General features: G+C 44.2%; 1 protein-coding gene across 2 annotated transcripts; it reads right to left on the bottom strand.

Annotated features, from left to right (window-relative positions):
• Nucleotides 1-15136: 15136 nt before the first annotated feature.
• On the bottom strand, nucleotides 15137-68340 carry LOC140201112 (uncharacterized). Of its 2 annotated transcripts, none has more exons than XM_072264725.1 (10): nucleotides 68148-68340; nucleotides 47533-47895; nucleotides 37512-37856; nucleotides 34926-35273; nucleotides 29794-30138; nucleotides 24284-24403; nucleotides 24044-24117; nucleotides 23618-23659; nucleotides 23428-23527; nucleotides 15137-16760 (listed from the first exon to the last, which is right to left on the bottom strand). In XM_072264725.1, exons 1-10 carry the CDS (start codon nucleotides 68197-68199, stop codon nucleotides 16732-16734), a joined length of 1818 nt encoding a protein of 605 aa, XP_072120826.1. In that variant the 5' UTR covers nucleotides 68200-68340; the 3' UTR covers nucleotides 15137-16731. The 2 variants fall into 2 exon arrangements, with proteins under 2 accessions (XP_072120826.1, XP_072120827.1); XM_072264726.1 differs by having other exon boundaries at nucleotides 15139-16760; nucleotides 23485-23527.
• Between the last annotated feature and the right edge of the window lie 3749 nt (nucleotides 68341-72089).

Below are 72089 nucleotides of genomic sequence, written 5' to 3'. Positions count from 1 at the left end.
GCAATAGAATATTTTTCATCAATTTCTTTAATCTTATCAACCAATGTACGTATTTCACTATTAATTCATTTTTTCAATCCAGCAGAATATGAAATAATTTGCCCACGGATATATACTTTAAAGGTATCCCATTATATCCCACTGGAAATTTCTTCCATTGAGTTAGTTGAAAAGAAAAATGCACTCTGTCCTTTGATGAAGTTAACAAAATTTAAATCCTGAAGCAAAATAGAGTTGAACCACCATTGTCCAGTACTACAGGTTAAATCAATTAATTTAATTGATAATTTCAAAGGTGCATGATCAAAAATGGTGATTGCATCATACTCACAGGCAGTGACAGACAAAACTAATTGAGAATCAATAAAGAAGTAATCAATTCTAGAGTAATTGTGATATACATGAGAAAAAAAAGAGAACTCTTTATCATTAGGATATTAAAAACCCCCAAACATCTAAAATTCTGGAGTCAACTAAAAAGAAATTAATAAAAATAGCAGATTTGTTTCACAGTACCTGATTAGGTGCAGAGCTGTCCATCATAGGATTCAGACGTCAGTTAAAATCTCCACCCATTATTTAGATATATTCATTTAAATTGGGAAGAGATACAAATAAATGCTTAAAGAATTCAGGATAGTCAGTATTTGGTGCATAAGTATTAACCAATACTACTTTTTGGTTATAAAGTAAACCAGTAATTAATAGAAATCTACCATATGGGCCTGAGATTGTACTATAGTGAAAAAATGAGACCGAGTCTATAAAAAAAGAAATGCCTTTGACCTTAGTTGATGAGTTAGATTGAAATATATGCCCTTTCTAATTCTAAAAAACACTGGTTATCCTCCTTCCTCACAGGAATTTCCTGCGCAAAGATAATCTGAGAATTCAATCTATAAAAAACTTTAAAAATCTTCTTCTGTTTAATTGGATGATTCAAACCGTTTGTATTCCATGAAACAAAGTTAATATTATTATCCATTTTCCTTAAGTAAACCATATAGTCTGTAAAGGGTTAACCATATTGCTTAGGAAACTCATGAATCAGGAAGAGGGAAAAAGATTTAAAGAGGAGCCGGAAGTTACGACAATACAGGCATTTTTGTAGTTTCAAATCAGCCCAAATGAAAAACACTAAACTAAAAACTAGCCTGGCCCCACCCAAAAAGACCCAAAACCTGGCCAATAGACAGCCAGAAAACTATCTAAGAACCTCCCTACCCCCATCTCTCTTGAGGGCAAGTCTCCAAATTCAAAAAAATTTTTGAAAACACCTGTAGTCAAAACAATGCGAAAGGAATGCTAAACCCATGTTAAAAAAACAGCCATTTGCAGAACATTTTAAAAGACAATGTCTTAAAAATGAAACAGAATACAATCTTAACAATATTTCAAAAGAAAACAATCACCAAGTCAAAATCTGAATAATTTTCAAAAGCGAATAATTAAAAATAAAAAAGTAAAATAATAAAGGAAAAAGAAAAGAACCTTAACATAGAAACATAATAAACACCCGTACATCAAAACAAAGTACGAGTAGAATCAACACAGAGGCAAAGTTCTACAAACTTAAAATGTCCAAATCTATGAGCTGGTTATTAACTAATAAACCAGATGTATACAAACATAAAGGAGCAGTAAATTTATTTGGACATCCGAGTTCAAACATACATCCTCAAGAAATTGTTGTGCTTCATCCACAGATTTAAACCACTTAAAAAAGTTACCTGGCAGGACAACCCTTAGACGAGCAGGATATAGCAGAGCCGGTCGGAAATTCCTTTGATATAATTCTGACATAACCGATTGAAAACGTGATCTTTCTTGCATTACCTCAGGAAAAACCAAACAAAACTTATGATTTTGATGCTTAATAATTCCTTTCCAATGAGCAATTTGAATTAGATGCTCCTTAGTATTCACACAGTGAAATTGAAGAATCACAGGGCGCGGCTTTAAGTCTTTTGGTTGTTTGGGTCTCAATGCTCGATGAGCACGGTCGAGAATCGGAGAAGAAAAAACCTCAGAGCCAAAGATCTCCATTAAGAATTGAGAAAAAAATTTAGTAAGATCCCCACTCTCAATGTCTTCACTGAGTCCTGTTATTCGAAAATTCTGTCTGTGACTACAACTCTCCAAGTCAATAATCTTGACTTTATACTGCTCCAATGTATGAGTGATCAAAGTTAATTTCTTTTCCAAAGAATTCAACCTGCAATCTCTCTGTTTCCAGCTTCAATAAGTTCTGAAATTTGCCATTGCTGCTTTTCGTTCTCCTTTATAAGTGCTGTCAATCTACCTTCTTTCTCCTTTAACAATACTTCCAAAGTAGCAAATCTTTTATTGAGTTTTTCATCCAAGAGCTTCGAGCTAGCCTCCAAAGTAAGTTGATACTGTTTAAGCTGTTCAAAGACACCTTCTTTCTTTCCATTTCCATTACCAGTTTCCTTGCCTTTGGCTAATCCCTTTTTCCCTCTGGTATTCATTTCCATCGATTAAAATTCAGAATATAAAAGTCTTATAAACACTTTGATGTAGATAGTAAAAGGGTGGTAAAAAAATTGAAAAGTGAACGGAGCAAAGCCAAAATGCGACCTACTCCATCTAGCGCCCCCAAGAGAGTCTGTGGTGGTCTTTCCAAGGTGGGCTATTCATTGTTATTATTTGGACTCACCCCTCCCACCCCAGCCCACCCATCTCTGGATCTCCACTCCGACTGCCCATTCCACTCCCAACCCGTCTCCACAACGCTCCCATTCAGAAAGTGTGCAGGACCAGTGATGTCACAGGGAAGCTGGCTGCTGATTGGCTCACACAATACACACTGAAGAGAGGAGGAAAAATTGGAGTATCTGCTGGATTGTGGCTTTCCAATGTAAGATTGGAATTTAAAGATATTAAAATCTTTCGAGACTGTGGAATAATTGCATAAAAACCCTCAATTTCATTTTCCCTGCTTGACTATATTACATTGACTGCTTAAACCATTTAATTGCTGTAAAGTAGAAATTGGAAACTTCTGACAAGGTTGCAGCTTAACCTGTGAGGGCAAGTGTGGAAGATAAGGAGAGTTCTGTCGGAGACAACAAATTCATAAAAAGCAATCTGAAACAGACACAGAATCTGTCAGGACCTCGGGTCATTGGTAGATTATTCTGAGAGCTCTGAGTTTTTTTGCAGTTGGGTTTTCATATTCTGCATTATATTAATTATAATTATCTGTATTGTTGCAAGTAATAATTTACATATGGCTATTTAACTATTTATTACTATTTCTCTATTACTATTCTATTACTATTTATTATTTCCATGACTATTACTATTTACTAGTAGTAATATTACTATTACTATTTGTTATTTATGGTGCAACTGTAACAAAAACCAATTTCCCCCGGGATCAATAAAGTATGACTATGACTATGACTACGACTACTTCGGGTTTTTATTGGTTAATTTTAGGTTTTCTCTGCTTAACACTGACGTTGCAATTGTGATTGAATATTTTCAGTTAACTCTCCCAGACTCTGTAGGTGTTCAATTAAGTATGCTTGGACTTTTGTCTCTTACTAGAATAGTCACTTAAAAACTTGTTATTAGTCTGGGCACAGATTCTTTCATGCCCTAGAGCAGGGGTGGCCAACCTTTTGCATTCCATGCATCAATTTTTTCACTCACGAATGCAGATGCACCATACAACTCTTGTACCCCCATTCAATTCTTGTAAAAATATGTTAATATAGACACCTTTCGCTTTTTTACATGATATATTGATTTAATATAAAAACAAGATAAACATTACTTACCTTATTGAGACTTTTAACAAATATATGTTGTCATCTTTGGATTTCTTCCTTTTTCTTATATCACTTATTCTTTCCATAACTCAGACCAAAGCACTAGCTTCAGTTTTCCTTCTACTTCAGTCTAATGTTGTGTTTTATAGAGTCTATTAAGATTATGTCTTCTATTACGTGAGAAATTGTTTTCACAAACAATGCACAACGGTTTTCCTGACGGACCCGCTATAAATAAGAACTCATTTTCCCACTGTTCATTGATCACTATCACTTTCCGCTTTTCTTTTGCTCATTTTCTTTTGAAAATGATGGGTAACTGAATGTAAAAACAAGGCTTAATTTTCAAAAAAGTACAAAACTGCAAATGTTCACAAATAACAAACAAACACAACTCGGTAGCGCACGAGTGTCAATTGTAAACCGACTGGCAAAAACCTGCGACGCACCGCTGGTGCAGAGGCCTGGCGCCTCAGGATCAAACAAGTATCAAACATGTATTGGGCAATTATGGAATGACTGCAGAACAAAAGCCCTTCTTTCCTCGTTTGACTCATTGAATATTTTTTAAAATTGAAAACAGATTAATGTGAAAGAAGATAATATTCACCAAAAGATGTGCATAAAATAATAAAATAGCTAAAAATAATTACTGTTTTAGATTTATTCTCAGTAAAACCCATTTCTAGCTCTAAGCTACTTGAGTTCTTGTTATACATTTTTTTTCTACAAATCGGTTTTTGGTTAATATTTTTGGATGAGTAGGTTTGCTTTTTTATTATTATCACTGGGGTGCAATGCGCCACTTCTAATCATCCAATGAGCCACTTTTGTCACATGTGCCATAGGTTGGCCATCCCTGCCCTAGAGTGTATTTAAAAGGCAATGCTAACCTCTCATTGGCTTCATTGTTCTGATCCTTGCCTAGTGAAGTTGTGGCTGAGTTATCCAAGACTTTATAAGTTCTACTGTTTGTCTTGTATCTTTTGTTAATAAAATTCCAAGATTTGTTTAACCCTTCCGAGTCTCTTTGTGATCCTGTGCTTGTGTCTGAATGTGCAGCCTGACAGGAAGCAATGCAAGGTTTCAGCTGAGATCTATTGCCTGAGGTTCCATGCCAGGTGGGAATGTTGGGGGGTGAGGTTTGTCTCTCTGAAAGGCCAGGATTTGGAACACACATGCCTCTCTCAAACCAGGACACGGCTGTAGAGGAGGGACTGTATCCTACACCGAAGTTCTGGTACAAGGACACAGGAAAGCAGTGGCCCCCCGGGATCCCAGGGTGAGGGAGACAGGCACGCCTGGAGTCTGCAGAGTGTCTGCACCCCACGTGTCACTGTGATGAGGACCTGATTGAATGTCAGGCATTCCTGGAGTCTGCAGAGTACCTGAGACCCATATGTCATACCAAAAGTGGAGTTATTGTTGAAAAATGATAACTGGGGCAGAACGTTAATTAAACCTCCAACAACCGGGGTGTGTATTCCCTGAAAGTGGGGTCACAGGTAGACAGGGTGGTGAAGAAAGCTTTTCACCCACCAACCCATTGCAATCTGCACAAAGTAGAGAAGGAATATTGATGACAGCACTGAGAGCCGTGAGTCTGTTCACGAGGAGCACACGCCACGTATTTGTGTAGAAGGAGTGACCCCACTTCAGAAACTACCCATCCACATCAGCACGAAGCACCTCCTACCACAGCTGTGGCAGAGTCTGCACATCATTCCCCTCAGAACACACAGCTGGAGTGAACCCTCGCAAGGTGGAAGGTCCCGATGGAGTAACTGGTAAGGCTCTGAAAACCTGTGCCAACCAACTGGCAGGAGTATTCAAGGACATCTTCAACCTCTCACTGCTACAGGCAGAAGTTCCCACTTGCTTCAAAAAGGCAACAATTATACCAGTGCCTAAGAAGACTAAAGTGAGCTGCCTTAATGACTATCGCCTGGTAGCACTCACATCTGCAGTGACGAAATGCTTTGAGAAGTTGGTTATGACTAGACTGAACACCTGCCTCAGCCATTACAATTACAATTTTCCTATCCCCACAATAGGTCAATGGCAGATGCAATCTCAATGGCTCTTCACACGGCCTTGGATACCTGGACAACAAACACCTATGTCAGGACGCTATTCATCGATTACAGCTCAGCATTTAATACCATCATTCCCACAAACCTGACTAAGAGTTACAGAACCTGGGCCTCTGTACTTTTCTCTGCAATTGGATCCTTGACTTCCTAACCGAAAGACCACAATCTGTGCAGATTGGTGATAATATCTCCTCCTCGCTGGCGATCAACACTAGTACCCTGCAGGGGTGTGTGGTTAGCCCACTGCCCTACTCTCTCCTGGGTGACAAGATCTCTGAGGACCCAACCTGGTCCCAACATATCAATGCAGCTATAAAGAAGGCAAGACAGTGACTATACTTCATTAAGAGTTTGAAGAGATTTGGTATGCTAACCAAAACACTTATAAACTTCTATAGTTGTACCGTGGAGAGCATTCTGACAGGCTGCATCACTGTCTGGTATGGAGGGTGGGGAGAGTCTACTGCACAGGACCGAAAGAAGCAACAGATGGTTGTAAATTTACCTGGCTCCATCTTGGGTACTAGCCTACAAAGTACCCAGGACAACTTCAGGGAGCAGTGTCTCAGAAAGGCAGTGTCCATTATTAAGAACCTCCAGCACCCAGAGCATACCCTTTTCTCACTGTTACCATCAGGTAGGAGGTATAGAAGCCTGAAGGAATACATTCAGAGATTTAGCAACAGCTTCTTCCCCTCTGCCATCTGATTCCTAGATGGACATTGAACCCATGAACACTACCTCACTTCTGAATATGTATTATTTCTGTTCTTTGCACGATTCTTAATCTATTCAATATTGGCATCCATTAGTCTTGTGAGACCATGGATTTGCACCTTGGAAGGTTTCCAGGGCACAGGCCTGGGCAAGGTTGTATGGAAGACTGGCAGTTGCTCATGCTCATGCCTCTCCACGCCACCGATGTTGTCCAAGGGAAGGGTACTAGGGCCGATACAGCTTGGCACCGGTGTCGTCGCAGAGCAAAGTGTGGTTAAGTGCCTTGCTCAAGGACACAACACGCTGCCTCAGCTGAGGCTCGAACTAGCAACCTTCAGATCACTAGACCAACACCTTAACCACTCGGCCAATATTCAATCTACATATACCGTAATTAACTGACTTATTTATTTATTATTATTATTTTATTTTGTTTTTTTTCTTCTATATTATGTATTGCTTTGAACTGCTGCTGCGAAGTTAACAAATTCCATGTCACATGCCGGTGATAATAAACCAGATTCTGATTTGTTTTCAGACACCGAGAATACAATATACCTTGTTCAAAGTGCACAGTCAACTTATTATCAAAGTACAGATACGAGACCATATACAACCCTGAGATTCATTTACTTGTGGGCATACTCAATAAATCCATAATGGAGTAATAACCATAATAGAATCAATGAAAGATTGCACCAACTTGGGCGTTCAACCAGTGTACAAAAGACAACAAACTGTAAATGCAAAAAGAAAAAAAGAAATAATAATAATAAATAAGTAAGCAATAAATATCAAGAATGTGAGATGAAAACTCCTTGAAAGTGAGTTCATAGTTTGTGGGATCATTTCAATGATGTGTTGAGTGAAGTTATGCCCTCTGGTTCAGGAGCCTGATGGTTGAGGGGTAATAACTGTTCCTGAACCTGGTGGTGTGGGTCCTGAGGCTCCTGTACCTTCTCCTGATGGTTGTGGGGTAATAACTGTTCCTGAACCTGGTGGTGTGAGTCCTGAGGCTCCTGTACCTCCTGCCTGATGGTAGTATCGAGAAGAGAGCATGTCTTAGGTATGGGAGTCCCTGATGATAGATGCTGCTTTCCTGTGATAATGCTGATGGTCTTGTTATAAGACCATTAGACTATAAAACACAAGAACAGAGTTAGGCCATTCAGCCCATTGAGTCTGCTCCACCATTCTATCATGTCTGATTTATTATCTCTGTCTATTATTATCTCTCTCTATACTATTCTCCTGCCTTCTGTCTGTAACCTTTGACACCCCAATTAATCAAGGACCTCTCAAACTCCGCTTTAATTATACTGAATGGCTTGGTCTCCACAGCCGTCTGTGGTAATGAATTCTACAGATTCATCACTCTCTGGCTAAAGAAATTCCTCCTGATCTCTGTTCTAAAGGGACGTCCTTCTATTAACGAGATAGAATAACATAGATTCAGATTCGTTGGAACAAGATTAGTTTCATGATTACAGGGCATAGAACAAGATTATTTTCCCATCCCCTATCAGATTTAAGGTGCTGGGGAGTAGGTACAGAGGAGGTGTCAGGGGTAAGTTTTTTACGCAGACAGTGGTGAGTGCGTGGAATGGGCTGCTGGCAACGGTGGTGGAGGCGGATACGATAGGGTCTTTTAAGAGACTTTTGGATAGGAACACAGAGCTTAGAAAAATAGAGGGCTATGGGTAACGCTAGTAATTTCTAAGGTAGGGACATGTTCAGCACAACTTTGTGGGCCGAAGGGCCTGTATTGTGTTGTAGGTTTTCTATGTTTCTATCAACAGGACATGCTGACTTCTCGTTGCTACCAGGATCCTGAAGGCACCGACTCAATTATTCAAGAACAGGTTCTTTCTCTCTGTCTTCAGATTTCTGAATGGACATGGAACCCATAAACACTACCTCACTACATTTTTGACTCTTTTTACACTACTTATTTAATTTAACTATAAATCACAGTATTTTTAATTACAGCTTGCCATGTACTGCTGCCACATAACAACAAATGTCACACCATAAGCCAGTGATATTAAACCTGATTCTGATTGTGCTGCTTTGTGCTATTGGCCTGTTGAGGCTTTCTGTGGGTCAGTGTGTCTCAGGGTCCCGCCATTGTCGGGGCAGAAATGCACCCACCCTTCCAGTTTGAGTGGGATGATGGATCGCCACTGCCCTCTGGTGGCCATTGGGCTGTATGACAAACACTCCCCTTCCACCAGAGCCACACACACCAAGCAGGAGCTCAGCGTTCAGGCAGCGTCGGAGGAGAGAAACGGACAGTTGACATTTCAGGTCGAGACCTTTCCTCTCAGAGCACATTGCCTTCAATATCTGGATAATTCACGGTGTGAGAATGGAGAATCCAATGTTAATGAAGAGTCTGAATGGGGGGGGTGGGGTGGTTTAATAAAATATCGAACAGTACAGCACAGGAAGAGGCTCTTTGGCCCTTAATGTTGTGCTGAACCAAATAAATAAGTAATCAAATGGCCAACTAAGTGAATGCCCCCAACCTACACAACGTTTACATCGTGTTTTGAGAGGAAGATCCAATAAGCAGGATCTAAAAGTACTTTTAGTGCGGTCACTGTCGTTGGTAAAACTCAAGCATCTGACGTACAGCAAGATCCAGCAAGAAGGGAGAGAATACGGACCCGTGCAATGTAATGAACTGGTTGTATCTCACTGTGTCTTGGGTGACATCTGCAGTCTGAAGTGTCAGGACCATAAGACCATGAGCCACAGGACAGAATTAGGCCATTTGGCCCATTGAGACTGCTCTGCAATTCAGTCACAGTTGATCCTTTTTTCACCTCCTCAGTCTCACTCCCCAGCCTTCTCCTCATAATGATGATACCACATAACAAGAACTGATCAAGCTAAATACACCCAACGACTTGTCCCCCAGAGCTGCCTGTGGTAACAAATTCAACAAATTTACCTCCCCTGGCTAAAGAAATTTCTCTGCATCTCTGTTTTAAATGGATGCCCCTCTATCCTGAAGCTGTGCCCTCTTGACCTAGACCCCCCCCCACCATGGGAAACATCCTTTCCACATCTACTCTGTCTAGTCCTTTCAACATTTGAAAGGTTTCAGTGAGATCCCCCCTCATCCTTCTGTATTCCAGCACGTGCAGACCCAGAGCCATCAAACTTCCCTCGTATGATAACCCTTTCATTCCTGCAATCATCCTTGTGAACCTCCTCTGAACCCTCTCCAATGCCAGCACATATTTTCTAAGATGAGGAGCCCAGAACTGTTCACAATACTCAAGGTGAGGCCTCACCAGTGACCTTATAAAGCCTCAGCATCACATCCTTGCTCTTGTATTCTAGATCTCTTGAAATGAATGTTAACACTGCATTTGCCTTCCTCATTATCAACTCCATCTGCAAGTTAACCTCCCACCTCCCTTTGCATCTCAGACTTCTGGATTTTCTCTCTGTTTAGAAAGTAGGCTGTATATTTATTTCTACTACCAAAATGTATGACCATGCATTTTCCAACATTACATTTCATTTGCCACTTTCTTGCCCACTCTCATAATCTGTCCATGTCCTGGCCCACCATGAATCTTCATATCATCTGACAAAATTTCCACCATCTAAATCATTGATATACAGCATAAAAAGAAGTGGTCCCAACACCGACCCCTGCAGAACACCACTAGTTACTGGCAGCCACAGATCCTTTTATTCCCACTCACTGCCTCCTACCAATCAGCCAATGCTCTAACCATGCCAGTAATTTTCCTGAAATGCCGTGGGCTCTTAACTTGGTAAGCAGCTTCATGTGTGGCACCTTGTCAAAGGCCTTCTGAAAGTCCAAATATACAACATCCACTACATCCCCTTAGTCTATCGGACTTGTAATTTCCTCAAAGAATTACAACAGGTTCGTCAGGCAAGATTTTCCCTTCAAGAAACCATGCTGACTTTGTCCTACTTTGTCCTGTGTCACCAAGTACTCCATAACCTCATCCTTAACAATTGATTCCAACATCTTCTGAACCACAGAGGTCAGGCTAACTGGTCTATAATTTCCTTTCTGCTGCCTTCCTTCTTTCTTAAAGAGTGGAGTGATATTTCCAGTTTTTCAGTCCCCTGGTGCCATGCCAGAGTCCAATGATTGTTGAAAGCTCATTACTAATGCCTCCAAAATATATACTGCTACCTCTTTCAGAACCATTGTTACAGTTCATCTGGTCCAGGTGACTTATGTATCCTTAGGGCTTGCAGCTTTTCAAGCACATTCTCCCTTGTAACAGTAACTGTAGTTATTTCTCTTCCCTCACACCTTTCAACGTCTGGCACACTGCTAGCATCTTCCACAGTGCAGACTGATGCAAAATACTCATTTAGTTCAGCTGCCATCTCCTTGTCCCCCATTATTATTTTTCCGATGGTACGTGAGGGCTCCACCCTCACGACATTTAAATCAATCAGTCTGGAAGGGAAGCAGATCAGGATTTCAGCCCCAGATACCTGGGACAGCTTGTACAGAGTGCTGGTGAAAATGGGCTGAGTGTAAACATGTCAAAGAAAGGAATATTGTTTAAAGGGAAAATAATGGTAACATATCTTCAGGAATTCTGGAATTCTGCATGTGACTCACATAATTACCCATAATTCTTTATTATTAGGAAATATATATAGTCATAATTCTTGAAGTAAATATAGGCATACAAAATAATGTGGAGTAAATGATCGAGTAAATGCAAATAGGCCTTTTTCACTGAGGTTGGGTGAAACTGGAACTAGAGGTCATGAGTTAAAGGTGAAAGGTGGTGGGAGGGGAAGGAGGACAATCTGAAGGGTGATAGGTTAGTCGGGAGGGGGCAGTGGAGTAAGGATCTGGGAGTTGATCGGTGGCAAAGGCAAAAGGCTGGAGAAGGAACCTAATACGACAGGAGATGGACCATGGAGAAAGGGAGAAAGGGAAGGAGGAAGGGCACCAGGAGAGGGTGATAGACAGATGAGAAGAGAAGAAATAAAGCAGTGGTGGGGTGGGTCAGCATGAGGAATTGAAGAAGAAGGAAGGGGGTGAGGGGAAATACCAACGTTGGGGAAATATCAATATTCATGCCATCAGGTTGGAGGCCATCCAGATGACGTATGAAGAGTTCATGTCCGACCTGAGAGTGGTCTCATCATGACAAAAGTCATCAAAGCAGTCCTGTAGACGCTCCTGTGCTTCCCTTGTCCGTATCTTCTTGGTCCTCACTGCTGATGCTGCAGTCTTCAGTCTCTGCCTATACTCAGGGAGTAGAAGTACAGCCAGCTGATCAGACTTCCCAAAGTGAGGGCGTGGAATAGTACGGTAGGCATTCTTGATAGTGGTGTAGCAATGGTCCAGTGTGTTGTTTCCTCTGGTACTGCAAGTGATCTGTTGATGGTAACTGCTTAGTGATTTTTCCAGACTGGCCTGGCTAACATCTCCCAAAATGATGGTGAAGGCGTTAGGATGCGCAGTTTTGTGCATGTTGATCCCATTGTTCACATCATCTAAAGCCTGATTCTCATTGGCCTGGGGTGGTATTTAACCACCACATGTACAAACAAAGCTGTTCTTCCGATGCTGAATCACTGGATAGTTAAAGGAAAAGCAGACAGATTGTTGAAAGACCAGAGAATTGAGAGCGGTGGACAAAAGGCCTGGGGTAGACCATCCTAGTCATGCTGAGGAGTGGGGTAGTCTGAGGGGCTGAGTGGCCTACCCCTGATCTCCCACAGTCTGATGCACAACCTGGACTGACACTGGGTCCTGCACGTTACCCGAAGGGAAGGGAACGTGTTCAAACAGCACGTCAGCTCAGAATCATAGTCGGGAATGGAACTGAAACTAGTTGTTACAAGTTGGGACAAGCTGAGACGGAACTTGCCTTTTCTCAGGAATGGCCCAAGCTCGAGGATAACTTGTCTTCACTCCAGCTTAGTGTTCTGAGGGGAATGATGTGCAGACTCTGCCACAGCTGTGGTAGGAGGTGCTTCGTGCTGATGTGGATGGGTAGCTTGTGAAGTGGGGTCACTCCTTCTACACAAATACGTGGCGTGTGCTCCTCGTGAATAGACTCACGGCTCTCAGTGCTGTCATCAATATTCCTTCTCTACTTTGTGCAGATTGCAGTGGTTTGGTGGGTGAAAAGCTTTCTTCACCACCCTGTCTACCTGTGACCCCACTTTCAGGGAATACACACCCCTGTTGTTGGAGGTTTAATTAACGTTCTGCCCCAGTTCTCATTTTTCAACAATAACTCCACCTCATCAGTTTCCATACTGTTAGCATCACTTTTGATAGAATTGTTCTCCTAAAACCAGACCAAAAATCACGGAACGCGCTTCATATGACAAGCCGTTCGAACCTGGAATAATTTCCGTGAACCTCCTTTGAACACTTTCCAATATCAACACATCCTTTCTTCGTTAAGGGGCCCAAAATTGCTCACAATACTCTAAGTGAGGTCTCACCAGTGCTTTATAGAACCTCAACATTGTTGCTTTTAACATTCTAGAAATCAAAGCTAACATCATATTCACCACAGACTTAACCTGCACATTAAGCTTTAGGAAGTCCTGCACCAGGAATCCCATGTCCCTTTGCACCTCAAATTTTGTATTTTCACTCCACTTAGAAAATAGTCAACCCTTTCATTTCCTCTACCAATGTGCATGACCATATACTTCCCGACACTATATTCCATCTGTCACTTCTTTGCCTATTCTCCTTATCTGATTAAGTCCTTCTGTAGCCTCTCTATTTCCTCAAAACTACCTGCTCCTCCACCTATCATCATATTGTCTGCAAACTTTGCAACAAAACCCAATTCCATCAACCAAATCACTGACATATAACGTAAAAAGAATCGGCTCCAACACAGACCCCTGTGAAATACCAGCAATCACCAGAAGCCAACCTGAAAAGCCTCCTACCAATCAGTCACTACTTTTACCATGCTAGTATCTTCCCTGTAATACCATGAGCTTTGGAGCTCGTTAAACAGCCTCATTTGTGGCTCTTTGTCAAAGGCCTTCTGAAAATCTAAGTGCACAACGTCAGCCAATTCCTCTTTGTGTATCCTGCTTGTTGTTTATTCAAAGACTTCCAACAGATTGTCAGGCAAGATTTTCTCAAGGAAACCATGCTGACTATGACCTATTTTATCATATGCCTCTAAGTACCCCAAAACCACATCGTGAACAATCAACTCCAACATCTTCCCAACCACAGAGATCACAGTAACTAGCCTGTAATTTCCTTGATTCTGCCTCTCTCCCTGCTTGAAGAGGGAAGTTACATTTGCAATTTCCCAGTCTTCCAGAACCATAATGTGATGTGAAGGGCAATGTATTTATTTATGTACAGTGAAATACACAGTAGGTATGTGGACAGGGTTTAGGAGGGGTGACTGTGGAAGCAGGCGTTTTGGTGGAGTTTGAGAGACTTTTAGATAGTTTTTTAATAGGTCACATACCATTTGTCTTTTAGATTGGCAAATGTCATGCTTGCCTTTATTAGGCAAAGGTTTGTGTTCAAGAGTCAGAATTTCATGTTGCAGCTCTATAAAACTCTGGTTAGGTCACATTTGGAGTTCTGGTTGCCCCATTACAGGAAGGATGTGGGGACTTTGGAGAGGGTGAAGAAGAGTTTCACCAGGATGCTGCCTGGATTAGAGGCCACGTTCTGAAGGAAGATGTTGGACAGACGAGGGTTGTTTCCTCTGGAGTGACGGAGGCTGAGGGGAGAACTGTTCGAAGTTTGTTTGTTTATTTACGGATAGAGTGTGGAGTCGGCCCTTCCGGCCCATTGACCTGTGTAGACCAGCAACCACCAACAGACCTGATTTAACCCGAACCCAATCACCAATTAACCTCTCTGATACGTCTTTGGACTGTGGGAGGAAACCGAGGCACCCAGGGAAAACCCACACATTCCACAGGGTGGACGTACAAAATTCTCAGAGAGGATGCCCGGATTGAACTCTGAACTCCAACGTCACAAGCTGAAATAGCATCGCGCTGACCGCTACCCAACCAAGGTGCCCAAATATATTAATGTATATAATATAATGTGGGGCACAGATAGATACCAGTGTCTTTTCCCCACCAGTGAAATGTCTTGTCCCAGAGGGCAGGCATTGAAAGTGGGAGAGGGTAATCTCAAAGGAGATAAGAGGGGCAAGTTTCTGAAACAGAGTCTGGAATTCACTGCCGGGGTGATGGTGCAGACAAATTTTCATGGTCCAGTGCGTGAAGTCTGCATTCCGGTTTACCGTCCGGTCTGTGGACTCCAGACTCCGGGTCTTCCGACTGCCCCTTGTTTCAGTTGGGCATAATCTAGGCACCTGATGCTCGTCTTGGGGCTGGGAATACAAGTAGTCCTGGATTTGAGTGTGGTTGCTGGTTTGTCTTGGCAGTATACCGTCTTCGGCTCTGTTGGGTAAGTCAGGCTGTCTTTGCCGTTACCCTGAGGCTGGACTGTTCCCTTCCCTTCCCTTCCCTTCCCTTCCCCTTCCATCTGGAGCCTTTGCCAGCAATCTGTGTCTGGAGCCTTGAACACAACCTTGTCAAGTTCTATCACCAGAGCGAGATTCGAGCCTTGCTGTGTCAAGATAAGGAACTGTCCATTGTTGAGTTGGAACTGTCTCAGTGTCCACGCCTTCGCTAGGTACGTCCAGCTGTTTGCTGCAACCTAGTGTTGGGAACCATCTCATCGTGTTCTGCATTCCGTGTACGAGTTCCAGCCCCAAGTCCTGTTCCCAAGGAGGGGTTCCGTCTCTGTGTTCCATGTCCCTGTGTTCCTGTCTTTCAAGTCCAAGGCTCCATGTTCCCGTGCTCGAGACCAAGGCTCTGTGTTCTGAGTTCCTGTCGTCCCAAGTCCAAGGCTCGGCTGTTCCTGTGTACCAAGTCAAGGCTTTGTGTTCCAAACCTGTCCATGCACTTCGTCCTGTCCAGGAGTTCCCTTGTCCTGCTCAGGAGTCTGTTGTTCTGTCCTATAACCTCGCCTAGTCCTGTCTCCCAAGACCACGTCATGTCTTCACCTAGTTCCGGAGTCCGAGCCCGAGTCAAGACCCAGGTTCTGGGTCCTTGTCCAGTCTCTGGCTTGGAGTCCGAACCCAAGCCTCGTCATGTCCTCGCCTCGAAGAACCCAAGCCTCGTCATGTCCTCGCCTCGAAGAACCCAAGACTCGTAATGTCCTCGCCTCGAAGAACCCAAGCCTTGTCATGTCCTCGCCTCGAGGAACCCAAGCCATGAAGTACCCAAGCCATGCCCAGTTCTGTAGCCACGTCATGTCTTCGCCTAGTTCCGGAGTCCGAGCCCGAGTCAAGACCCAGGTTCTGGGTCCTTGTCCAGTCTCCGGCTCCAAGCCCAGGCTCCTAGTTCCTAGATCCTTGTCCTGGTCCCACTTGCCTAGCCAATGTCCTAGCCCTAGTGGGTGTTCTTGTCCCAGCTCCTAGTCTGCATCCAGTCACATCCCTAACTCTAGTCTCTAGTCCTGTCCTGTTCCTAGTACTTCAGTGTCTGTGTCTTGCATTTGGGTCTGCCACCTGCCCCCCAACTTAAGACACAGATATGACAGAGATGTTCAGGAGATCCTTGGATAGACACATGAACTGGCAGGAAGTGGAGGGATATGGACATTGAGTGGGCAGAAATGATTAGTTTCACTGGGCATTTGATTGCAAATTTTAATTATTTTGACACATCAAGTCCAAAGGGTCTGTTCCAGTGCAGTATTGCTCTGTGTCTGATGTTCAAAATGACATTGAAGGGAATGGAGGGATATGGATGATACACAGGAGGAGGACATTTAGTACAAATTGTCACCAATGTCAGCACAGCATTGTGGGCCGAATGTCCAGTCCAGTGCTGTTCTAACAACTGTGCTCTGATCACATTTCACCCCCTCAATATCAATCTCCCACTATGGTCGGTTTCCCCTGATAGAAACATCCCAAATGATGTCTCTGGTAAAATTCTTGTCACACATATCAAATGAGTAGAATATCTGGGCCTTAAACTTTTCCACGTCTGATAAATTTGTCCGTGCAGAAATCCATCCAGGGTTCCTCCCCCAAGCCGAGGTCACACAGACCGATTCCCGCTGTGGTTCAGCTGCGAGACGGTGGTTTATTGTCGGCTGAAACACAAACAACGAGATGTGTGAAGAATGGGAGAGTTAAGCTCAGTGACAGACACTGCCTGAAGGGTTTCCCTGAGCCTCTGACCCAGAGGACTCGTGTCTCAGAATTGAGTCACCTCTGCCATTTCCCTGAGTCTCTGACCCTTGGGAGCTTGTGTCTCAGGGCTGAGTGACTTCTGCTGGCCCAGGTGGTTTTCCCAAGTCTTTGAACTATGGTGAGCTTGGGTCACCAACCTGAATGTCCTCTGCTGGTCCAAATGGTTTCCTGATCCACTTTGGATACTGTCAAAGCGGACAGTCTAGTGGAGGGGAGCTGCAGTGACCGGGGCGCTGGCATTGAGTCTGGTGCTGTGGCTCAGAAGAGAAGAGAGGTGAAGAGGACTGCATTGGTGATCAGAGATTTCATAGTCAGAGGAATAGATATGAGATTCTGTGGATGTGATAGAGACACCCAGATGATTTGTTGCCTCCCAGGTGATAGGGTCAGAGATGTCTCAAATTGGATCCACGGTGTTCTAAAGGGGGAGTGGGGGCAGCCAGAAGTCTTGGTTCATGTTGGCACCAGTGACAGAGGTAGACAAGGTGAGCAGTCCCTGAAGAGAGTTTTTAGGTGCAGGGATTGAGATTTATCGATCATTGAGATCTCTTCTGATGACAAGCTACACAGGAACCCGATAGGGATCAATATCTTTGCAGACAGGTTTGCTCAAGCTGTAATGGAGGGTTTAAACTAATTTGGCAGGGTCATGGGAACCAGAGTGATAATGCTGAGGATCAGGTAGTTGGTCTACAAACAGGAATGTGTAGTGAGACTGCTGGCAAAGAGAGGCTGATGATCGGGCCAAATTGCAGTCAACGGGATAAGTTGCAATGTAAAAGATGGACAAAATGAACAAGGGTGATGAATACAGAACTGAAGATGTTATACTTGAATGCAAGCAGTATCCAGAATGAGGTAGTTGAACCTAAGGCACAGTTACAGATTGGCATGTACGATGTTGGGCATCACTAATCCGTGACTGCATGACTATAGCCGGGAGCTTAACATCTAAGGATAGACGTTGATTCGAAAGGACAGGTGGGTAGGCAGAGGGGTTTGGTGGTCCTGCTGATTTAAAAAAATGAAATCAAATCATGAGAAAGAGTTGGCCTAGTAAGAGAAGGTGTAGGATTACTGTGGGTTGAGCTAAGAAACTGCGAGGGAAAAAAATACCCTCACGCAGTAGCAATGATGTGATCCATAAATCAGAATAGGTGATAGAAATGCATGTTAAAGGTGTAATGTCAAAAGGGACCCCTACAGCCCAAAGATCATAATATGATCAAATTCACCCCGCAATTTGAGAAGGAGAAACTAAAGTCAGATGTATCAGTATTACAGTGGGGCAAAGGGAATTAGAGGAGTTGGACAAAATTGACTGGAAGGGAACATAAACAGGGATAACAACAGAGAAGCATTGGCTGGGGTTTCTCTGAGCAATTCAAAAAGGTGCAGGATAGATACTGTACTTCCAAAGGAAGAAAATTTATCTAAAGACAGGATGACACAGCCATGGCTAACAAGCAAAGTCTACTTCTTCTCCGTCTTGTTTTAAGGTGGTTGGCACCCAGCTTAACGGTGCATTTCCGCCACCTTCTGCTCCGGAGTGTGCAACAGACGTACATTCTAAACCCCTTCACCCAATCACACACATTCCCTAACCTACACTTTTATCCTCCCATCTTTGGCCATCCTAGTACCCTATTCCTGCTTATCCATCGTATCCTATTAAAAAAAACTTGTACCCCTTAAGAAAGCTAAAAATATCCTGACCTGTGCTCTCTCACCCATGCCCAGCAACCTTTTTAATGTGAGTTCTTGCACCCCCAATTCCTGCACAATGATTCTCACCCTGCAAAAGGAGTGTTGCAGGAGTGCTGGGAAAATGGAAGGTTTCAGAGGGATAACTTTAGTCAGATAGGGAATGATATTGCTAAAGAATGTGGAGTGTTTGATCAAAGGATAAGTCCTTCAGTAGTTTATCTGGTTGTAGTTTCATGGAAGCTTGTATGGCCTGACGTAGACTGGCATTTGTTAGAGGTAAAAAGGAAAGGAAAATATAAAACTGATTTGGTAAGTGCATTTAACCGTCATGTGATGGAAAAGTATAGTGATTATACTCAGATTTATACGGATGGTGCTAAGGAACTTGAAACAGGAGTGACAGAGTTCGGGGTGGCTATACCAGCAAAAGAAGTTGGATCAGCAGAAGAACCTCTAATAAGTTAGGGGTGTATACAGTGGAGATGCTGGCAGTGTTGGTTGCATTGCGATGGGCGGAGAAAGCTAGACAAGTCAACAAGCGAAGTCAAAGCCAACATATAAGCCAAAGGCAGAGTATATTTTGAAGTGAAGCATTTGAAAACCAACAGAAGACAAACAAAAAAGTCATGAAGGAGGAACAGATGGGAAATGAAGGTAAGCTAGTCAATAATATTAAAAAGGATACCAAACATTTCTTCAGATATATAAAGTGTAAAAGAGAGACATGAGTAGATATCGGACCATTGGAAAACAATGCAGGAGAGATAGTAATGAGAGACAAGGAAATGGTGGCCAAATCTAGGGAGAAGGTCCTTGGGAAACTGAAAGGTCTGAAGGTAGATAAATCAACTGGACCTGGCAGTCTACATCCTAGGGTTCTAAAGGAGGTGGCTGAACAGACTGTAGAGGCATTAGTAATGATTTTTAAAGAGTCAGTTGATTATAGCATGGTTCTGGTGGACTGTAAATTGCAAATGTCACTCTGCTCTTCAAGATGGGAAAGAGGTAGTAGAAGGGAAACTATAGGAGAGTTAGTCTGACCTCAGTGGTTGGGAAGAAGTTGGAGTCGATTGCTAATGAGTAGTTGGAGGCACATGATAAAATAGGCCTTGATCAGCATGGGGAGACCTTGCCTGTTAGAATTCTTTGAAGAAATGACAAACAGGATAGACAAAAAGTTGTGGATATTGTGTAAATTGATTTTTAGACCATTGACAAGGTGCCACACATGAGGCTGCTTAACAAGTTAAGAGCCCATGATATTACAGGGAAGAAACTAACATGGATAGGGCATTGGCTGATTGGCAGGAGACAACCCTGTTAGTCAGAAGAAACAGTCTGATCGAGAACAAGGGAAGCAGACAAGCCAGTTGTCTTTGTTTCCCCCATTTTGTGGAACCTGAACTGATTCATGCTCTGAGATAATCTAATCAGAGCAATTGAATGTGGACACAAGGAGATTCTGGTAATGACCTGCTAAACCCAAGATCATTCTCAGACAAGTAGCTATTTGTTATATAAAGGCATAGACTCCAAACTGATTCTTGCTCTGGGACAATCTAATCAGAGCAATTGAATGTTGACACAAGGAACTTCTAGTGAGCTTGAGACCGTTCTTGGAGTAGCTACATATTTTGGAAAATGCCAGACCTACCAAAGAAGCGATCTGTAATTTCATTAGACTTTGTCTGGGTTGCTTCATTGAATTGGTTTAAACCAGTCAGAGTTGAAAGGCTCAAATACACAAGGCTGGGGTGGACAGAACCTTGAAACAATGTTGGTTGTTGCTCCTGTACAATGACCAGTAAGGTGGTGACCCAGGCAGGTCAGGTGACCTTGAGCCAATGGGATGGAGATCCAACTGTTCGATTGATGAGGAACAGTACAGGACTCAGGAGCTGCAAATACACAGGGGAAATAACTCTCCAGCAGCCAGAGACCAACCATTGTGGATAAGGAGGACCCCATGGACACATGGAAATCAGGACTATGAGGAATGCTTGGCCAGCGTAGACTCCTTTACCAGGTAATACCTTTTCTCTTCATTGACTGTTCATGTAGGGTCAAGGATTCTAGTAGGGTGCACACAGATAGATACTTTGTGACCCACGTGCTTTGAGTTGAAACAATAAAAGTTACTTGTTGGTAAATACAGATTCTCTGTACCTCACTGATCATTATTACAAGGACTGATTCTTGTCACAATCTTTTCTGGTTAGCTGCTGGTGACTAGTGGTGTCCTGTTACATGAAGTGTTAAAGATCTAGATGACAGAATTGATGACCTTGTGGCCAAGTATGTGGACAATATGAAGATAAGTGGAGGGGCAGATATTGTTGAGGAAGCAGAGAAGCCACAGAGCATTTAGACAGATTAGTAGAATGAGCAAAGAAGTGGCAGATGGAATACATTGTTGGGAAATGTATGTCCATGCTCCTTGGTAGAAAAGAATGGAACTGTGGACTATTTACTTCATGGAGAGAAAATACCAAATTCTGGTGTACAAATGGACTTTGGAGTCCTTGTGCAGGATTCCCTAAAGATTAATTTGCAGTTTGAGTTTGTGGTGAGGAACAGAAATCCGATGTTGGCGGTCATTTCGAGAAGACTGGAATATCAAAGCATGAATGGAATGCTGAGGATTTGTATTGCGAGCAGGTTTGGGACTCTTATTGAAAAAAGGATGTGCTGACATTGGAGAGGGCCCAAGAGAGGCTTCAAATGATTTCAGAACTGAAAGGCTTATCATATGAGAGCATCTGATGGCTCTTGGCCTGAACTCACTGGAATTCAGAGAAATAAGGAGTGACCTCAGAGAAACCTACCAGAAACTGAAAGGCCTTGATAGAGTGGATGGAGAGAGGCTGTTTCCTATGGTGGGGGATTCTACGACCAGAGGACACAACCTCAGAATAGAGGGGTGACAACTTAGAACGGAAATCCTTGTAGCCAGAGTGTGATGAATCTGTGGAATTTGTTGCCAAAGATGGCTGTTGAGGCCATATTGCTGGGTATATACAACGTAGAAGTTGATAGATTTTTGTTTAGTCAGGGCATGATGCCACACGGAGAGAAGGCAGGAAATTGGGGCTCGGGGGGAAATGGATCAGCCATGGTGAAATGACGGAGCACACACGATGGGCCAAGTGGTCTCATTCTTCTCCAAAATCTTATGGTCTTATGGCTCCGATCAGGAATTCCCATTTGTGTTGGGAGAGGGTTGCACATCAACACCAGTGTCTCTGGGACAGCTGGCCTCCAGTGACATTGTAATCCCACGTTTTGGATTCCCAGCTAGAATAAGTGATTTCTTTCCATCCAACAGAACAAACTCTATTAACATTGGCAGCTCTTTAATGGTATCACACCTAGTGGTACTGTGTTCTGGTGTGGGATGTCCAGTGTACAGACCCACAAGGGGATCAGTGAGATCACACCTAGTTGTACCATGTTCTGGTGTGAGATCTCCAGTACACAGGAACACAAGGGGATCAGTGAGATCACACCTAGTTGTATAACGTTCTGGTGTGGGATCTCCTGTACACAGGAACACAAGGGGATCAGTGTGATCACACCTAGTTGTACCATGTTCTGGTGTGGGATCTCCAGTACACAGGAACACAAGGGGATCAGTGAGATCACACCTAGTTGTATAACGTTCTGGTGTGTGATCTCCAGTGTAGAGGAACACAAGGGGATCAGTGTGATCACACCTAGTTGTACCATGTTCTGGTGTGGGATCTCCAGTGTACAGGAACACAAGGGGATCAGTGAGATCACACCTAGTTGTATAACGTTCTGGTGTGTGATCTCCAGTGTAGAGGGACACAAGGGGATAGTGTGATCACACCTACTTGTACCACGCGCTGGTGTGGGAATCTCCAGTGTACAGGGACAAGGTTACAGGGAAAGAAGGACTCAACCAGTTCCATTACGAGTACAACTCCCCCCACCATTCAGAACATCTACAAGAGGTGATATCTCAGGAAGGCAATGCTCATCATCAGAGAGCCCACCATCCGAGCTGTGCCCTCGACTCAATGCTGCCTTCACACAGGAGGTCCAGGACCCTCACGCGGATGTTCAACAACAACTTCTTCCCACTGCCATCAGGATCCTGAACCCCCCCCTGAACAACTCTAACACGACTTGTGCTGCTTTTAATTTCTCTCTCTCAACCTGTGCTCATGTCATGATGTTTATGTTGTTGTTGATGTATAATTTATGTTAATTTAATTTTACATTAATTAGTTTTGTCGTGTTTGTAATGGACTGTGCTGCTGCAGTGAGCTGATCTTCATGGTGATTATACCCTGGGTGTGTTCGTCTGTGACAAGACACTTGAACTTGAAGCTGAACTCCTCCACCGTCTAAACTGAGAGCACCGCAATCCAATTGTCAAAATGGCTGAGAACATTGAACTCTGCCTCATCTCACCAGTAGATCTGGTTCAGATGACACTGTGAACTTGCTCAGGGACGGATGTCCTTTCCCTGAAATCATCGTGAGGAATTACTGATGGGTCCAGAAGAGGACGGGGTATGTGAGTGGGAATTTTGCCTTGGGCATCTCATTCCAAATTCCAGCAACTCATGTAACAGATCCTGCTGGAAAAATCAGGGACAACACTTGCTCAGCCTTGAAACCAATGGAGGTGATGAACAGCACTGGGTCTTTTAGACACTCAGCTTTACCAGGACTGTGAGGATGTCTGTGCATGGCTGAGCGACCTGATTCAGTAAAAGGTGTGAATTCACACCCTGGTCCAATTGGTGATCAGACTGAGCTGCCGCTGACCCATCACCACACGGGGCTCATTGCTCACTGGCTGTTCCTGTATAAAGACTTCTCCAGTCTCACCATTTCCACAGCAGTTGATATGGTTTAGCCGGCCTGTCCAAAGATGTTGCAACGTACCTTGGAGATGACCGTAGATGGACTGAGTGGGACGTTGCAGAGCCTAGTAGAGAACACAGAAGTGGTGTGAACAACAGCTTGACAGCTCATGCTGTGCCTAAAGCTTCAATGTTCCAGAGGTGACCTTCCTTACCATGTAGGTGTTGTTTGAATCGACCTGGTGACCTCCTGGACCCTACAACAGAACACAATTGAACCATTACATCGGTCTAAACATTATCAACACTGGCTTTAAGGTGAGAGTGGGACAGTTTAGGGGAGATGTGAAGGGCAAGTTATCTTCACACAACTCAGACAGACTCTCTCTCACGAGCAAGGCTGAGAGGGATATCGCTCATGTAACAAATGAGGGCAGGAGACCACTCGCTGTTTCGATGTTACAATCTGCTGTGTCAGTTCTCTGAGCCCATAGAGTCAATGACCGACAGAGTGTGCAGGGGCTTTCTCCGACAGCAACGCACACCGCCTGCTGTCTCTCTGTTTCTCTCCGTCTCCCGCAACTCCCAAGAACATACCAGAACGATCCCCACACAATTCCGAGAAAAGCATCAGAACTCACCGGGACATCCCTGGCCATGGAAACATTTTCATAATCTGCCCTTGGGCTCTGGTGATCAGTGGCTGTGGGTGGGTCTGTGAAATAGAGTATAAAGTATCAGTAACACCCATCTCCGAGCTGTGAGTCCCACATTGCTTTCACAACACAACGATGGGCTCTTTCACAATCAGTCCCTGACCTTTACATTTTAATAACTCCACACAACAATCAGATCAGAATGAACCATTTAGTCACACGTACGGGACGGGTGGTTTCTAAACGCTCTGCGTCTGATGAGGAAAATGCCTCCAGTGACAGCCAGAACTCCCAGCACGACAGCCAGAATGAGCCAGGCCAGGTACGATGGGGCTCGGGACATCTCTGTTTGAGGAACGGAAAGGAAATCATATCAGTAGGTAAACATCTGGGAAGCTCACTGTCAGTGTAGAAGGAATCCATTCAGCCCATCCTCCTGTGCCAGCTCTTTGAAAAAGGTGCTCACTGATCCCAGTCCCCTCATTCCCCAGAGTCCTGTGAAAAGTTCTTTCCAAATATTTACCCAATCCCTGAAGGAATGATGCTGTTCCACCTGCTTGTACCAACTGACCCACTGGGTGACTGAATAAAGCACGACCCTCAGAGACTTACTGTTGCTCATTGCCGTCTCACTGGACACCATAATTCCATTAAGGCATCATTACTCGTACTCAAATCTGTCCCACAATAATGGACAAGGGATTCCTTTCTGAATCACCAGTTGTACCTGCCTGCTGGGTTTGATCTTTGTGTACAAGGCCACCCAGATTCCCCAGGACATGAATATCTCTCAGTCTCTCTCCATTCAGAAATTACTCTTTGTTTCTATTTTTCCTCCCAAGAGAATGATCTCACATTTGTCCACATGATATTCCAACTGTCTTCACCTTGCACATTCACTCCGTGTGTCTACATCCCCGTACGTCTCTGCATCCACCTCACCAATCACATTGCCAGCACCTCTGCATCCCCGACAGGCTTGGATACACTTGGTCCCCTCATTGGTACAGATTGTTAGAGCTGGGGCCCAGCCCTGATCCCAGCCACTACTGACAGTCTTCCAGACAATCACCCTCTCTTCCCATTCCTTGGTCTCTGTCCAGTAATCAATCCCAAATCTGATCAATGTAATTTCTCAAATCCCACCTGCTCTGAAGTTATTGAAGGGTTTCTGAATCTCCAGTGAACGATACTCACTGAATGACCAGCATCATTTCAGATATGTGCAAACTCAAAAAACCCAAAGGCATTAGTCACCCATATTTCCTTTTTGTACGTCCACACTGCCTTGGTAAAGCAGCAACAGGTGTTGACACATTTATTCAATGATCATCCAGGTTCAGGGGTTCAGCTCGGAGCTAACAACCCTGACTGGTAAAACAAAATTGTTCCAGAAACAGCAATGATGAACCCTTCCACTTCCATGTGTGACAGTGCGGACAGTCAGAGATGCAGCACCTTCATTGGCAAGAATAGAAGCAACAGGCTTTGGCCCATTCAGGCTTAGGGGAAAGTGGGCTTCAGTGAGGTAAGTGGGTAAGTGATCTTCGTTTTTGTTTTTTTCCTTGCATTTTTCTTGAGGGAAAAATACAATGTCGGTAGGGTTAGTATTTCGCTCAGAGTGTCAGATGTGGGAATCCTGGGAATCTTCCAGTCTCCCAGATGGCTCCTGTGAGACCGCGTTAAGGATCTGGAACTGCAGCTTGATGACCTACAGCTTATTAGGGAAAGTGAACAGGATATTGAAGGAGCTACAGGGAGTTAGTCACCCCGAGGCTGCAGGCGTTAGGTAAGTGGGTGACTGTCAGTGAAGTGAGGGAAAGAGCTCAGATAGTAGAGAGCGTCTCTGTGGCCATCCCCCTCAGTAATCGTTATCTCGTTTTGGATGCTGTTGAGGGGGATGACCTGACAGAGGACGACCACAGCGATCGGGTCTCTGGCATTGAGCCTGGTTCCATGGTGCAGAAGGGAATGAGGAAGATGAGGAATGTGGAGGTCATAGGGGATTCTATAGTGAGGGGAACAGACAGGAGGTTCTGTCAGCCTGATAGAGATACCTACATGGTGTGTTGCCTCCCTGGTGTCAGGGTACGGGATGTCTCGGACGAGTGCAGAGTATTCTGAAGGGAGAGGGTGACCAGCCGGAAGTCTTGGTCCACGTCAGTACCAATAACATAGGTAGAAAAAGGGAGAAGGTCCTGAAGAGAGATTCAGGGAGTTAGGTGGGAAGCTTAAAAGCAGGACTTGTAGGGTAGCAATCTCAGGATTGCTGCCTGTGCCACGTGCTAGCGAGTACAAGAATAGCATGATCAGGCATATTAATGTGTGGCTGAGAGACTGGTGTAGTGGCAGGGATTCAGGTTCCTGGATCATTGGGGCCTCTTCTGGGGGAGGTATGATCTGTATAAAAAGGACGGGTTACACAGGAACCCAAAGGGGTCCAATATCCTAGAGGGAACATTTAATAAAGCTGTTAGGGAGGGTTTAAACTAACTTGGCAGGGGGATGGGAACCAGAATGATAGGGCTGAAGAAGGGGAAAACAGAAATAAATCAAAGATAGCATGCAACAGAGATTATAGAAAGAACAGGCAGGTGATGAGGCTTAATCAAAGCCAGTGGCATGAGTTACAGGGCAATAAAGGTGTGGTGCAGTTAAAACAGAAAACAACAAATACTGGACTGGAAGTGTTACATTTGAATGCACGTAGCAAAAGAAATAAAATGGACAATCTTGAAATTCAGCTGCAGATTGGCAAATATGACGTTGTGGCCATCTCTGAAACTTGGCTAAAGGATGGCTGCCATTGGGAGCTGAATGTCCAAGGATATACAGTGTATCGGAAAGATAAACTGGTTGGCAGAGGGGGTGGTGTGGTTCTGTATATAAGAAATAATATTAAATCATTGGAAAGAGATGACATAGGATCGGAAGGTGTAGAGTCACTATGGGTTGAGTTAAGAAATGTCAAGGGTAAAAGGACCCTAATGGCAGTTGTATACAGGCCTCCAAACAGCAGCCAGGATGTGGATTACAAATTACAGCAGGAGACAGACATCATGGCTATCCCTCGACGTCGAGGATGATGGTTGATCTATTTATGGGCTCACAAGTGGCTTATGAGTCCAATCTTGGCTTTGAAAGTTCTTCTGCATTCAGGACAGGTATTTAAAGCTGGCAAATCGGGCTTTGGTTGTTGCTGCCTCTCTTTCCATTTCCTTCTCTTTTCTTCTATTTCTGCACATCTGTCAGCTTCGAAAGATGATGGTTTGCCAGAGTTTCCTGTCCTTGACATTGGCTTCCCAATTGTTGATGTCACTGGTACATTTCTTTATGTTGGCTTTTAAGATGTCTTTGAATCTCTTCTGTTGCCTGCCTCTTTTACGTTTGCCTTCTGTAAGCAAGGAGTAGAAGATTTGTTTCAGCAGACATTCGTCTTTCACGTGAACAACATGACCGCTCCATCTTAGTTGATTCTTGATGACGTAGGCTTCGGTGCCTGTTGTTTTTGCTTCATTTAGAAAGCTGACTTTGGCTCTTCAATCTTCCCAGCTGATATTTAAGATGTTTCAGAGACAAGTGTTGATGGAACTTTTCAAGTACCAGAAGATAGAAAAGGCATATCAGAAAGGCAATGTCGTGATAATCGTTGGGGATTTTAATCTGAAAGTGCATTGAGAAAACCAGACCTCAAGAGAGAGAATTTGTAGAATGTCTAAGGGATGCTTTTTAGAACAGCTTGTTGTTGAGCCCACTAGGGGATTGGCTGTACTGGATTGGGGGTTGTGAAATGATCCAGAGGTGATCAGAGAGCTTAAGGTTAAGGAACCCTTGGGGAACAGTGATCACAATATGATCGAGTTCACTTTGAAATTTGAGAGGGAAAAAATAAAATCTAATGTGTCGGTGTTTCAGTGAAATAAAGGAAATTACAATGGTATGGGAGGGGAACTGGCCAAAGTTGACTGGAAAGGGACATTTGCAGGAAGGGCAGCAGAGCAGCAATAGTTGGAGTTTCTGTGGAAAATGAGGGAAGTGCAAGACAGATATATTCCAAATAAGAAACAAATTTTCAAAGGGAAGAAGGACACTACCATGGCTGACAAGTGAAATCAGAGACAAAGTAAAAACAAAAGAGAGGACATACTAGGAAGCCAGAGGTAGTGGGAAGATAGAGGATTGGGGAGCTTTTAAAAACTTCCAGAAGGAAACTAAGAAGGTCATTCAGAAGGAAAAGATGAATTATGAGAGGAAACTGGTGACTAATATCAAAGAAGATACTAAAAGCTTTTTTAAGTATATAAAGGGTAAAAGAGAGTTGAGGGTAGATATAGGACCAATACAAAATGACACTGGAGATATTGTAATGAGAGATGCAGAGATGGCAGAGGAACTGAATGAGTATCTTGCATCAGTCTTCACAGTGGAAGACATCTGCAGCATACCAGACATTCAAGAGTGTCAGGGATGTGAGGTTTGTGCAGTGAAAATTACAACTGAGAAGGCGCTCAGGAAGCATAATGGTCTGAAGGTGGATATATCTCCTGGACCTGATGGAATGCACCCTTGGGTTCTGAAGGAAGGAGCTGGAGAGATTGCGGAGGCATTAACGATGATCTTTCAAGAATCGATAGATTCTGGCATTGTATCGGATGACTGGAAAATTGCAAACATTACTTCGCCTTTTAAGAAGGGTGGGAGGCAGCAGAAAGGAAACTATAGACCTGTTAGCCTGGCATCTGTGGTTGGGAAGTTGTTGGAATCGATTGTTAGGGATGAGATTACAGAGTACCTGAGACACATGACAAGATAGGCCAAAGCCAGCATGGTTTCCTGAAAGGAAAATCCTGCCTGACAAACCTTCTGCAATTCTTTGAAGAAATTACAAGCAGGGTAGACAAAGAAGATGCAGTAGACGTGGTGTAATTGGATTTTCAGAAGGCCTTTGACAAGGTGCTGCACATGAGGCTGCTTAGCAAGATAAAAGCCCATGGAATTACAGAGAAGTTACTAGCATGGGTGGAGCATAGGCTGGTCGGCAGAAAACAGAGTGGGAATAAAGGGATCCAATTCTGGCATTCCACAGGGGTCAGTGTTGGGACTGTTACTTTTTACGATGTATGTTAATAATTTGGTCTATGGTATTAAGGGATTTGTGGCTAAATTTGCCGATGATACAAAGATAGGTGATGGAGCAGTTAGTGTTGAGGAAACAGAGTCTGCAGAGAGACTTAGATAGTTTGGGGAAATGGGCAAAGAACTGGCAAATGAAATTTAATGTTGGAAAGTGTATGGTCATGCACTTTCGTCGAAGAAAGAAACAGGCAAACTGTTAGTTAGATAGGGAGAGAATTCAAAATGCAGAGATGGAAAGAGACTTGGGAGTCCTTGTGCAGTATACCCTAAAGTTTAACCTGCAGGTTGAGTCAGTTGTGAAGAAGGCAAATGCAATGTTGGCATTCATTTCTAGAGGTGTAGAATATAAGAACCGGGATGTGATGTTGAGGCTCTATAAGGCACACGTGAGGCACTCAGGATCCTAGATTGAAAAGCAATATTTCACAATATTGTTGTCAGATGTGTTCATGAAAACTAAAAGACTAAATATCTAAGACGTCTAGAAATAATCACATCATAGCTTAAAGAAATTAATTTACAAACTTGTACACCTGGCCCATACATGCTCAATTCCTCCAGTACTAGAAATCAGTTTGCATTGTGTAAACTGAACTTACTAATGACAATGAGCCGGGTTCCATTCCCATTGATGTCTCCCCACACTCTGCAGTAATAGTCGGCAGAGTCATTGACCTCGACCTTCGTGACGATGAGGATGAAACTGCTACTGGAGGAGTTCCTGGAGGACTGGAACCTCTCAGTGAAACCTGGTCTCCTTCGTACGCTCCCTCCTGCCTCGTGTGTTAAGACCCACTCCATGTCCTGCCTGGGTAGCCTCCGATACCAGTGGACATCAGTGTTTCCCACTCTGGCGTTCTTCATGGTGCACCATAACCATGCCGATTGCCCCTCGGTGATGCTCTCCTGACTTGGGGACTGGATAAGGACTGGAGGATTGGCAACTGTAAAGGGAAAATATCAATTACCTTAAAAATCTTCCTGCGTAACGACGTCTAAGAGAGGAAACAGATTGAAATACTAAATATGTAGAATTATTTTAGCTGCACTGTATGATGCAAATGGAAGCACTTTGCTGAGAGTTATTAATTGTACAGAAATAGCTCTTATAATATTTAAAAGCATTAGTGTTGTGTTCATTGTCCTCTGCACAAGTACATATCAGGACAGATGGAATGAAACGCTTGCAGATCAGGCACAGAGCATCAAATAGGCAGCATTCCCAAGAAAAACACCAATTATACACAGATTTTACAATAAAGAACATAATTTGAACTAAAATAAAACATGGTTCATTTTAGTACACAATTATCAAAATGCCATAGTCTTCAATTAGCTGTCTGGTTGTACCAGTGTGTGGTACAGAAGCTGCAAGACCTTACAAAGGACAGTTTAAAAAAGTGTCAGGGTGTTCTCTCTCCCCATTTGTGACGTTTACCAGGAGCGTTGCAGATAAAGGGTCTTAAACATTATTGAGAATCCCCACTGCACATCCTGCAATCTCTTTTACCCACTACAGTCAGGAAGGAAGTATTGGAACTTCAGGACTGGGACTGTCAGACTGGGTAACAGCTTCTTCCCTCAGGCTGTGAGACTAATGAAAACACTGTCAACACTGAGGTCTCATCACTAGGATAATGTTCTGTTTATTGTTTACCTGTGCTGTGCTCTACATGCATTCTGAATGATATTTTATTAACTTATCCAAGAAAGGAATGTCATGCCATTGGAGAGGATTGACAGGAGATTCCTGCGAGGATGACACACAGGTTGTTAAATAAACTACAGTGCACAGTCTGAGAGGTAATCGTCATCATGGCTATCCCTCGAGGTCGAGGATGATGGTCTTCATTCCGTTGATCTATTTATGGGCTTTCAAGTGGCTTATGAATCCAATCTTGGCTTTGAAAGTTCTTCTGCATTCAGGACAGGTAGTTCCAGATGGCAGATCGGGCTTTGGTTGTTGCTGCCTCTCTTTCCATTTTCTTCTCTTTTCTTTTAATTCTGCACATCTGTTGGCTTCAAAAGTTGCTGTTCCTTCTCGGATGATGGTTTGCCAGAGTTTCCTGTCCTTGGCATTGGTTTCCCAATTGTTGATGTTGATGTCACATTTCTTCATGTTGGCTTTTAAGACATCTTTGAATCTCTTCTGTTGTCTGCCTCTTATGTTTGCCTTCTTTAAACTGGGAGTAGAAGATTTGTTTCGGCAGACATCTGTCTTTCATCCGAACAATATGACTGCTCCATCTTAGTTGGTTCTTGATGACGTATTAATGTGGACTGTGGATTGGTTATGAACAGAAAACAGTCCGTTCAGAACCAATTTCTGAAACACAAATGGCCATTTTAGGATTGTGTGACTCTGAGTGTTGGGGTATCGGTGATGTTGGTGAGGGGACTGTGTGATGGATAAAGTTACTGATTGGCAGTGTGGCTATGAGGAGAATGTGGAGAGATTTCAGACAGACATAACAGGTGAGTGAATTGTCAGATGGAAAGAATGGGATTGAAAAGTGTTGGTGTCCAAAGGAACCTGGTTGCCCTACTTGTGTAATGAAGGTGACATGTAGGTGTGGTGAGTAAATATGTGATAATCTTTATGGCAAAAGGTTTCAACTACATATTTCTGTAGTGATGTGATATCCTGGTGACCGTGGATCAAGAATATTGTGTAATGGTTTATAAGGTGGTGCTCCTTCAGCAGTGTTTCCGTGTGTTCCCAATGCAGGGCCTCAAAATTCTCGATACCATCCTGAATATTCCTTCCTTGGTCATGGGCCAGTGATTCCCAGGAGTCAGTGGGAAGCTGCATTTCTTCATGGAAACCTGCATCCTATATTCTTCTCAAGGAAAATTCTACCCATCTCTTTAGTCCGATGAAGGGTATCAGGCTGAAATGTCGACTGTACTCATTTCCATAGTTACTGCCTTGCTTGCTGAGTTCCTCCAGCGTTTTGAGCTTGTTGCTTCCATCTCTTTAATATCTGGCCACAGCCCATGAAATTACTCTGTCTCCTTTAATGCATAAGAAAATTGAGCTTATACAAAGAATTGAAATAAGGACTACCTAACATAAGGACTGTTCTCAAGAAGCAAAGAACCATACTCTCAAAAAGCATGCTGACAAAAGAGGCTGTAGATGCTGGGATCTGTTGCAGACTTGCTGAAGAAAGAAGCACAATGAGGGTTGGTCGAAAACATCCAGGGGAAGAAAGGATTTCAGACACTTTGAACTGGGATCCTGTATCAGGACTGAGTGCAGAAAGAAGACATCCAGAATAAAGGAATGGAGGGATGGATGATATAGAGGCTAGAAGGTGATGGGAGTCACTACCGGATATCTTTAAAAAAAAAGCCACATTCAATAGTGCTGCACAGGGGTGGAGGGGGGTAAGTTTCCTCATCTGCATGGTGGTTTTTAAAGTAGAGTTGCATGGGGATGGGAACCAGAGTGCTAGAACAGTTAGTGGAGAGGTTGTGGAGGTAGATGCTGTTAAGATCTCAGACAGGAATCAAAAGTTTGAGCATGGTGTGACTAGTGTCCTGAGCTGTGTATATTTCAATGCAAGGAATATCAAGGGAAAGTGGACGAGCTCAGGGCATGGATCAACATCTGGAATATAACGTTGTAGCCATTAGTGACACTTGGTTGCAGGAGAGGCAGGACTGGGGTTCCGCTGTTTTATGTGTGACAGAGCAGGAAGGAATAGCGGAGGGGGGGTAGCCTTACTAGTCAGAAAATATCACAGCAGTACTCCACCAGGACAGACTGGAGAAGTTGTTTAGTGAAACATTATAGGTGGAACTGAGAAATGAGATTGTTATAGCCACGTTAATGGGGCTATATTACAGACCACCCAACAGTCCTAGGGACTTGGATGAACAAATCTGTAAACAAATCGCAGACAGTTGCAAGAAACATAGAATTGTTAGAGTAAATGATTTTAACATTCCACATATTGGTTGGGACTCCCATACTGTAAAAAAAAAACTAGATTGGACAGAGTTTGTCAAATGTGTTCAGGAAAGTTACCTTAATCTGTATGCAGAAGTCCGAACGAGATAGTGGGCAAGACTTGATCTGCTATAAGCGAATGAGACAGGGCAGGTGACGGAAGTTTGTGTAGGGGAACACCTTGCATTTAGTGATCATAATGCCATTAGTTTCAAGGTAATTATTGTCAAGTCAAACTAGAGAACCTAGAAAGTACTGGGACCGAGAGGCAAAAGAAAATAAAATTTAAAACTAATAGTGCGAATCCACGGATAGAACTCACTGCCTGAGTGTGGCTTCTGCCCGGAACATCGGGAGGACCCAGCAGCATCCCAGCGGCAGTCCGGGAGCAGCGTTGGAATCTGCGGTAAGATGCTGAACTTTAAATAACTTGAGAAACTGTTTCATGGAGAAGCGCACTGACGTCACTGCGTTTCGGGTTAGCGCGAGCTTCAGGTCACGTCACGCGGATCCTCGCGCGCAGGCACCTCGGGGAAATGGCGCGAGATGCACGTCACATCACGCGGATCCTCGCGCGCAGGCGCCTCGGGGAAATGGCGCGAGGTTTAAAGAGCTTGGGAACCTTTGGGAAGGGTCGCCCGGTTTGAAAACAGAACCGTCTATTCGGGAGCGGAGACTGTGCAGGTCGAATCCATCTACAAAGTCCGAGAGGTAGCCAGTTTTTCACCTAATGACTTGTGTCTTATGATTTATGACTAGTGAATAATGGTTGGTGGAACTATCAAACTGCTGCATTTGCGAAAAATAAAAGGAGGAAACAGGAAAAGTTGCTTGGTCATTGAGTGGAATCTAGTTAAAAAACCCTTGGGTAGACACATTCAATCTCTTTCAAGTGGGGAAGCTGCACATGTTCAAAGAAGAAAAAGAAATCCGACGTGACAATTATGGAAAAGGATAGGTCTGGTCCAAGGGTTGAGATTCTACATTGGAGAAAGGCCGATTTTGATGGTATCAGAAAGGATCTGGCAAGTGTGGATTGGGACAGGCTGTTTTCTGGCAAAGATAGTAAGTGGGAAGACTTCAAAGGTGAAAATTTGAGAGCACGAAGCTCAGACACGCCTGTCAGAAGAAGAGTTAAAGATTACAAGTGTAATTTCTTCACTCTAAGTGTTGTGGGATTGTGTGAACGAGTTGCCGGTGCAAATGGTGTTTGCGGGAGGTTAAGAAAGGAACGTGGACAGTAGGGGTATGGCGGTCCCAATGCAGGTCAATGGGAATAGGCAGGTTAAATGGTTCAGCATGGACTAGATGGGCTGAAGGGCCTGTTTCTCTGCTGCTTTTTTCTATGACTTGATGACTCTAATAACTTTGCTTCTGCATGGCCAGTCTATTTCTTTTACACACATTATTTTATCCTCTTCTCCTGTCCACTTGTTCTGGCTGTTTTTCCGATTGGTAACATCGTCCAGTTCTGACAACTCACACCCACAGGGCGAGCTCTTAGTAAATTGGTTTATTATTGTCACACGTACTGAGGTACAGAGAAAATCCTGTTCATCCACAAAATGACTTGCCAAGATTTTCTATATTATTCCAGAGTACTTGTCCTTTCCCACTTTTCCATTTCCCAACTGTTCCCAGTTTACACTCCAGGGAAAACCATCCGACTTTCTGTTCTACTGGGGACATTACAGAACCCCCTGTGTCTGACAGTCATCGTGTGAAGGTTGAATACTGAGATGCTGTTATTGTCAGTGTGAACTGACATTGACTTACCAGTTACATTGAGCTGTGTTCCTCCTCCGTAGATGTAACTCCACACTCTGCAGTTGTACACTGCAGTGTCACTAATAGATGTGTTGCTGATGGCCAGAATGTAACTGTTATTCACGACATTCCTGTAAGACTGAAAACGGTCAGAGATATACCCAGACCTGCTCACAGAGTCATTCACAAAGTGACTCAACGCCCACTCGCTCTTGTTCCCAGGCCGCTGGTGGTACCAGTGGACATCGGTGACAGTCACACTGGCATTATACAAGGCACAGTGGAGCTGGACAGTTACACCCTCCGGCACCTTGCTGATTGGTGGATCCTGCACAAGGACGGGATCATCCGCGGGATCTGTGTGTTGGATATGTAGACATTAATGTATATTTATGGAGCTCAATACAAGGCGGTATGTTTCCCCAGCATTTAACAATTTCTAAAATTTAATTAAATGTCAACCACAAAAATAATTTACAGCCTCTTTACTCAAGTCAGTGACCTGATCAAGTTGGTGCAGTCGTTCATTGATTCTATAAAGGTTATTATTCTATTATTTAGTCTCAGGGCTGTATATGGTGGCAGATTTGTAATTTGATAATAAATTTACTTCGAACATTGAACTTTGAAAAGATGTCAGATGAAAACAAGGTTAAATAATAGTTTTTCAGTTGGCATTTAAATATATCAATGGAGTCTGTATCCCTTATGGTTTTAGGTATTGAATTCCACAGTTTCGGAGCTTTTGAGGGAGACGGCACCTCAGAGAGGAGACGGCCATTATTAAGGACCCCCATCACGCACGACATGCCCTCTTCTCATTGTTACTGTCAGGAAGGAGGTACAGAAGTTTGAAGGCACATACTCAGTGATACAGGGAGAGTTTCTTCCCTTCTACCATTCGATTCTAAAATGGACGTTGAAGCCATGAACTCTACCTCACTTTTTAATGTTACTTTTCTTTTTGCACTATTTTTAATGTAACTATTTGATATATATATTTACTTTAATTAATATTATTATTTATTGCATTCTACTGCTGCTGCTAAGTTAACAAATTTCAATACATACACCTGTGATATTAAACCTGATTCAGATTGAAGAAACAGAGAAACAGAAAACCTACAGCACAATACAGGCCCTTTGGTCCACAAAGCTGTGCCGAACATGTCCTTACTATAGAAATTACCTAGGGTTACCCATAGCCCTCTATTTTTTTGAGCTCCATGTATCTATCCAGGAGTCTCTTAAAAGACCCCATCGTATCCGCCTCCACCACCGTCGCTGGCAGCCCATTCCACACACTCATTACTCTGTGGAATAAATTTACCCCTGACATCTCCTCTGTACCTACTTCCATGCACCTTAAAACTGTGCCCTCTCATATTGGCCCTGGGAAAAAGCCTCTGACAATTCACACAATCAATGCCTCTCATCATCTTATACACCTCTATCAGGTCACCTCTCATCCTCCATCACTCCAAGGAGAAAAGGCCGAGTTCACTCAACCTATTCTCATAAGGCATGCTCCCCAATCCAGGCAACATCCTTGTAAATCTCCTCTGCACCCTTTCTATGGTTCCTACATCCTTCCTGTAGTGAGGTGACCAGAACTGAGCACAGTACTCCAAGTGGGGGGTCTGACCAGGGTGCTACGTAGCTGCAACTTTGCCTCTCGGATCCGAAACTCAATCCCACGATTGATGAAGGCCAATGCACCATATGCCGCCTTAACCACAGATTCAACCTGCATAACAGCTTTGAGCGTCCAATGGACTCGGACCCCAAGATCCCTCTGATCCTCCACACTGCCAAGAGTCTCACCATTAATACTATATTCTGCCGTCATATTTGACCTACCAAAATGAACCACCTCACACTTATCTGGGGATCTCCTTCTTGCCTATAGCTGCTATCTATCACCTCTCCATTCTCCCTGACCAGACAAAGAGCATGGAGCTGCTTCTCCAGTTCCCTAACACGGTCCCCAAGGAGCTGCAGCTCGACGCACCTGGTGCAGATGTGGCCGTCCGGGAGGCTGGGAGTCTTCCGGACTTCCCACATCTGACACGGAGCACAGAACGCCGGCCTCACACACATACTTTCTGTCTGTATTCTACATAGGCAACCTACCTCGCCTCCACCCATTATCGCTCTAGCTCCGTTGTGCCAAAGCCCTTCAACCCTGATTCCCTCTACTGTGTTACTCGCTCAGTAAGACTGTCTCCTTTTAAGCTCTTCCCACTGTTCGAACTGGCTGACATCCATGCGTTTGCACAGTCGTGCCTCGAGACCATGATCTCTGACTCTGAACACTGAACAGTTTCTCCTTTTCTCTCCTGTGATAACACACTCCACATTGAAATTTATTTTCAATAATCCAACTGGACACACAGAGCAGACGGTCAGTCACCATGTTGGTGCTCCCCACCCATGAGTTAGGGGCCACAGTGCTCTGGATCGTGTCCCAGTGATGGGGCTCCAGTATTACACTGTGTGTTCTTCAGTACAACGTGCCCAGCCACGGGAAGTGAGTGGTGGGGAATAACTCCCAATGCAGGAACACACTGCTGAATAAATAGAACTTGTACTCACTGGTTACGATGAGCTGGGTGCTGTTCCCGTCGATGTCTCCCCACACTCTGCAGTAATAGACGGCAGAATCACTGTGCACCACATCTGTGACTGTCAGGGTGAAGCTGCTGTTGGATGTGTCTCTGTAGGGCTGGAACCTCCCAGTGAAACCCCATCCCCACTCTGATCTGCCTCCTACCCTGTGTGTTAAAATCCACTCCATGTCCTGCCCAAGTAGTTTCCGATACCAGTGGACGTCGGTGTCTTCCAGCCTGGCTTTGCTCATGGTACACCATAACCACGCCGTGTGACCCTCAGTGACACGCTGTATGCTCGGGGACTGGATAAGGACAGGAACGTCTGCACCTGTAAGGGAGAAGATTGTCACTTCACACCCCGCTTGGGGGAGGGTGGTGGATCAAGGTGCTGTGTGGGGGACCTGGTTTCGAACACTGTTACTGAGACGCGGAATTGGAGAGAACAGGCCCTGTCTACAAAATTCCTCTGAAAGCCGAGGGTAGGAGCCAAATCTCCACTGTACCCTTGTCAAAGCTGGCAAGGTCTCTCAGCACTTCTGAAAGCCCCTGATGGTCAAGAATTGTCAGCTCCCTGGAAAGACTGTCTGGGGCCCTGAATGGTAGTGAGGGAGGACGTGTCGGGGTAGGTAGGGCATTTGTTCCACTTGCAAGGATAAGATCAGAAGACCAGTTCTATGTTCATAAGACCGGAAGACCTTAAGATATAGAAGCAGAATTAGACCATTTGGCCCATCGAGTCTGCTCTGCCATTTCATCATAGCTGATCTAATTGCCCTCTCAGCCCCAATCTCCATCCTTCTCCCCATATCTCTTCATGCCCTGACCAATCAAGAATCTATCAACCTCTTCCTTAAATATACATAAAGACCTGGCCTCTACGCCTCTACAGCTGCCTGTGCCAATGAAATCCGCAGATTCTCTGCTCCCTGGCTAAAGAAGTTCCTCCTCATCTCCGTTCTAAAGGGATGCCTCTCTATTTTGAGGTTGTATCCTCTGGTCTATGACTCTCCCACCACAGGAAACATCCTCTCCACATCCACTCTATCAAGGCCGATCATCAGTTGACAGGTTTCAGTGAGGCCAGGCTTCATTCCCAGAGCCATCAAACACTCCTCATATGACAAGCCATTCAATCCTGAAATCGTTTTCTGAATCTCCTTTGAACCCTCTCTGGTTTCAGCACATCCTTTCAAAGGTAAAGGGTTGAAACCTGCTCACAATACTTCAAGTGAAGCTTCTTCAGTGTTTCATAAAGTTTCAACATTACATCCTTGCTTTTATATTCTAGTACTGTTGATATGATTGCTAATATTGCATTTGCCATCCTCACCACATACTCAACCTGCATATGAAGCTTCAGGGAATAATGCAGAAGGATTCCTAAGTCCCTTCACACTTGAGATTTTTTGTATTTTCTCTCCATTTAGAAAACAGTCATTTTTTTCATTTGTTGCACCAAAGTGCATGACCATACACTTCCCGACATTATATTCCATCTGCCATTTCTTTGCCCACTCTCCTATTCTGTCAAAGTCCTTTTGTAGCCTCTCTACCTCCTCAAAATGACCTGCCTCTCCACCTATGATCCAAATCACTGACATATAATGTAAAAAGAATCAGACCCAACGCAGACCACTGTAGAACATCACTAGTCACTGGTAGCCAACCAGAAAAGGCTCACTTTATTCCCACTCTTTGCATCTTTCCAATCAGTCACTGCTTTGTCCATGCCAGAATCTTTCCTGTAATACTATGGTCTCGCAGCTTGTTAGCAGCCTGATGTGTGGCACCTTGTCAAAAGACTTCCGAAAATCCAAGTACACAACATTCTGTTTTGTCTCTCCTGATGGTTATTTCATCAAAGAAATCCAACAGATTTGTAGAAACATACAAAACCTGTAGCACCATACAAGCCCTTCAGCCCACAAAGCTGTGCTGAACATGTCCTTACCTTAGAACTACCTAGGCTTACCCATAGCCTTCTATTTTCCTAAGCTCCATGTATCCATCCAGGAGTCTCTTAAAAGTCCCTATTGTACCCACCTCCACCACCGCTGCCAGCGGCCCATTCCACACACTCGCCACTCTCTGTGTAAAAAGCTAACCCTGACATCTCCTCTGTACCTACTCCCCAGCACCTTAAAACGGTGCCCTCTCTTGTCAGCCATTTCAGCCCTGGGAAAAAGCCTCTGACTATCCACATGATGAATGCCTCTCAGTATCTTGTACACCTCTATCAGGTCACCTCTCATCTCCATCGCTCCAAGGAGAAAAGGCTGAGTTCATTCAACCTATTCTCATAAAGCATGCTCCCCAATCCAGGCAACATTCTTGTAAATCTCCTCTGCACCCTTTCTATGGTTTCCACGTCCTTCCATAGTGAGGCAACTAGAATTGAGCACAGTACTCCAAGTGGGTTCTGACCTAGGGTCCTATTTAGCTTGAACATTACCCCTCGGCTCTTAAACTCAATCACACGATTGATGAAGACCAATGCATTGTATGCTTTCTTAACCACAGAGTCAACATGCACAGCAGCTTTGAGTGTCCCATGGACTTGGACTCCAAGATCCCTCTGATCCTCCACACTGTCAAGAGTCTTACTATTAATACTATATTCTACCATCATATTTGACCTACCAAAATGAACCAGCTCATGCTTATCTGAGTTGAACTCAATCTGCCACTTCTCAGCAGTTGGAAGTGATGGCGACGGATCCCTTTATTCCCAACCTCTGTCTCCTGCCATCAGCCAATGCTCTGTCCATGCTTGTGTCTTTCCAGTAACTCCCTGAGCTATTATCTTGTTTAGCATCCTCTTGTCCAGCAGCTTGTGGGAGACTTTTAAAAATCCAAGTACACAAACATCCACTGATTCTCCTTTATCTATCCTGCTTGTTATTTTTTCAAAGAATTTCAACAAATCTCTCAAGCAAGGTATTCCCTTAAGGAAACCATGCTGATCTTGGCCTATTTTGTCGTGTGCCTCCAAGTACCCTGACACCACATCCTTAACAATCAACTCCAACATCTTCCCAACCACTGAGGTCAGGCTAACTGGCCTATAATTTCCTTTCTTCTGCCTCTGTGCAGTGACAGTTGGATTTTCCAGTCCTCCAGAACCATTCCCGATTCTATGATTCTTGAAAATTCAATATTAATGCCTCCATAATCTCTTCAGCTACTTCTTTAAGAACCCTAGGTTGTAGTCCATCATGTCCGGATGACTTATGTAACTTCAGCTCTTACAGTTTCCCGGGCGCCATCTACTTAGTAATATCAAGTGTATTCACTTCTGTCCCCGATACTCTCGAACTTTAGGTATACTACCAGTGTCTGCCATAGTGAAGACTGATACAAAATACTGATTCAGGTCATCCACCATTTCCTTGTCTCCAGTTACTATCTCTTCAGCATCATTTCTCAGTGGTCCAATATCTACTTTTGCCTCTTTTTTAAACTTTTTATTTATCTAAACTAACTTTTGGCATCATTTTTGATATTATTGCCGAGCTTACTATCATAGGGTGCATCACAACCTGGTGTGGAAGTTGTCCTGTCCAAGACCGGAAGAAGCTACAGAAGATCATGAACACGGCCCAGCACATCACACAAAGCAATCTTCTGTCCTTGGACTCACTTTACACCACACGCTGTCGGAGCAGTGCTGCCAGGATAATCAAGGACACGACCCACCCAGCCAAAACACTTTTCGTCCCTCTTCCCTCCGGGAGAAAGTTCAGGAACTTGAAGACTCGTACAGCCAGATTTGGGAACAGCTTCTTTCCAACTGCGATTAGCCTGCTGAACGGATCCTGACCCGGATCTGGGCCGTGCTCTCCAAATATCCGGACCTGCCTCTTAGTTTTTTTGGCACTACCTTACTTCCCCTTTTCTATTTTCTACTTATCATTTACAATTTAAATTTTTATTATATTTAATATCGATTTGTACTCCAGGGAGTGCGAAGCGCAAAATCAAATATCGCTGTGATGATTGTACACTCTAGTATCAATTGTTTGGCGGCAAGTAATAATAATAATAATAATTCATCTGAATGTGTCTTAAAAGCCTCTAATGTATTTGCCTCCACCACAATACCAGACCGTGCAGTCCGCTCTCTGAATAAAAAGTTTACCCTTCACATCTCCTTTGAGCTGACCCCCTCTCATCTTCAATACATGCCCTCTGCTATTAAGCATTTTTATCCTGGGATAATGATACTTCCTGTCCACTCTATCTTTGTCTCTCATAATCCTGTAAACCTCTATCAGATCTCCCGTCAGCCTCTGTCACTCCAAAAAAAAAAAACAAATTTGCAATAAAGAAAATTTTCCATTAGCCTCTTGAAACATCATATCAAGCTGTGTAGCCACTTTCATGAAGCTCTGTCCTTGGACCCCAAAATCCCTCTGCTCGGCAGCACTGTTAAAGGGCTTAGCCTACCAAGGTGTAACACCTCACATTTATTTGGGTTGAACTCTGTCTGACATTTATCTGCCCATATTTGCAACTAATCTATATCACATTATACTTTTTTGCCGGTCCTCTACATTATCCACAACTCCACCAATCTTGGTATCATCAGCACACTTTGAACCTACCCATCTACATTTTCATCTGCAAACAACAGGAATTCTGCAGATGCTGGAAATTCAAGCAACACACATCAAAGTTGCTGGTGAACGCAGCAGGCCAGGCAGCATCTGTAGGAAGAGGTGCAGTCGACGTTTCAGGCCGAGACCCTTCGTCAGGACTAACTGAAGGAAGAGTGAGTAAGGGATTTACTCACTCTTCCTTCAGTTAGTCCTGACAAAGGGTCTCGGCCTGAAACGTCGACTGCACCTCTTCCTACAGATGCTGCCTGGCCTGCTGCGTTCACCAGCAACTTTGATGTGTGTTGCTTACATTTTCATCTGGGTCATTTCTATACATGATAAACCTTCTGCAGAGTTGGTAATCTGAGAGGACAGAGGTCTCCCAGGATTCCCACATCCCAGACAAAGAACAAAACACAGATCCTGCTGCCATTCTTACTGCCCTAACTATACACTATCAAATGAAGAATGAGACAAAAAGCTTACCAGATACTTATGTTGGCCATGCCTGTTATCACCCAAGCCTGTTCGGCCAAAGCCAAAAGTCATACATCTCCAACATTGACCTGCTCCAACACAGCCACCCCGCTTGCCCCTGCCTTTTGTTTATTTGATCTTACTAATGAATCCTGAGCTCCAATTTCTCACTGTTCAAGCTTTGAAAAAACAACTACAAAGTGCTTATTTTGTAAAGCTCCCTCCTCGACGTGGGTGATGTCACTCTTCCTTTTCACCTTCAAACTCTGATTGGACCTTGTTAAAAGTCTGAAAAATGTGACTACAAAGCGCTGATTTTCTACAGCTCCCTCCTCAATATGTATGAAGTCACTTTTATTTTACTCAATAAGACCAAAAGACCATAAGACTTAGGAGCAGAATTAGGCCATTTGGCCCATCGACTCTGCTTTGCCATATCATCATGGCTGACCCACATTCCCTCTCAGCCCCAATCTCCTACCTTCTCCCCGTATCCCTACATGTCCTGACTAATGACCATTGACAAAGTCCCGCATGGGAGGTTAGTTAGGAAAATTCAGTCGCTAGGTATACATCTAGAGGTGGTAAATTGGATTAGACATTGGCTCGATGGAAGAAGCCAGAGAGTGGTGGTAAAGAATTGCTTCTCTGAGTGGAGGCCTGTGACTAGTGGTGTGCCACAGGGATCAGTGCTGGGTCCATTGTTATTTGTCATCTATATCAATGATGTGGATGATAATGTGGAAAATTGGATCAGCAAATTTGCTGATGATACAAAGATTGGAGGTGTGAGGTATTGCACGTTGGAAGGACAAGCCAAGATAGAACATGCAGGGTTAATGGTAAGGCACTGAGGAGTGCAGTGGAACAGAGGGATCTGGGAATACAGATACAAAATTCCCTAAAAGTGGTGTCACAAGTAAATAGGGTCGTAAAGAGAGCTTTTGGTACATTGGCCTTTATTAATCAAAGTATTGAGTATAAGAGCTGGAATGTTATGATGAGGTTGTATAAGGCATTGGTGAGGCCGAATCTGGAGTATTGTGTTCAGTTTTGGTCACCAAATTACAGGAAGGATATAAATAAGGTTGAAAGAGTGCAGAGAAGGTTTACAAGGATGTTGCCGGGACTTGAGAAACTCAGTTACAGAGAAAGGTTGAATAGGTTAGGACTTTATTCCCTGGAGCGTAGAAGAATGAGGGGAGATTTGTTAGAGGTATATGAAATTATGATGGGTATAGACAGAGTGAATGCAAGCAGGCTTTTTCCACTGAGGCAAGGGGAGAAAAAAACCAGAGGACATGGGTTAAGGGTGAGGGGGGAAAAGTTTAAAGGGAACATTAGGGGGGGCTTCTTCACACAGAGAGTGGTGGGAGTATGGAATGAGCTGCCAGACGAGGTGGTAAATGCGGGTTCTTTTTTAACATTTAAGGATAAATTGGACAGATAGATGGATGGGAGGTGTATGGAGGGATATGGTCCGTGTGCAGGTCAGTGGGACTAGGCAGAAAATGGTTCAGCACAGCCAAGAAGGGCCAAAAGGCCTGTTTCTGTGCTGTAGTTTCTATGGTTTTAATCAAGAAACTATCAACCTCTTCCTTAAAAATACCCAGTGACTTAGTTTCCACAGATCCCTGTGACAACAAATTCCACAGATTCACCACACTCTGGCTAATGAAGTTCCTCCTAATCTTTGTTATTAAATAATGCCCCTCTATTTTGAGACGATATCCTCTGGTCTTAGATTCCTCTACCATAGGAAACACCCTCTCCACATCCACTCTGTCGAAGCCTTTCAATATTCAAGAGGTTTCAATGGGGTCACTTTCAAGTCCCTTTGCAACTCTGACTTTCATCTTCATTTAGAAAATTGTCTACCCTTTTATTTCTTCTACCAAAATGACACTATACTCTATCTGCCACTTCTTTGCCTGTTCTCCTAATCTGTTAAAGCCTTTCTGTAGCCTCCCTGTGCCTCAAAACTGCCTCCCCATCCACCTATCCTCATATCATCCACAAACTTTGTCACAAAGCAATCAATTCCACCGTCCAATTAATTGACATACAACATAAGAAGAAGCGTTCCCAATGCTGACCCCTGTGAAATATCACTAGTCACTGGCAGGCAACCAGGAAAGTCCCCCTTAATTCCACTCTTTGCCTCCTGCCAACCAGCCACTGCATTATCCATGCTAGAATCTTCTCTGTAATGCCAAGGGCTCTTGTTAAACAGCCTCATGTGTGGTACCTTGTCTAAGGCCTTCTGAAAATTCAGGTACACAGCATCCACCAATTCTCCTTTGTCTATACTATTTGTTATTTCTTCAAAGAATTCCAACAGGTTTAACAGGCAAGATTTTCCTTTGATGAAGCCATAGGGACTACGGCCTATTTCCTCATGTGCCTCCAAGTTCCCCGAAACCACATCCTTAACAATCGACTCTAACACATCTTCCCTACCACTCTTGAAAAGTGGAGTGACATTTGTAATTTTCTATTCACCTGCAATCACACCAGAATCAATCGAATTTAAAGATCATTATTATTGCCTCCACAATCTCTTCACCCACCTCTTTTAGAACCCTGTGGCATATACTGTCTGGTCCAGGAGCCTTATCTACTTCAGACATTTCAGTTTCCTAAGAACCTTCTCCCTGGTAATGGCAACTTCACACGCTGTTGCTCCCTGACACTCTGAAACTCCTGGCATACTGCTATTGTCTTTCACAGTGAAGCCTGATGCAAAATATTTAATCAGTGTGTCTGCCATTTCCTTGTTCTCAATTATTGCCTCTCCAGCATCATTTTCCAATGGCCCAATATCGACTCTCACCTCTCTTTTACAATTTATGTACCCGTAGAAATCTTTAACATTATTGGCTAGCTTACCTTCATATTTCATCTTTTCCTTCATAATTTTTAAGTTGCCTTCTGTTGGTTTTTAAAAGTTTCCCAATCTTCTAACCACCCACAATTGTTGCTCTATTATATGCTCTCTCTTATGTTGGCTTTGACTTCTCTTGTTAACTACAGCTGTATCACCTTGCCTTTAAAATATTCTTCCTCTTCAGGATCTATATATCCTTCAGCTACTAGATTGCTTCCAGAAACTCTAGCCATTGTTGCTCTGCTGTCAGTCCTGTCAGAGTTCTTTTCCAATCAATTTTGGCCAGCTCCCCACTCATACCTCTATAATTCCCTTTGCTCCTCTGTAATATTGATACAGTATATTTGATTTTAGTTTCTCCTTCTCAAATTGCAAGGTGAATTGTATCATATGAAGATCACCACAACTCAGGGTTCTTTTACCTTAATCTCTCTAATCAATTCCAGCTCATGGTACAACACCCAATACGGAACAGCTGATTCCCTTTTGGGCTCAACCATGAGTTGCTCTAAAAAGCCATCTCATGGACATTCTGAAAATTCCCCCTTCTGGGATCCAGAACCAACTTGATTTTCCCAATCCACCTGCATATTGAAAGCCCTCTCAGGGTGGAGGAGAAACCCTTATATACTGTACCATCTGTGTGTTGCCACCAACCTGATGGTGTGAGTGTCAATTTCCCCTTCCAGTAAAAATAATCACTCCCTTTCCTTCTTCTTCTACTCCTCACTCTGGCCTCTTACTATTTCTCACCTGCCCATCACCTCCTCCTTCCCTTTCTCCGATTGTCCATTTTCCTCTCCTGTCAGACTCCCTTATCCCCAGTCATTTACCTTTCCCACGAGCCTGGCTTCACCTATCACCTTCTATCTATCCTTTTAATTCATGAGTCTTTCGCTGTCTATTTCAGTCCTCAGCCCAAACATTGACTCTTTTCCATAGACGCTGCCTGACTTGCTGAGTTCCTTCAGCATTTTGTGTGTGCTGCTCTGGATTTCAGCATCTGCAGACTTTCTTGTGTTTACTTTTACTTTCCATGTCCAACTGCCAACTGGCTGCTGTGGAATCTCTGAAAAACACTGCTACAAAGGGGTGATTGTAAAGCTCCCTCATCAACTTGACTCCAATTGGCTGCATTTCAAACACTATATAAATTACAGTGTATCCATTACTCTAGGATGTCCAAAACTGTGCAAAATACTCCGTGTGGGCTTTCCAGCATCTTGTAACATGTTCCAATTCTTGCAGAAAAAAGTCCGATTGATGAAGACAAACGTGCTAAATGCCATCATCACAGCCCTATCTAACTGCATCACCAGTTTCAGGGAACTTTGTGTCTGAACCCTGAGAACTGCAGACTCAGGCACACAGTAGATTCAACACAGACACCAAAATAGTTTTACATATGGAGCTGAACAAGAGATATGGGAAAATTGCAATGTGTTCAAACATCAGCCATGGTGTTGCAGAACAACAGGTTCAGCATGAGGGGCTGAATGGCCTCCAGCTGCTTTTTTTTCATGCTCCCCTGCATCTGTACCAACATGGTTGTGAAAAAGGATCGGTCCAGAGGAAGAAAAGCTGGACCAGGACCATCAATCTACAGGCTATGCCACTCAGGGACGTGGGCTATATTGGACTGTATGTTGTTCTGCTACCATGACTATATGTGCTGTGTGCTGTTGGCACTGTGTCCTGTGCCTTGGCCCCAGAGGAACACTGTTTCATTTGGCTGTTTTCGTGTGTGTGAGTGAATGACAATTGAACTTGAACTGAACAGCCAATATGGGGAGTTTGGAAGGAAATTGAAAAGCTTTACTCCGTTCACGGGACGTTGATGTCACTGGGCATGCTGATATTTATTCTCCGTCCTTAAGTACCCCTCAGCTCGGCAGGCAGTGAATCTTTATCCACATTAAGATTGGGCCGCTGTTTATAAACTTGTAATAACGGCTGTTTCTGTGAAACTGAACATACAGAATCAACGTTACTCATTGATACAGGAACATGACTGAAAAACAGAACCAACACGAAGTACTCACTGGTCACATTCAGCTGGGTTCCATTTCCAAAGACCCACCCCCAAATGCCACAGATGTAAAGTTTAGAGTCGGTGACCTTCACGTTGCTGATGGTCAGTGAGTAGCTGTTAGTGGTGACATTCCTGGAAAGCTGAAATCGATCGGAGAAGCCCCGTGATCTGTAAACTCGGCCATCAGCGTAAAGACTAAGGACGATTCTTTTATCTGTCTGTTTATTGCGTGAGTTGAACCAGTGCACATCGTATTTATCCACAGTGTGATCCACGTTGTCACTCTCCAGGACACACTGTATCAGCACCATTCCACCTTCACGCACCTTCACAACTCCTGGCGATTGGATCAGGACTGTTCCTGCAATTACACCTGTGGGCAGTAAACAACTGAAGGTCAGAAAACAGCCAGACCGAGGGGATATCACGTCAGTATTAATCTAGTTGGGGACTTATAGACAGTTGTGACCAAATAGCACTGACATGCTGATGGGCTGAACCGTGGGTTGGAGACAGGCCTGAAGAACAAACGGGGGCTGAGGGTCACAGAGTCATGGATTTGTACAACACAGAAATGGGCCGTCCTGCCCAAAATATCCCTGCTGACGAAGATATTTATCTGAACTAGTCCTATTTCCCTGTGCTAGGCCCATAATCCCTCTAAGGTACTGTCCACGTTCTTGTTCTCATGTGTTTTAATTGTTGTAATTGTACCCCCTCTACCACTTCCTCTGGCAGCTTGTTCCATATACACACCACCCTCTCTCTGGATATACGTCCCTCTGGTCCCCATTCAATCCTCCCCCCTCATCTTAAACCTACACCTTTTCCTTTAGACTCAGCTCCCCTGGGAAAAGGACTCTGACCACCCACCATATTAAAGATTCAAAGTACATCTATGATCAAAGTGTGTACACAGAATACAACTCTAAGATTCATCCTCCCACAGGCAGTCACTAAACAACAAAACAACATGGAATCCGTTCAAGAAAACATCAAACACACAGTGGTGTGAAAAAGAACAAATTATGCAAATGGAAAAAGTGATTATCTAATTCCCCCATGATTTCAAACACCTCTATGGTCACGTCAGAGTCTTTCATTCCAGGGACGGACAGCTCAGATATCCAGGCCTCCTCCTTAAATGCCCTGATGACCTGCCCTCCACAACAACCTGTGGCAATAATTGCCACAGATCCACCATCCTCTGGCTACAGGAATTCCTCTTCTTCCCTGCTCTAAATAGACGTACCTCTAAATGAAGACTGTTCCCTCTGGTCCTAGACTGGCTCACCATAGGAAATATCCTCTTCACATCAAATCGAACTCGGCCTTTCAACATTGGATGGGTTTCAATGAGATCCCCCCATCATTCTTCTAAATTCCAGTGAGTACAGGCCCAGAATCTTCATTTGTTGCTCATATGTTAACCCTTTCATTCCTGTAATCAGTCTCGTGAACCTCCTCTGAGCCCTCTCCAATGTCAGCACATCCTTTCTTAAATAAGGGATCCAAAATGCTCACTAGACTCCAAGTGACACTGACAGATAAAGAATGAGCAAGAGAGAGCTTACCAGATACCATGCGTTTTATTGCCCAAGCTCGTTGAGCCAAAGCCAAAAGTGTCCCCACTCTAAAAATGGCTGTTCTGCTTGCCCCGGCCTTATTTTCATTTCATCTTGCTAACGAATCCCAAACTCCGATTTGCCATTGTTCAAACTTCCAGAAACTGGCAACAAACCAATGAATTTTAAAGCTCACTCCTCAACCTGGGTGAAGCCATCTTCACTTTTCATCAGCAAAGTTTGATTGGCCTCTGTTCAAGCTCCATATAATGGCATCATTATTACACGATGAGCAAACCTGTGCAAAATACTCCAAGTGTGGCCTCCCCAGCATCTTGTTACATGGCCTTCCAACTCGTGCACTCAAAGCACTGACTGACGATGACAAATGTGCCAAACCCTGTCTTCCCCGACCTATCAATCTGTATTGCCAGTTTCAGCGAATTATATGCCTGAACCCTTAGTTTTGCTGGCTAAATAGATTCAACACAGACATGAAAATAGCTTCATGTATGAAGTTGAACTAGAGATGTGGGTAAAGTACAACACGTTCAAATATCAGCCTTGATGTTGCTGAACAGCAGATTCAGCATGAGGGGCTGAATGGCCCACAGCTGCTTCTTTCCTCATGTTCCCCTGCATCTGTAGCACAGAGAGGGACCTGGACAGAAAAGCAGTTCACAGGAGGCCGTGTACAGGACACACGGTGTAGTGAGAGGTTTGGTTTTCTCTGTGTTTGAACATTGTTGTCTCAGGATTTAACCTTTCACACCAGGTGGAGACAGATCTCACAGCCTCTTTGTCCATCACCTGCTTCCTACAGGACCGTGTGACCATGCCCTGCCTAAATGCTACACGTCTACATGACTCATCCCATTTTTCCTTGCCTCCTTTCACAGACACCAACCAGCCCATTGTCTGACCTTCTGCTCAGAATTAATTCCACCTTCATTTCCAAGCAAACTCATCAAAGACTCTCAGATAAGATGATGCTTCCCAGATGCCAACATTTTGAATCATCTTGGTGAGACCACACCTGGAGTATTGTCTGCAGTTTTGGTCCCCTAATCTGAGGAAAGACATCCTTGCCATAGAGGGAGTACAAAGAAGGTTCACCAGATTGATTCCTGGGATGGCAGGACTTTCATATGAAGAAAGACTGGATGAACTGGGCTTGTACTCGTTGGAATTTAGAAGATTGAGGGGGGATCTGATTGAAACGTATAAGATCCTAAAGGGATTGGACAGGCTAGATGCAGGAAGATTGTTCCCGATGTTGGGGAAGTCTAGAACGAGGGGCCACAGTTTGAGGATAGAGGGGAAGCCTTTTAGGACCGAGATTAGGAAAAACTTCTTCACACAGAGAGTGGTGAATCTGTGGAATTCTCTGCCACAGTAAACAGTTGAGGCCAGTTTATTGGCTATATTTAAGAGGGAGTAGACCCTTGTGGCTACGGGGGTCAGGGGGTATGGAGGGAAGGCTGGGGCGGTGTTCTGAGTTGGATGATCAGCCATGATCATAATAAATGGCGGTGCAGGCTCGAAGGGCCGAATGGCCTAATCCTGCACCTATTTTCTATGTATGTTTCTATGTATGTTCTCTGCATTCTAAAGGGGGAGTTTGAACAACCAGAAGTTGTGGGTACACATTGATACCAACATGCTTGTGAAACAGGATCAGTCCAGTGAAAGACAAGCTGGACTAGGACCATCAATCTACAGGCTATGCCTCTCAGGGACTTGGGCTATATTGGACTGTATGTTGTTCTGCTACCATGACTATATGTGCCGTGTGCTGTTGGCACTGTGTTCTGAGCCTTGGCCCCAGAGGAACACTGTTTCATTTGGCCGTTTTCGTGTGTGTGGGTGAATGACAATTGAACTTGAACTGAACAGCCAATATGGGGAGTTTGGAAGGAAATTGAAAAGCTTTTCTCCATTCCCGGGACGTTGATGTCACTGTCCATGCCGATATTTATTCTCCATCCCTAAGTACCCCTCAGCTCGGCAGGCAGTGAATCTTTATCCACATTAAGATTGGGCCGCTGTTTATAAACTTGTAATAACGGCTGTTTCTGTGAAACTGAACATACAATATCATCATTACTCATTGATACAGGGACGTGACTGGAAAACAGAACCAACATGAAGTACTCACTGGTCACATTCAGCTGGGTTCCCTTTCCAAAGACTGACTCCCAAATGTCACAGATGTAAAGTTTAGAGTTAGTGACCGTCACGTTGCTGATGGTCAGTGAGTAGCTGTTAGTGGCGACATTCCTGGAAAGCTGAAATCGATCGGAGAAGCCCTCCGACCTGTAAATTTGGCCATTATTGTAAGGAGTAAATACTATTCCAGTTTATTGTGTGAGTTGTTGTCTGTGGGCCATTGAGGGTAAGAATAGGATAATATGGCAGTTGAACACTGAACATCTACAAACATTTCTGTGACACCAGGGACACATAGCACTTGTGACAGAGCATTTAGTTCACAATAGGATATTAGAACACCCTGAATGTCAATGACTGTGGTGCCTCTCTGTCTGACAGGCAGAACGTCCTCTATGTATAAACCTTTGATGCAGTAAACAACATGCTGACGAGAATGGCATCTTCTCTCTCCGAGGAGCGGGCATTCTATCTGGCCACAGCTGATGTGAGGAAGATCCCAGTAAAGCTGCAGGGCCTGACAACATACCTATCTGTCTGCTCAGAGACTGTGCAGCTCATCTAGCAGATGTTCTCACTGACATCTTCAACATCTCCCTGGATCAGAACATCATTCCCGCATGCTTCAAGGCCACCAGCATCATCCCAGTGTCTGAGAAACTGCATGTGTCCTGCCTCAATGAACACCATTCCGAGGCACAGATTGTGAAATAATGAAGTGCTTTGAGTGACTGGTCATTAACTGTATTAATACCAGTTGTCCCACCACATTGGACATCTACCATTTTGCATACAGACCAAATGGATCCACTGACGATAACATTGCCTCCACTCACAGTCCTGACCCACCTGGAAAATAATACCTCCTCTGTCAGAATGTTCTTCATCAACTTCAGTTCTGCTTTCAATATAATAATTTCACAAAAGCTGTTGTGAGAATCTACCTATGGTGGATGTCTGTAACTGGATCTCCGACTTCCTGATGAAGGGATCACAGTTGGTCTGTATCTCTGATGTCATCACACAGAGCACTGGCGTCCCCCAGGGCTGCCTGCTTACCCCACTGCAGTTCCTGCTGCTAAAGCACGACTTTAACTCATCTTTAACGCCTTCAACCTCAAGTATGCGTCCACCTTCTCTAAAAATACGGACTGCCCATGGCCCACCTCTCCAGGTGCCCTGATCCTACCAGGCAGTGCGGCTTCAGTTACAACATTGCTAGCCAGGACGACAACCACATCCTTACCAGCAAATTGATGAAACCACCATTCTCCAGCATAACTTTCCACAATACTTTCACAGAACCCAGCACTTTCAGTAGCAGTTCATCAGGACTTCAGATATACACTCGCTCAGACCATAAGCATTATTTGTGGATAAACACTTCAAATCACACCAAACCTTAATCACTGTGGTGTACATAATGAAGTACCATAATCACTTTCCCCGACACAAGTTTAAACACAGACTTAAATACACAAAACAGTTAATCAATTAAGTGAGCTTAGGAGGGTTAATGGTGCCTAACGGTGGCTCTTTTGCTTGCATCTTCAGAAACAGTTCTATTTCCATCTTTAATATCTCTATTTTTCCCTTTCAGGGTTCTTTTGAAGATCCTGACCTGGAGTTACACGCTGACTACAGTTCTTTGCGGGAATCGGACCCACTCTCAGAGTTTCAGGACTGGCCGTTTTTTGGCATACCGAGGGCTCAGCCTAAGAGTTCAGCTTGCCTTTGGAGGCCTAGGATCTCGGGGCTCTGGAGACGGGCAGATCAAAGGTCGATGTCACAGCAGGAGATCTGTGTGCCATTGGGGGAGTCGTGAGATCTATGGCTATCTATCCGAGATCTATGGGCAGAGCTCGAAAAAAGCAACGCAATGGATTTTTAACATCATAAACCAGTGAGATGTTTGTTATGTCTCCCCTATCGCTGTGAAATGAAGACATCTCTCTCTCCCTTATTAGGGAGAGAGGGAGCCTGTGGTATGTCGAATGCCAGGTGAAAAATGTAGTCTTTGGAGTACTGCAAGTCTGTGTGTTTACTGTTGCTTTGTTCACGCTTGAGTGCTCGGTGGCGGGTGCCAATGCTTTTATTTGCCAGTGGGGGGAGGGGGGATTGTTGCTTGCTGCTGCTTACGCGCGGGAGGGAGGGGAGCTGAGGGGGACTTTGGGGTTCTAACATTTAACTGTCGTTCATTCTTGTGATGGTTGTGAAGAACAAACATTTCAGTATGTATATTGTATACATTTCTCTGACATTAAATGTACCTTTAAAACGTTTGAAACCTTTGATACCTCTGACTTCTTAAAAAGCATTCACATAGCATCAAGAGATACTCAGAAGAAGTCCCCACAAGGGTAACCCACTCACTGGACTCATATGCAAACTTGGCTCAATAGCTAACTCTGCTAATAGCCTAGTGACTCTACGGTCAGAAGGATACCTTTCATAAACAATATCTGCTGAGGGTCGGTATGATTTGGGGTTCAACCAAACAAGAAAGTTGAGATGTTTCGATTAACCAAACCTTGATCTGAGCAAATGCTAGTACTGCCCATACAGAATTACTGGTTGCCACAAAATGACAAATCATACACCAGCATAAAATTATAAAGGAAGTATATTTAACTATATTTAGAAAACAGTTATTAAAGGAAGTAAAGAAAATATAAAAATAAAAAGGCTCATTACAACTAGAACAGTCTAAATGTGCACATGACTATTGCAACTCGTATTGTCCGAAAACTGGGTATAACCATTAACTCACGGCACTGAATTCTCATCACCAGTCACAGTTAGATCTTCCCATATTGACCTCTTTCATTCCACAAAGCACTCCTTGCAATGGCGTCTCCCGTTGGATCAAATCTTCTGGGCATCTCTCCCGACCTTCTCTCTACCACAGCTCCCGCCAAAAGACCAGGATCCCCACCAGTGTCTGTCACAAATCTCTCTCTGCCCAGCTCTCTCTAGAACACTCGCCGAATTCCACCATCCTGATTGGCTGACACAACATTCCTAAGTTGACCAACATTGCCCCTCACTTTTAGCCAAAACCAAAGCATTATACCAGCTGGACACACTACTTTTACAGAAAATTTATTAATATGAAATACCTCACAGCACAGCAGTAAAAATATTAACCAGGCCAATACATATAGATGGTGTTTGAGCTGTGCTGAGCCACAAAATCATGGGTGCAGAGAAAGTAGAGCATTTTGGTATGCAGCCATCCTTGAAATATCATAACCATGGACTTTGCAGCGGGTATAAATGATTGGGTATACTGTAAATGTAAACAGTGCAAATAGTTAAATTGTACCAAGAGGCAAATCTCAAAAGGGTGAAGAATGCAGGACTGAAGGTGCTGTATTTAAATACACATAGCATTCTGAATAAAATGGATGAACGTGACACAATTGGAGATACATCACTATAATGAGTCATGCCTGAAAGAAGGTAATTGTTGGGGGTTTAATATCAAAGGATATGCTTTGTATTGAAAAGACAGGCAGGAAGATATAGCCAGTGTTGTGGATATGGTGGTAAGAGAAATTACATTTTTAGAAACAGGTGACATAGGGTCAGAGAATGTTGAATCATTGTAGGTGGAGTTAAGAAAGGGCAAGCGTAAAAAAAACATTATGGGGATCGCATATAGGCCTCCAAATAGGAGCCAAGGTGTGGGGTTGAGATTGCAGAGGGAGCTGGACAGGGCATGTGAAAAGGGTAATGACAGAATTGTAATGGGCAACTTCAATATGCAGGGGGATTGGGAAAATTAGGTGGATGTTAGATCGCAAGAGAGGGAATTTGTTGAATACCTATGAGATGGATTTTTAGAGCAGCTTGTGCTTGAGCCTACACGAGGAAAGGCTATCATAGGATGTGTGTTGTGTTTTAATTAAGATTTTATTAGAGAGCATAAAGTGAAGGAACACTTAGGAGGCAGTGATCACAATTTGATTGAATTCATACAGGAAATTCTGAAGGAGAAGCATTAGTCAGATGTGTCAGTATTGCAATGGAATAAAGTGAATTACAGAGGCATGAGAGAGGAGCTTGCCTAGGTGGATCGGAGGAGGATACTGGTGGGAATGACAGCAGAGCAGAGATGGCTGAGTGTTTGGGAATGGTTCACAAGGCGCAGGATAGGTATGTCCCACAGAGAAAGAAGTTCTAAATGGCAGGGGTAGGCAACTGTTGCTGACAAAGGAAGTTAAGGGCTGCATAAAAGCCAAGGAAAAGGCTTATAAGTAGCAAAAGTGAGTGAGAAGTTGGATGTTTGGGAATTTTTAAAAATCCAACAAAAGGCAATTTAAAAAGCTATAAGAAAGGAAAAGATGAAATATGAGGGCAAGCTAGCCAATAATATACAGCAGGATACTGAAAGTTTTGTTCAGTTTTATAAAGAGTAGAGTTTAGGGGAATGTGTAAAGAAGTAGCAAAAGAAATACCCCTGACACCAATGAGGCGAGCATTTGGTCCACAGCGACAGACGATGAAGTTCATTGAACTCAACAAACATTATATTGTGATAAACACAAAACGGACTGGGCACTGACCCGCAGAGTGAACCCAACCAGTCTCACACCGACGGGGGAGGTGACCATCACACACCCCGATTACAGCTACAGTGACCCACAAATACACAAGCAAGTAACTGCATAACCCAAGCTAAAATGTAACAATAAATGAACTGAAATTTCCCACCATATTCCCACAAAAGCATTTTAACACAAGAACAATAAACAGCACAGGTCATTAGAGATGCAGGCGGCTGTCGACCACACCCCCTCCAGAGCGTCACAGTATGCAACCCTCACCACAGTAGCCACAGAAACACACAGGTACGTACCCACAGAAACACACAGGTACATACCAACAGAAACACACAGGTACGTACCCACAGAAACACACAGATACGTACCCACAGAAACACACAGGTACGTACCGACAGATACACACAGACACATACCCACAGAAACACACAGGTACGTACCCACAGAAACACACAGGTACGTACCGACAGAAACACACAGATACACACCCACAGAAACACACAGATACACACAAGTACGTACCGACAGAAACACACAGACACATACCCACAGAAACACACAGGTACGTACCAACAGAAACACACTCTAACTTACCCACAGAAACACACAGGTACATACCCACAGAAATACACTCTAACTTACCCACAGAAACACACAGGCATGTACTCACAGAAACACACAGGTACATACCCACAGAAACACACAGGCATGTACTCACAGAAACACACAGGTACATACCCACAGAAACACACAGGCATGTACTCACAGAAACACACTCTAACTTACCCACAGAAACACACATGTGCGTACCCACAGAAACACACAGGTACATGCCCACAGAAACACACAGGTACACACTCATAGAAACACACAGGTACGTACCAACAGAAACACACAGGTACGTATCCACAGAAACACACAGATACACACCCACAGAAACACACAGATACACACCCACAGAAACACACAGGTACATACCCACAGAAATACACTCTAACTTACCCACAGAAACACACAGGTACATACCCACAGAAATACACTCTAACTTACCCACAGAAACACACAGGTATGTACCCACAGAAACACACAGGTACATACCCACAGAAACACACAGGCATGTACTCACAGAAACACACAGGTACATACCCACAGAAACACACAGGCATGTACTCACAGAAACACACTCTAACTTACCCACAGAAACACACATGTGCGTACCCACAGAAACACACAGGTACATGCCCACAGAAACACACAGGTACACACTCATAGAAACACACAGGTGCGTACCGACAGAAACACACAGACACATACCCACAGAAGCACACAGGTACGTACCAACAGAAACACACTCTAACTTACCCACAGAAACACACAGGTACATACCCACAGAAACACACAGGCATGTACTCACAGAAACACACAGGTACGTACCCACAGAAACACACAGGTACATACCCACAGAAACACACAGGCATGTACTCACAGAAACACACAGGTACGTATCCACAGAAATACACAGATACACACCCACAGAAACACACAGGTACGTACCCACAGAAACACACAGATACGTACCCACAGAAACACACAGGTACACACCCACAGAAACACACAGATACACACCCACAGAAACACACAGGTACATACCGACAGAAACACACAGACACATACCCACAGAAACACACAGGCATGTACCCACAGAAACACACGGGTACACACCCACAGAAACACACAGGCATGTACTCACAGAAAAACACAGGTACGTATCCACAGAAATACACAGATACACACCCACAGAAACACACAGGTACGTACCCACAGAAACACACTCTAACTTACCCACAGAAACACACTCTAACTTACCCACAGAAACACACATGTGCGTACCCACAGAAACACACAGGTACATACCCACAGAAACACACAGGTACACACCCACAGAAACACACAGGTACGTACCCACAGAAACACACAGACACATACCCACAGAAACACACAGGTACGTACCAACAGAAACACACTCTAACTTACCCACAGAAACACACAGGTACATACCCACAGAAATACACAGGCATGTACTCACAGAAACACACAGGTACATACCCACAGAAACACACAGGCATGTACTCACAGAAACACACAGGTACATACCCACAGAAACACACAGGCATGTACTCACAGAAACACACTCTAACTTACCCACAGAAACACACATGTGCGTACCCACAGAAACACACAGGTACATGCCCACAGAAACACACAGGTACACACTCATAGAAACACACAGGTACGTACCAACAGAAACACACAGGTACGTATCCACAGGAACACACAGATACACACCCACAGAAACACACAGATACACACCCACAGAAACACACAGGTACATACCCACAGAAATACACTCTAACTTACCCACAGAAACACACAGATACACACCCACAGAAACACACAGATACATACCCACAGAAACACACAGGTGCGTACCGACAGAAACACACAGACACATACCCACAGAAACACACAGGTACGTACCAACAGAAACACACTCTAACTTACCCACAGAAACACACAGGTACATACCCACAGAAACACACAGGCATGTACTCACAGAAACACACAGGTACGTACCCACAGAAACACACAGGTACATACCCACAGAAACACACAGGCATGTACTCACAGAAACACACAGGTACGTATCCACAGAAATACACAGATACACACCCACAGAAACACACAGGTACGTACCCACAGAAACACACAGATACGTACCCACAGAAACACACAAGTACACACCCATAGAAACACACAGGTACGTACCAACAGAAACACACAGGTACGTATCCACAGAAACACACAGATACACACCCACAGAAACACACAGGTACGTACCGACAGAAACACACAGACACACACCCACAGAAACACACAGGTACGTACCAACAGAAACACACTCTAACTTACCCACGGAAACACACAGGTACATACCCACAGAAACACACAGGCATGTACTCACAGAAACACACAGGTACGTATCCACAGAAATACACAGATACACACCCACAGAAACACACAGGTACGTACCCACAGAAACACACAGATACGTACCCACAGAAACACACAGGTACACACCCACAGAAACACACAGATACACACCCACAGAAACACACAGGTACATACCGACAGAAACACACAGACACATACCCACAGAAACACACAGGCATGTACTCACAGAAACACACAGGTACACACCCACAGAAACACACAGGAATGTACTCACAGAAACACACAGGTACGTATCCACAGAAATACACAGATACACACCCACAGAAACACACAGGTACGTACCCACAGAGACACACAGATACGTACCCACAGAAACACACAGGTACACACCCACAGAAACACACAGGTACGTACCGACAGAAACACACAGGTACGTATCCACAGAAACACACAGAAACACACAGACACATACCCACAGAAACACACAGGTACGTACCCACAGAAACACACAGGTACATACCCACAGAAACACACAGGCATGTACTCACAGAAACACACAGGTACGTATCCACAGAAATACACAGATACACACCCACAGAAACACACAGGTACGTACCCACAGAAACACACAGATACGTGCCCACAGAAACATACTCTAACTTACCCACAGAAACACACATGTGCGTACCCACAGAAACACACAGGTACATACCCACAGAAACACACAAGTACACACCCATAGAAACACACAGGTACGTACCAACAGAAACACACAGGTACGTATCCACAGAAACACACAGATACACACCCACAGAAACACACAGGTACGTACCGACAGAAACACACAGACACACACCCACAGAAACACACAGGTACGTACCAACAGAAACACACTCTAACTTACCCACGGAAACACACAGGTACATACCCACAGAAACACACAGGCATGTACTCACAGAAACACACTCTAACTTACCCACAGAAACACACATGTGCGTACCCACAGAAACACACAGGTACATGCCCACAGAAACACACAGGTACACACTCATAGAAACACACAGGTACGTACCAACAGAAACACACAGGTACGTATCCACAGAAACACACAGATACACACCCACAGAAACACACACATACACACCCACAGAAACACACAGGTACATACCCACAGAAATACACTCTAACTTACCCACAGAAACACACAGGTACATACCCACAGAAATACACTCTAACTTACCCACAGAAACACACAGGTATGTACCCACAGAAACACACAGGCATGTACTCACAGAAACACACAGGTACATACCCACAGAAACACACAGGCATGTACTCACAGAAACACACAGGTACATACCCACAGAAACACACAGGCATGTACTCACAGAAACACACTCTAACTTACCCACAGAAACACACATGTGCGTACCCACAGAAACACACAGGTACATGCCCACAGAAACACACAGGTACACACTCATAGAAACACACAGGTGCGTACCGACAGAAACACACAGACACATACCCACAGAAGCACACAGGTACGTACCCACAGAAACACACAGGTACATACCCACAGAAACACACAGGCAGGTACTCACAGAAACACACAGGTACGTATCCACAGAAATACACAGATACACACCCACAGAAACACACAGGTACGTACCCACAGAAACACACAGATATGTACCCACAGAAACACACAGGTACACACCCACAGAAACACACAGATACACACCCACAGAAACACACAGGTACGTACCAACAGAAACACACTCTAACTTACCCACGGAAACACACAGGTACATACCCACAGAAACACACAGGCATGTACTCACAGAAACACACTCTAACTTACCCACAGAAACACACATGTGCGTACCCACAGAAACACACAGGTACATGCCCACAGAAACACACAGGTACACACTCATAGAAACACACAGGTACGTACCAACAGAAACACACAGGTACGTATCCACAGAAACACACAGATACACACCCACAGAAACACACACATACACACCCACAGAAACACACAGGTACATACCCACAGAAATACACTCTAACTTACCCACAGAAACACACAGGTACATACCCACAGAAATACACTCTAACTTACCCACAGAAACACACAGGTATGTACCCACAGAAACACACAGGCATGTACTCACAGAAACACACAGGTACATACCCACAGAAACACACAGGCATGTACTCACAGAAACACACAGGTACATACCCACAGAAACACACAGGCATGTACTCACAGAAACACACTCTAACTTACCCACAGAAACACACATGTGCGTACCCACAGAAACACACAGGTACATGCCCACAGAAACACACAGGTACACACTCATAGAAACACACAGGTGCGTACCGACAGAAACACACAGACACATACCCACAGAAGCACACAGGTACGTACCCACAGAAACACACAGGTACATACCCACAGAAACACACAGGCAGGTACTCACAGAAACACACAGGTACGTATCCACAGAAATACACAGATACACACCCACAGAAACACACAGGTACGTACCCACAGAAACACACAGATATGTACCCACAGAAACACACAGGTACACACCCACAGAAACACACAGATACACACCCACAGAAACACACAGGTACATACCGACAGAAACACAGAGACACATACCCACAGAAACACACAGGCATGTACTCACAGAAACACACGGGTACACACCCACAGAAACACACAGGCATGTACTCACAGAAACACACAGGTACGTATCCACAGAAATACACAGATACACACCCACAGAAACACACAGGTACGTACCCACAGAAACACACAGATACGTACCCACAGAAACACACTCTAACTTACCCACAGAAACACACATGTGCGTACCCACAGAAACACACAGGTACATACCCACAGAAACACACAGGTACACACCCACAGAAACACACAGGTACGTACCCACAAAAACACACAGACACATACCCACAGAAACACACAGGTACGTACCAACAGAAACACACTCTAACTTACCCACAGAAACACACAGGTACATACCCACAGAAATACACAGGCATGTACTCACAGAAACACACAGGTACATACCCACAGAAACACACAGGCATGTACTCACAGAAACACACAGGTACATACCCACAGAAACACACAGGCATGTACTCACAGAAACACACTCTAACTTACCAACAGAAACACACATGTGCGTACCCACAGAAACACACAGGTACATGCCCACAGAAACACACAGGTACACACTCATAGAAACACACAGGTACGTACCAACAGAAACACACAGGTACGTATCCACAGGAACACACAGATACACACCCACAGAAACACACAGATACACACCCACAGAAACACACAGGTACATACCCACAGAAATACACTCTAACTTACCCACAGAAACACACAGATACACAACCACAGAAACACACAGATACATACCCACAGAAACACACAGGTGCGTACCGACAGAAACACACAGACACATACCCACAGAAACACACAGGTACGTACCAACAGAAACACACTCTAACTTACCCACAGAAACACACAGGTACATACCCACAGAAACACACAGGCATGTACTCACAGAAACACACAGGTACGTACCCACAGAAACACACAGGTACATACCCACAGAAACACACAGGCATGTACTCACAGAAACACACAGGTACGTATCCACAGAAATACACAGATACACACCCACAGAAACACACAGGTACGTACCCACAGAAACACACAGATACGTACCCACAGAAACATACTCTAACTTACCCACAGAAACACACATGTGCGTACCCACAGAAACACACAGGTACATACCCACAGAAACACACAAGTACACACCCATAGAAACACACAGGTACGTACCAACAGAAACACACAGGTACGTATCCACAGAAACACACAGATACACACCCACAGAAACACACAGGTACGTACCGACAGAAACACACAGACACACACCCACAGAAACACACAGGTACGTACCAACAGAAACACACTCTAACTTACCCACGGAAACACACAGGTACATACCCACAGAAACACACAGGCATGTACTCACAGAAACACACTCTAACTTACCCACAGAAACACACATGTGCGTACCCACAGAAACACACAGGTACATGCCCACAGAAACACACAGGTACACACTCATAGAAACACACAGGTACGTACCAACAGAAACACACAGGTACGTATCCACAGAAACACACAGATACACACCCACAGAAACACACAGATACACACCCACAGAAACACACAGGTACATACCCACAGAAATACACTCTAACTTACCCACAGAAACACACAGGTACATACCCACAGAAATACACTCTAACTTACCCACAGAAACACACAGGTATGTACCCACAGAAACACACAGGCATGTACTCACAGAAACACACAGGTACATACCCACAGAAACACACAGGCATGTACTCACAGAAACACACAGGTACATACCCACAGAAACACACAGGCATGTACTCACAGAAACACACTCTAACTTACCCACAGAAACACACATGTGCGTACCCACAGAAACACACAGGTACATGCCCACAGAAACACACAGGTACACACTCATAGAAACACACAGGTGCGTACCGACAGAAACACACAGACACATACCCACAGAAGCACACAGGTACGTACCAACAGAAACACACTCTAACTTACCCACAGAAACACACAGGTACATACCCACAGAAACACACAGGCATGCACTCACAGAAACACACAGGTACGTACCCACAGAAACACACAGGTACATACCCACAGAAACACACAGGCAGGTACTCACAGAAACACACAGGTACGTATCCACAGAAATACACAGATACACACCCACAGAAACACACAGGTACGTACCCACAGAAACACACAGATACGTACCCACAGAAACACACAGGTACACACCCACAGAAACACACAGATACACACCCACAGAAACACACAGGTACATACCGACAGAAACACAGAGACACATACCCACAGAAACACACAGGCATGTACTCACAGAAACACACGGGTACACACCCACAGAAACACACAGGCATGTACTCACAGAAACACACAGGTACGTATCCACAGAAATACACAGATACACACCCACAGAAACACACAGGTACGTACCCACAGAAACACACAGATACGTGCCCACAGAAACACACAGGTACATACCCACAGAAACACACAAGTACACACCCATAGAAACACACAGGTACGTACCAACAGAAACACACAGGTACGTATCCACAGAAACACACAGATACACACCCACAGAAACACACAGGTACGTACCGACAGAAACACACAGACACACACCCACAGAAACACACAGGTACGTACCAACAGAAACACACTCTAACTTACCCACGGAAACACACAGGTACATACCCACAGAAACACACAGGCATGTACTCACAGAAACACACTCTAACTTACCCACAGAAACACACATGTGCGTACCCACAGAAACACACAGGTACATGCCCACAGAAACACACAGGTACACACTCATAGAAACACACAGGTACGTACCAACAGAAACACACAGGTACGTATCCACAGAAACACACAGATACACACCCACAGAAACACACAGATACACACCCACAGAAACACACAGGTACATACCCACAGAAATACACTCTAACTTACCCACAGAAACACACAGGTACATACCCACAGAAATACACTCTAACTTACCCACAGAAACACACAGGTATGTACCCACAGAAACACACAGGCATGTACTCACAGAAACACACAGGTACATACCCACAGAAACACACAGGCATGTACTCACAGAAACACACAGGTACATACCCACAGAAACACACAGGCATGTACTCACAGAAACACACTCTAACTTACCCACAGAAACACACATGTGCGTACCCACAGAAACACACAGGTACATGCCCACAGAAACACACAGGTACACACTCATAGAAACACACAGGTGCGTACCGACAGAAACACACAGACACATACCCACAGAAGCACACAGGTACGTACCAACAGAAACACACTCTAACTTACCCACAGAAACACACAGGTACATACCCACAGAAACACACAGGCATGCACTCACAGAAACACACAGGTACGTACCCACAGAAACACACAGGTACATACCCACAGAAACACACAGGCAGGTACTCACAGAAACACACAGGTACGTATCCACAGAAATACACAGATACACACCCACAGAAACACACAGGTACGTACCCACAGAAACACACAGATACGTACCCACAGAAACACACAGGTACACACCCACAGAAACACACAGATACACACCCACAGAAACACACAGGTACATACCGACAGAAACACAGAGACACATACCCACAGAAACACACAGGCATGTACTCACAGAAACACACGGGTACACACCCACAGAAACACACAGGCATGTACTCACAGAAACACACAGGTACGTATCCACAGAAATACACAGATACACACCCACAGAAACACACAGGTACGTACCCACAGAAACACACAGATACGTACCCACAGAAACACACTCTAACTTACCCACAGAAACACACATGTGCGTACCCACAGAAACACACAGGTACATACCCACAGAAACACACAGGTACACACCCACAGAAACACACAGGTACGTACCCACAGAAACACACAGACACATACCCACAGAAACACACAGGTACGTACCAACAGAAACACACTCTAACTTACCCACAGAAACACACAGGTACATACCCACAGAAATACACAGGCATGTACTCACAGAAACACACAGGTACATACCCACAGAAACACACAGGCATGTACTCACAGAAACACACAGGTACATACCCACAGAAACACACAGGCATGTACTCACAGAAACACACTCTAACTTACCCACAGAAACACACATGTGCGTACCCACAGAAACACACAGGTACATGCCCACAGAAACACACAGGTACACACTCATAGAAACACACAGGTACGTACCAACAGAAACACACAGGTACGTATCCACAGGAACACACAGATACACACCCACAGAAACACACAGATACACACCCACAGAAACACACAGGTACATACCCACAGAAATACACTCTAACTTACCCACAGAAACACACAGATACACACCCACAGAAACACACAGATACATACCCACAGAAACACACAGGTGCGTACCGACAGAAACACACAGACACATACCCACAGAAACACACAGGTACGTACCAACAGCAACACACTCTAACTTACCCACAGAAACACACAGGTACATACCCACAGAAACACACAGGCATGTACTCACAGAAACACACAGGTACGTACCCACAGAAACACACAGGTACATACCCACAGAAACACACAGGCATGTACTCACAGAAACACACAGGTACGTATCCACAGAAATACACAGATACACACCCACAGAAACACACAGGTACGTACCCACAGAAACATACAGATAGGTACCCACAGAAACATACTCTAACTTACCCACAGAAACACACATGTGCGTACCCACAGAAACACACAGGTACATACCCACAGAAACACACAAGTACACACCCATAGAAACACACAGGTACGTACCAACAGAAACACACAGGTACGTATCCACAGAAACACACAGATACACACCCACAGAAACACACAGGTACGTACCAACAGAAACACACAGACACACACCCACAGAAACACACAGGTACGTACCAACAGAAACACACTCTAACTTACCCACGGAAACACACAGGTACATACCCACAGAAACACACAGGCATGTACTCACAGAAACACACAGGTACGTATCCACAGAAATACACAGATACACACCCACAGAAACACACAGGTACGTACCCACAGAAACACACAGATACGTACCCACAGAAACACACAGGTACACACCCACAGAAACACACAGATACACACCCACAGAAACACACAGGTACATACCGACAGAAACACACAGACACATACCCACAGAAACACACAGGCATGTACTCACAGAAACACACAGGTACACACCCACAGAAACACACAGGCATGTACTCACAGAAACACACAGGTACGTATCCACAGAAATACACAGATACACACCCACAGAAACACACAGGTACGTACCCACAGAGACACACAGATACGTACCCACAGAAACACACAGGTACACACCCACAGAAACACACAGGTACGTACCGACAGAAACACACAGGTACGTATCCACAGAAACACACAGAAACACACAGATACACACCCACAGAAACACACAGGTGCGTACCGACAGAAACACACAGACACATACCCACAGAAACACACAGGTACGTACCAACAGAAACACACTCTAACTTACCCACAGAAACACACAGGTACATACCCACAGAAACACACAGGCATGTACTCACAGAAACACACAGGTACGTATCCACAGAAATACACAGATACACACCCACAGAAACACACAGGTACGTACCCACAGAAGCACACAGATACGTGCCCACAGAAACATACTCTAACTTACCCACAGAAACACACATGTGCGTACCCACAGAAACACACAGGTACATACCCACAGAAACACACAAGTACACACCCATAGAAACACACAGGTACGTACCAACAGAAACACACAGGTACGTATCCACAGAAACACACAGATACACACCCACAGAAACACACAGGTACGTACCGACAGAAACACACAGACACACACCCACAGAAACACACAGGTACGTACCAACAGAAACACACTCTAACTTACCCACGGAAACACACAGGTACATACCCACAGAAACACACAGGCATGTACTCACAGAAACACGCAGGTACGTATCCACAGAAATACACAGATACACACCCACAGAAACACACAGGTACGTACCCACAGAAACACACAGATACGTACCCACAGAAACACACAGGTACACACCCACAGAAACACACAGATACACACCCACAGAAACACACAGGTACATACCGACAGAAACACACAGACACATACCCACAGAAACACACAGGCATGTACTCACAGAAACACACAGGTACACACCCACAGAAACACACAGGCATGTACTCACAGAAACACACAGGTACGTATCCACAGAAATACACAGATACACACCCACAGAAACACACAGGTACGTACCCACAGAGACACACATGTACGTACCCACAGAAACACACAGGTACGTACCCACAGAAACACACAGATACGTACCCACAGAAACACACAGGTACACACCCACAGAAACACACAGGTACACACCCACAGAAACACACTGTAACTTACCCACAGATACACACAGGAAAATGATCACTGCAGGAAGGCTTTTGTTTCTCATCTCAACAGAGTTGGGTTTACCCTGTTTTCAGGATGTACAGAAAGTTATTGTAACAATGTGCTCAGCTCTCTGGACTTGCTTCTTGCAGTAGTAATTTTCGGCACAGAAAGAGGAAGCAGAGAGGGTAGTTCCTCTGACTCGCCTTTCCTATGGTATAAGACTTCACAGTCCGAGTGACTTATTTCTGAGAAAGGTTGCTTTTATTACCCAACTGTTTTTGCCACAGAGGAAAGAACCGAGCAGAGCTTAAAACTTGTTTTGCAGGGAAGGAAAGAAGGCAGGCTCAAACAGAAAGGCCACTGTAAAAGTGGTTCTGCCTGAGGTTAAGGTGTGACTGAAGTTGAGTGGTTCTGTCTGAAGTTGAAGAGTGACTGTCAGGGAAGGGAAGGGAAGAGCTCAGATAGTAGAGAGCACCCCTGTGGCCATCCCCCTCAGTAATCGTTATCTTATTTTGGATGCTTTTGAGCGGAATGTGGTGACCTGAAAGAAGACAACAACGATAATCGGGTCTCTGCACTGAGCCTGGTTCCGTGGTGCAGAAGGGAATGAGGAAGATGAGGAATGCGGTAGTCATAGGGGATTCCACAGTGAGGGGAACAGACAGGAGATTCTGTCAGCTTGATAGAGATACCCACATGGTGTGTTGCCTCCCAGGAGCCAGGGCATGGGATTGGGTGTGGAGTATTCTGAGGGGAGAGGGTTACTAGCCAGAAGTCTTGGTACACATCGGTACCAATGACATAAGTAAAAGAAGGGAGGAGGTCCTGAAGAGAAAATTCAGGGAGTTGGGTAGGAAGCTGAAAAGCCGGACCTCCAGAGTAGTAATCTCAGGATATCTGCCTGTGCCACATGCTAGAGAGTGCAAGAATAGCATATTAATACATGGCTGAGGGAGTGGAGTAGGGGGAAGGGCTTTGTGTTTCTGGATCATTGGGGCCTTGTCTGGGGGAGGTATGACCTGTGCGAAAAGGATGGGTTGCACCTGAACCCAAAGGGGTCCAATATCTCAGCATGCAGTTTCATAGAGCTGTTAGGGAGGGTTTAGACTAATTTGGCAAGGAATGGGAACCCGTGTGATAGGCTGAGGAAGGGGAAAATAGAAATAAATCAAAGATAGTGTGCAACAGAGATGATAGGAAGGACAGGCAGGAGATGAGGCATAATCACAGCCAGTGGGACGATTTACAACAGCAAGCAACAAATACAGGACTGCAAGTGTTAATTTGAATGCATGCAGCAGAAGAAATAAAACGGATGATCTTGAGATTCAGCTACAGATTGGCAAATATGACGCTGTGGTAATCTTTGAAACTTGGCTAAAGGATGGCTATCATTAGGAGTGAATGTCCAAGGATATATGGTGTATCGGAAAGATGTTAGTAGGCAGAGGGAGTGATGTGGCCTTGAGTATAAGAAATAATATTAAATCATTAGAAAGGGATGTCGGCTAGTGGCGCAGTGGCATCTGCACAGGACTTTGGGGCAGAAGGTCCCGAGTTCAAATCCAGCCGGCTCCCGTGCACGCTTTCCATTCGTGCTGGGTTGAGCGTCAAGCTAGCAACTTGGACTCATAAAAAAGAAATTGCCTGCTACAGAAACATCAACAGTAAACTCTCTTGAGTTTAAAGGCAATTTCTCTCTCTTCTTTCATTAGAAAGGGATGACATGGGATTGGAAGGTGTAGAGTCTCTATGGGTTGAGTTAAGAAATAGCAAGGGTAAAAGGACCCTAATGGCAATTTTATTCAGGCCTGCAAACAGCAGCCGGGATGTGGATTACAAATTACAGCAGGAGATAGAAAAGGTGTGTCAGAAAGGCAATGTCTTCATAATCGTTGGGGATTTTAACATGAAAGTGGATTGGGAAAACCAGGCCAATACTGGACCGCCAGAGAGAGAATTTGTAGAATGTCTAAGTGATGCCTTTTTAGAACAGTTTGTTGTTGAGCCCACTAGGTGATCGTCTCTGCTGGTTTGGGTGTTGTGCAATGATCTGGAGTTGATAAGAGAGCTTAAGATTAAGGAACCCTTATTGAACAGTGATCTCAACATGATCAGGTTCACTTTAAAATTTGAGAAGGAGAAACTAAATTCGAATGTGTCGGTATTTCAGTGGAATAAGGGAAATTACGATGGCATGAGAGAGGAACTGGCCGAGGTTGACTGGAAGGGACATTTGCAGGAAGAACAGCAGAGAAGCAATGGCTGGAGTTTCAGTGAAAAATGAGGGAAGTGCAAGACAGATATATTTCAAATAAGAAGAAATTTTCAAAGGGAAGAAGGACACTACTGTGGCTGACGTGAAGTCAGAGCCAAAGTAAAAGCGGAAGAGAGGACATACAAGAAAGCCAAAGCTGGTGAGAAGATAGAGGATTGGGAAGCTTTTAACAACTTGCAGAAGGAAACTAAAAAGATGTATTATGAAAGGAAGCTGGTGACTAATATCAAAGAAGATACTAAAAGCTTTTTTAAGTATATAAAGGGTAAAAGAGAATTGAGTGTAAATATAGGACCAATAGAAAATTATGCTGGCAGAGGAACTAAATGCGTATTTTGCATCAGTCTTCACAGTGGAAGACATCTGCAGTATACCAGACATTCAAGAGTGTCAGGGAAGTGAAGTACGTGCAGTGAAAATTACGACTGAGAAGGTGCTCAGGAAGCTTAATAGTCTGAGGATGGATAAATGTCCTGGACCTGTGGAATGCACCCTTGGGTTCTGAAGGAAGTAGCTGGAGAGATTGCGGAAGTATTAACAATGATCTTTCAAGAATCAATAGATTCTGATATTGTACCGGATGACTGGAAAATTGCAAATGTTACTCCGTTATTTAAGAAAGGTGGGAGACAGCAGAAAGGAAACTATAGACCTGTTAGCCTGACATCAGTGGTTGGAAAGTATTTGGAATTGATAGTTAGGGATGAGATTATGGAGTACCTGGAGGCACTTGAGAAGATAGGCCAAAGCCAGCATGGTTTTCTGAAAGGAAGATCCTGCCTGACTAACCTACTGCATTTTTTGAGGAAATTACAAGCAGGGTAGACAAAGGAGATGCAGTGGATATGGTGTACTTGGATTTTCAGAAGGCCTTTGACAAGGTGCCGCGCAGGAGGCTGTTTAGCAAGATAAGAGCCCATGAAATTACAGTGAAGTTACTAGTATGGGTGGAGCATTGGTTGATTGGCAGAAGGCAGAGAGTGGGAATAAAAGGATCCTATTCTGGCTGGCTGCTGGTTATCACTGGAGTTCCACAGGGGTCGGTGTTGGGACCGCTGCTGTTTATGATGCATGTCAATGATTTGGACTATGGGATTCATGGATTTGTGGCTAAATTTGTCGATTATACAAAAATAGACGGAGGAGTGGGTAGTTTTGAGGAAACAGAGAGCCTACAGAGAGACTTAGATAGTTTATCGAAATGGGTAAAGAAGTGGTAAATGAAATACAATGTTGGAAAGTGTACGGTCATGCACTTTGATGGAAGAAATAAACAGGCAGACTATTATTTAGTTGGAGAGAGAATTCCAAATGCAGAGATGCAAAGGGACTTTGGAGTCCTTGTGCAGGATACCCTGAAGGTTATTAACCTCCAGGTTGAGTCTATGGCGAAGAAAGCGAATGCAATGTTGGCATTCATTTTTAGAGATACTGTATAGAATGTAAGAGCAGAGATGTGATGCTGAGGCTCTATAAGCTACTCATGGGACCACACTTGGAGTATTGTGTGCAGTTTTGGGCTCCTTTTTTTTTGGAAAGGATATGCTGATATTGGAGAGGGTTCAGAGAAGATTCACGAGAATGATTCCAGGAATGAAAGAGTTACCATATGAGGAACATCTGGCAGCTCTTGGACTGTATTCCCTGGAGTTCAGGAGAATGAGGGGGGATCT

Source organism: Mobula birostris, chromosome 8 (genome assembly GCF_030028105.1).
Source record: "Mobula birostris isolate sMobBir1 chromosome 8, sMobBir1.hap1, whole genome shotgun sequence".
Classification (NCBI taxonomy): Eukaryota; Metazoa; Chordata; class Chondrichthyes; order Myliobatiformes; family Myliobatidae; genus Mobula; species Mobula birostris.
Note: the sequence above shows the minus strand (reverse complement) of the source record. Positions and strands in the feature narration are given on the sequence as shown.

What these genes read in the sequence shown, in the direction of transcription:
- LOC140201112 (XM_072264725.1), bottom strand. Translation starts at nt 68,199, where the DNA reads ATGAGAAACAAAAGCCTTCCTGCAGTGATCATTTTCCTGTGTGTATCT. An exon ending in CCATGGCCAGGGATGTCCCG is followed by an intron (nt 23,660 to 24,043) that starts GTGAGTTCTGAT and finishes GTTCTGTTGTAG; the next exon opens with GGTCCAGGAGGTCACCAGGT. An exon ending in TATCAACTGCTGTGGAAATG is followed by an intron (nt 16,761 to 23,427) that starts GTGAGACTGGAG and finishes TTTGTGTTTCAG; the next exon opens with CCGACAATAAACCACCGTCT.